At 43.1% G+C, this 71,326-nt stretch overlaps 1 protein-coding gene and 1 long non-coding RNA gene across 4 annotated transcripts; one reads left to right on the top strand and one right to left on the bottom strand.

Moving 5' to 3' along the window:
* Positions 1-11,266: 11,266 nt before the first annotated feature.
* LOC119059099 (uncharacterized) lies at positions 11,267-39,848 on the top strand. The gene is made up of 4 exons (XR_005084367.2): positions 11,267-11,411; positions 11,893-11,947; positions 13,246-13,382; positions 39,626-39,848. It is a non-coding gene; the product is annotated as an uncharacterized LOC119059099 (long non-coding RNA).
* On the bottom strand, positions 20,687-57,965 carry E2F7 (E2F transcription factor 7). Of its 3 annotated transcripts, XM_053658809.1 has the most exons (13): positions 57,753-57,965; positions 56,957-57,049; positions 49,052-49,327; positions 45,197-45,365; positions 41,024-41,314; positions 39,473-39,628; positions 37,918-38,052; positions 32,205-32,390; positions 31,636-31,708; positions 29,402-29,903; positions 27,508-27,763; positions 25,595-26,013; positions 20,687-23,743 (listed from the first exon to the last, which is right to left on the bottom strand). In XM_053658809.1, the coding sequence occupies exons 2-13, from the start codon at positions 57,047-57,049 to the stop codon at positions 23,573-23,575; spliced, it is 2,727 nt and encodes a 908-aa protein (XP_053514784.1). In that variant the 5' UTR covers positions 57,753-57,965; the 3' UTR covers positions 20,687-23,572. The 3 variants fall into 3 exon arrangements, with proteins under 3 accessions (XP_053514784.1, XP_053514785.1, XP_053514786.1); XM_053658810.1 differs by lacking the exon at positions 56,957-57,049; XM_053658811.1 differs by lacking the exon at positions 57,753-57,965 and having other exon boundaries at positions 49,052-49,346; positions 56,957-57,038.
* Positions 57,966-71,326: the final 13,361 nt, after the last annotated feature.

Below are 71,326 nucleotides of genomic sequence, written 5' to 3'. Positions count from 1 at the left end.
CAGATCAGGGGTTGCCAGGGCAGGAGGAGTGGGGAGGGAGCACTTCGGGTGCAGGGCTCCCTTTGGGGTGATGGGGCCTTGGCAACTAGGTAGTGATGATGCTTGCACAGCGTTGTGAAGGTACCTGACGCTCAGGAATGGCACAAGTTACAATAAAAACAATGATTTTTATTTAATACTTAAACTTAATCATGCCCTGGAGGAAAGGAAAACATAACAGTAAAAGAAAATAAAAAGATCACAGAGGGGCAGTGAAACAACTTCTGGTGGGAGTGGGAGAGCTGGTTGAATACTAATCAGCTCTAGAACTGACCCGGCACCTTTGCCGGAGGCAGCCCCTCCTCTCTGGCATGAACTGGGGCAGGATCCAGGGAGGACTCTTCAGGCAGGTGTGGTAGGGCCTCCGTCAGGTCAGGAGATGCTGCATAGGCTGCTCCAGGCTCCAGAGCTGAGGCCGGAGCCGCTGCTGGAGGTGGCACGGCCACTAGAGGCGGACCCTCCTTCAGGCCTGAAGCGGCTCCCCCGTCTGCCCCTGCAACAAAGCCCAGAGAGGTACTATATACAGGTGTTGTAGCAGAAGCCTGCTCAGCCTCCTCGGCCTGCTCAAGTTCTAAGATGAGGAAGGATCACCCAGTGCCTGCATTTCCAAAGGCCCCCCACAGACAACACAGCCAAAGTCTTCCCGAGAAGCCACAGCTCAGGACACACCCCAGGCCCCCCTCCCCCTGTCCCCCTCACCCTGACAGTCTAGCAGGTCTGAGGCCTGCCTTCCTTCTCCCACTCACTCCTCCCCATAAGCTTTCTGCAACTCCTCCTCCATCCCACCTTGATCTTTCCCAGCTCCTTGCTGATGGGCTCTGATTCCTTGGGCTCCAGGTCATCTGGCCCAGTCCCGCTGATGTGGGTATGTGCCCCATGTTGAACTCAGAAACCTTCAGTTTCTATTGGTGCCTCGATGGCCTCAAGGGAGGTGTCCTTTTCTGGCCACCCACAGGACCTGGTCCCCCAGACCTCTGAGTGGTGACACTGACTTCGGGATTGCTTTAGCCATTGGTGGCAGGGCCCACCTTCCCCTCACTGCTGGAGACAAGGTAGGGTTGTCTGTCAACTAGGTGATTTTTCTGGACTGCTGGATTTGCAAGAAAAGAAAGATGACCCACACCCCTTACTTTTCAATGGCCCCCTACACACTGAACACAGATACAGCGTTTTGAAGAAGCCACAGGCCACGACCCACTCCAGGGTGCCTTCCCCACAGACAGTCCAGAGGCCAAGGATCTGAGACCAGTCTTTGCTCTTGGCCACCCTTCGGGGGGTGCTCCCTGTGTGTTTGGCAGCAACTTCTTACACACTCACCCGCACCTCCACTCCCATTCCACCCGCACCTCCCCTACCACCTCACCCTTGTGCTCTGACTTTCTGGGCTCCAGGTCACCTGGCCCGGTTTGTTTAACACGGGCACCATGCTCCAGATTGGAGACAAAAATTGTCAGCTTCCTGTTTAGCCTGGGTTGTTCAGGGTAGGCGGCCTTCTCCATTTATTCATGGGCCCTGGTTCTTCAGATCCCTGGGTGGCCAAAGTCACTCTGGGCCTTCTCTGGCTCTTGGTAGTGTAGCAAATCTTCTTGTCACTGTTGGAGTCACAGCCAGTCTCTATCAAGCAGCTGCTCCTTTTGGCTTGGTGCTGAAGTTGCAAGAGGAGAAGCGGTCACCTATGTATGTGCCTGCATTTCCAGGTGCCTCTCACAGCCAGTGCACAGCCAGAGCCCTCCAGAGAAGCCTCAGCGTGGGACCCCAGCATGTGCTCCCCACGGACCGCCCAACCAGGAGATGCGTGGTCCGAGGCCAGTCTCTGCTCCTGGCCAGCCTCTGCTGGTGCTCCCCATGTGTCTGGCACCGACCCCTCCCCACAAGCTTTCCTGCACCTTCACCACCGCTCCCACCTCCCCTACCTTCTCCCCCTTGGACTCCCCATTTTGGGGCTTCAGGTCATCTGGCCTAGTTTGTTTAACATGAAAACTATCAGCCTTCTGTGGAGCCTGGGTGGCTTCAGGTGAGATGTCTTTTTTTTCCCCCATGAAGAAGCCCTGGTTCCCCAGGCCCCTGGGTGGTGTCAGTGACTTTGGTCTTGCTCTGGCCCTCGATGATGTGGCGTACCTCTCCCTCACTGGTGGAGATGGGGCAGGGGTCTTTCGTTGACCTCCTGTTGCTCCTCCATGACCTGGTTGAGCTCTGCAATGACCGGTAGCCAGCTGGGAGGCCTCAAGCCCTGCCTGGCCCTGGTCGCTGCTGCTTCTGCCCTCTGGACCTTCCACTTCAGGCACAGAAGTGCCTGAATCTCTCCATCTAGATAGATGGAATCTCTCCATCTAGATGGAATCTCTCCATCTAGAAAGAACAAGACTCACCTCCCGGGCTCAGTAATCCTCGGGTCACAGGCGGCGCCCACACTTCACATCCACCAGCCAGCCTTGACCTGGAGCGTCAACGTGACTGGCCCACCAGGCTTCTGACCTGTTCCTGCCTGGGGCAGACCTTCCTTGTACACGCACACACATGCACACCCGGAGATGACAGAAGGTTGCTCTGGTGTGATTTGAGTGGTGGCCTGGCCCAAACCAAGCCACCCTGGGCCTCCGTGTTACCTCTGAGTTCCTCCCTGAGAAGGGCCACAGGTGTCTAGGCTGAGTCTGGACCCAGGGGCGGCCTGGGTGCAACATACTATCACTACTGCCTCTTTTGAGGCCATGGCCTGTGGACATGGGCAGACAACAAGAAATCATCCTGTCTGTTCAAATGTCTCCAGCCAGCCAGTCCGAGGAGGGGCCGGTTTAGGGTGTGGCTGCCTGGTTACCGGGGTTCCAAGTTCTCTGGGCTCTGTCCTCAGGAAGTGAGGTCACTGCTTGGTGTAGCTCAGTGTAGTGAGGTCACTGCCTGGATCCCCTACCCTAAGCCTCTCCTCAGACAAGAGTGGTGACTTCATTTCATGACATCCCTGTTCACGGGAGAACCCAGAGGTAACATTAAGAGGTTCAGTGGACTTGGATCCCACCTGAGCTGAGCAGCCCTGTGTCCCCTCCGTGTGGGTGTGTGTGTGTGTGTGGCGGGCGGGGGGGGGGGCGGGCCTGCCCCGAACAGGAACACGTGACAAGCCTGGTGGGCTAGTCATACTCACACCCCAGGTCAAGGCTGGCCAGGTGGATGTGGACTGTGGGTGGTGCCCTCTGCTTAAGGTTTATTCTGAGCCCTGGAGGTGAATCTCATTTCCCCTGGGTGGAGGTCTGTGCAGACACAGGTCTGGGCCAGATCTAGGAGCAGAAGTTCCAGTGGGCAGAAGCAGTAGTGACAAGGGCTGGGCAGGGCTTCAGGTCTCTGGACCAGCTGCAGAACTCGACCACGGTCGTGGAGAAGCAGCAGTTGGTTGACAACTCTTGCCCTGTGTCCACCAGTGAGGGGCTGGTGGACCACACCACCGAGGACCAGAGTGGGTCACAGTGACTGTGGCTACCTAGGAGTCTGGGGAACCAGGGCCTGTGGACGGCCAGTAAATGACACCTCCCCCAAAGCCCCCCAGGCACCACAGGAAGCTGACCATTTCTGACTCCAACATGGAGCACAGTCTCTGCATTAATGGAACCTGACCAGGTGACCTGGAGCCTAAGGAGGCAGAGCTTAAGGGTGGGAAGATGAGGGAGGTAGGGGGTGGGGGGTGGGGTGGAGGTGCAGTGGTGCATTTGAGGAGTGGTCAGTGCCAGGCACACAGGGGGCGCCCTCAGAGCCTGGCTGGGAGTGAGACCAGCCTCAGACCACCCGTGTGCTGGACTGCTGAGGGCGTCCTGAGGTTGGGTCTGGGCTCCAGTTTCTCTGAAGCCTCTGGCTGTGTTCTGTCTCTGGGGGACACATGGAAATGCATGTGGAAGGGCACATGGGTGATCTTTTTTCCTCTCATGACTCCAGCACCAGGCCAGGGGGCAGAGCTGGCTGGTGCTTCAACGCCTGTCATGCATCCCGAGCAGCCCAGTGCCGGGGCACACCATCAGGCCACTGCAGACTTGGAGGGCTGTCTGCCTCCAGTGGGCAAGCCACCCCCAGTGGCCACACCAGCTGCAGCTCTGGAGCTGGCCTGTGCAGCACCTCCTGACCTGACGGAGGCCCCCCCACCCCTGCCCGAAACGCCCTCCCTCGAACCTGCCCCGGATCCCGCCACAGAGGAGGAGCTGCCTCTGGAAAATGCATCAGGGCCAGCTCTAGAGCTGTGTGTTGAGTCCGCTCTCCCCTTCTCATTGGAACAATTTGTGTTACCTTCATTCTTTGACCCTTTTATTTTCTTCTATGGTTGCGTTTTTAGTTGCTTCCTGGCATGATTCGATCTATATTCTTTACTTGAGTATTTATAAATAAAAGTTGTTGTTTTTATTGTAAATTGTGCCATTCTTGAGTGTGACGTACCTTCACTACGCTGTGCAGGCACAACGACCACCTGGTTGCGGAGGCCCCATCACCCCAAAGGGAGCCCTGCACCCGAAGTGCCCTCCCCACTCCTCCTGCCCTGGCAACCCCTGATCTGCTTTCTGTCTCTGCTCTTTTACCTATTCTAGATTCTTCCTATAAATAGAATCTTGCAATAGGTACCTTTTTGTGTCTGCTCGCATACTTTTGTTTTTATCTGTAATAGCATTTTTGCTATTTGAAAGGGAAATCCTGGTTGGATTAGAGCTCAGATGCAAAAAAAAAAAAGAAGCCCCTTTGGGAAGTGTGTGCATAATCTTGGGGGAGAGACCACTGTGCTGAGTGTGACCTCAGGGACAGAAGCCAGTCAGGCAATGGCTGCTGTGCCCAAAACAAAAGCAAGAAGAATGCAGAAATCCACAAAGACAAACCACACACTGGAAAGCATTCTCCACAACCCAAGGCCACAGGAAGGCTGAGCATCCCGTGGTGTAGCCAGGCCTCAGAAGGGACGAGGGACAAGCAAGTGCACTTCCAACAAGGGGCAGTGCACATGCCACTGAGTGTCAGAGATGCCCGACCTCCCCTAGGGGGACACATGCACTGTCAATACTGGGGGGAGAGCACTGTCACCATCAGGCTGGCAGGCTCTGGTGTGGTGGCAACCAGGCCTGGGGCCAGAGTGAGGAAGGGGAGGCCCCAGCAGACCCCCTGGGGAGAAAAGGGCCCCTCCTCTGGGGGAGCAGTGTGCAGGACCCGTTGAAGGTCCACAGGCACGTACCTACACCGGGCAGTGCTCATCCTAGGGGGTTACCCCACAGACATCCTTGCACAAGTTTTCAAAGATGTGTTTTTGAGACTATTTATCAGAGCACTGATGAAAAATGGGGCAGAAATGGCAGGGAATATGTGAACAATGGAGGTGGTTTTTGTGAGTGTGTGTGTATGTGAAAGGAGATGCTAAAACATGTTCATGTTCTGAGGAGAGTAAGTAGAAGGGGAAAGATTATTGACACCCAAGAACTGGTGGAGACAGGAAAGAATATGACCTTCACCTTCACTAGGGGGGTGGCAAGGAGCCAGGGTAGGGGATACATGTGTCCGTGATAGGAGGAGGATGTGTTTCCCACGTAATGGCTGCTCTTCTCCAATGGATTATGGCACCTCATCCACTGAGTGGGAAGGTAAAACAGGGTTGGTGGAAAGTTTGAGAAAAGAGAAGACATGAGATTCTTGTCTTGCTTGGATTATATATCTAGCTTCCCTTCAGCAGACCCCCTGCATATGAGCGGCCTTTGGCTGTTATTAGGCTTCCTATGGGAACTGGCTTCCTGGCCAGCAGACAAGTGTCAGCCCAGAATTCTCCTAATAAAATATCTCTTGTGAATTTTCCAGTGATCCAACCTGCTCAGGCCAGGAATGCAGAAAAGTTCAGATCAGAATTTCAATCTGAAATATGACAACTTCAACTTTATACCTGGATCCCCTAATGTTGGGAACCACTCTGCCTGGTTTCAGGAGTTGTCACTAACCCCCCGTGGCTAAGGCTGAGTGAGCGACCTCTAGAATGCGAGCCACTAAGGAGACAAAGCTTGTCTCTGCTTCATCCCTTGCCCCTAATGCATGGTAGGTTAGTCTATGGTGCTATGACCCCTCAGAGGAGGGGCAACCTAAACCAGACATGGTCACCTGGGAGGCCATCATGGAAGGACTTGAGGGGCTGCAACAAACAGGGTGTGATGGACCCTCGCCCCCTGGCTATTCTGACACAGCCCGAGTCCCCATTTCTCGCCAGGGAGAAGTACTTCCTGGCTCTAATCCACTTAAGCCTGAAAACCTGTGATGAGAAAGACAGTGCAGCCCTTTGTTGGGTAGAGCAGGATCCGGGGTGATCAGGCCTAAGAAAGAATATGTGAAATCCTGTGAAACCTGCTTTGTTTAGAATGCTCTCATTTAAGTGATGAGGGTCCAAGCAAGAAGTTTGTTCCTCAAAGTTTTATAGCTCTTTAGCTGTCTGACCCTGGCTGAGAATAAGCCCTCATAGTTCTTTGAAGCTATCTATTGTTTGATCCTTACCTGTATTCTTGTGCAAACGAACCCAATAAAAGCCCCTTGAGCGAGGGGCTCTTGTCCCTTCCCCTTTGAGAGATCGGCCACCTTTCCTCCCCGAGAAGGTTGTGTCTTGGTGGTTTCACCTTCATCCGTGGTAGACAGGAGGGACCTCTGGCAAAGTTGCCCCCACACCCTGGCTAAATCCTTGACTTACCCAAAAGCTTTCTTTTAAACTTCAATATCATCTACTGGTGTTAAAGAGGCAAGTAAGAATTACTCATTCAGGCTCACAGTAGACTGGGCTTTCTCTCTCAGACAATGTACCTGTAGACTCTTTGGTGATGGGTATTAACAGTCTCATGGAAGCCTCATTCTATATGTCTGCCCTCACAGGTTCCAGCCTTTATCCTCTAATGGCGCAGTTTCTGCTGCTTGATTCTTTAGAAATAAAATGGCTGAACAAATAGTAGAGAGAAATAAGGAAGATCTGAGACCAGCCTGGGAAGAAAGGGGACTTTGGGTCATTGGCAGAGCTTGCAGCTACTTTCTCCCTGAAGACGTACACAGTGTCCAGCCCAGGGGTTCACAATTGTTGGGAAAATGGCAGAGGGATGAAAAAGTTGGTGGCATATAAGAATGCTTAAGTTTAGGTTATAAAAGTGCTGGGCAGTCTGAGTATTGGGCCATTCTTCTCTCATTATCAAGAAAATCTTGATTTCTAAACATTTAAGGCAGTGCTTCCTTGCAATAGTAACTAATGGCCATTTAGAAAAAGAGACTGCAGGTTTTTTCTTAGATGTTATTCCTTTGATTCTCCCTTCTGTGGCATCTCTTAATTCACCATGATGATGATTATCCTTTTTAAGACTTCCCTGTCAAATATTTCCCTGTTAATATTCCCCTGGCAAAAAGGCAGAAGAGTGATTCTGGGTTCTAGATAAACAAAGCCATAGTACCATCCCTGTTTTATAGCAGCTTAGAATGTGTGTGTGTGTATGTGAGAGACAGAGAGAGGAAATAAAAATTTTTTGTTGTCGTAATATTTTCCTTTGCAAAATGGAGCTCAGCAGAAATAGCAGACCACAAACACAGGACGGAGCATTTACTCCAAACATGTATATTGAGCATCTAATGTGAGTGAAGCGCTATGCTGGGTATCGGACCCCAGCAGCACAACCAACAAGCTTTGAAAACCTGGCCATCAGGAAACCTGTCTCCTGGTGAGTGGCAGCTGACTCCCCACCCAGTGTATCAGTGAATGGGCTTCCACTCTTCACCAAGAGCTTTCAGCTCATTGCTGTGACTCAAGGAAGTTGAGTCTGGGTCAAATGCAACCTTGCCAAGTACTTTGTCTTTCCAAGTGATTTGAATGAGACAAGAAGTGACTTTAGAGTTAAGATTTATAGTGGTAGTAATACTTGTGGCCAATGAACAGAAGTGATAACATTGTCTTCTGTTCTATTGAACCTTCCATTTTATTTTCTGAGGAAATAAGTTTTCTCTCTCTCTCACTGGCAGATAAAATTCAAATGCATATGGGCATTCTCTCTCTCTCTCTCTCTCTCTCTCACACACACACACACACACACACACACACACACACACACATAGTGTTTCAAGCCAGCTGTTTTAGAGAGTCATCTCAAAGCTGCTATCTAGAAACAAAGTCCATTTTTTTTTCTTATCAATCACCTTAAAATTCTCTTTGAAGTAAAATCAGAAAGTTCACCAGAGTCATTTTCCTGGTTGGGCTCTCAGGGCACTTTGTATGTTCTTCTTCAATAGTCACGACCATTGGCGGAGCACTTGATAGGGGATTTGGATAGTTTTCCTCTCATCCTGACTAGATTTCAAGAGCCCCAGCCCTGCCATTGATTAGTGGTGTGATTTGGGGTACATCACTTCACTTTACAGTTTATTTTTCTCACTTCTTTTTTTTTAGATTTTATTTATTTATTTTTAGAGAGGGGAAGTGAAGAAGAAAGAAAGGGAGAGAAATATCAATGTATGGTTGCCTCTCACGTGGCTCCCACTGGGGACCTGGCCTGCAACCCAGGCATGTGCCCTGACTGGGAATTGAATCAGTGACCCTTTGGTTTGTAGCCCACACGCAATCCACTGAGCTATGCCAGCCAAGGCTTATTTTTCTCACTTCTAAACTGAGGAAATTTGACAAATTGAGCTTGAGAGGCCCTTTCATAAGTGACCACATTATAATATTCAATAATATTTGTGAAGTGAGATGTAGAGAATGCACTGTGACTTTGAATATTTTTTATTTTGTGGTTTAGTAAATTAAATATTTTAATTAGTAGCCATTATTAGAAAAGAGGAAATCTTAATTAAAATAGCTAATGTTTATTGAGTAGGCTTAAATTCCTACTTGACAAGAAGTTTTTTTGCTATAAAAACCATCTCATCTCTATTTTATACTTTTAATGTCAGTTGAAGAATTGTTAGAGTGTCATCAATAGTTACATCTGATTCAAGACATCTTCTACACAGAGGATTTGATGATGGAAAGAAAGAAAAATGAGGAAGAAAGGAGGGAGGGAGGGAGGGAAGAAACTAACATTTCCTGAGCTCTTACTATGTGTGTGGTAAGAAATGATTACAGAAACATGATTCTTGGCAGAAATTGTTAGATGTTCTCCAAATTCTAGGTCCTTTTCTTGGGAACTCAGCCACATTACATCTTCCAGCCTCTTACAGATGGCTGTATCTATGTACCTGAGCCCTGGCCAATAGAATGTGAGTGGAAGTGATACCCGGCTCCGCGTGTGACTTTAAAGAGCCTTCACACGTGCTCCATCCACTCTTTCCCACTTCTAGCTTACCTGGACGGCGATAATGCCAGGGTGATCTTTAGAGCCATTTGTTGAGGGCAGTGGAACTGCTATCGGCCTGTTAACCCTGAAGCAGAGAGCTGCTGCCAATGTGCCGTACCTGCCTCAAACGTCACTGAGTTCGAGGAAACTTGTACAACATCTGAGCCATTACATACAGTTAGGAGTCCATTTGTTTCAGCAGTTTAACATATCCAGCCTTATATGCACATTAATTTTCAAATCATCTCGTGAGGTAGATACTATTTATTTATTTTTTTATAAAGAAGAAACTGAAGCCCAAAGTGAGGAGGTGAATTTCTCAGATTATACAAATGGCAAAGCAAGGTTTGAACTTGAGCCAGTCCAACTCTGCTCATAAAGAGACTACAAACATTACATCCATGCATAGAGAAGAGTCTACTAGAGTCGTTCTGTAGGAAATCTTACCATACTTTTACATGTTGGACGAAAGAATGCCTTTTTATAAATCAGTGAGCTATGAAAGCAATTCTTACAATGCTCTGAACCCAATATGAGCAAGAGGCAATGTACCCTGGTGGCATTAGAGTCTGACAGGATCTAAATCTGCTGTTTGCTATCAGGGCATATTATTTAACTTCTACCGGTCTCAGCTTTCTGATCTGGAAAATTAAAGTAAAAATTAAAAATTAAAAAAATTTGACTAGGAGTCACGGATGAATGGTTATCTTTTCAAGTTTTTTTCCACTTCCTTGTGTCAATAACCTATTCTCCAAAATAAATAAATAAGTAAATAAATAAATAAAAGCATACCTTGCCCCCAATGGAATCTCATAAAATTACTCTGTCCTATGGTACGAAAACCTTCGAAAATAGGGTGCGTATTAAGAGAAATAATATTTTAAATATTGGAGGAAATAATAAATGTGAAGCCCCTAGCACATTTGTGAAGTGCCTAGCATGTAATAGGTGCTCAATAATATCATCTTTTTAATAAGGCAAAGTGAAGTCTGTGTTTGGGCATTGTGTTCAGAGTTGCTTGAGAATTTTGAATTTTCTTTTCTTGCATTTATCTATTGGAATGTGATTTGCCTTCTTATTAGCATAAGTCATATGCATCCTGCTCTGTTTTCAGGAAAAGGAGGTAATTTTGGCTGCAGCCATGTTCTCATCGGAGAAATAGAGGGCGGTTAATGGTTAGTGTTCAAGAACAACAAAGCTCTTTTAGTTGCTTAGCAACTGAAGCTGGAGGTGGGGTGGTCAGAGACTGTGTAAGCAGCGGTGAAAAGCAGAGAGGAGTTTAAAAAATGAATGTAACGTCTGGGTCATTCCCAGGTGGGTGAAAGAGATTTATATAGCGCTAATATTTACAGCCATGGCCTATTTGTTACGAGACTGGAAAATTTAATGAAATTGTTTGAAATTCAGCAGTGGTAAGTCACAGTGGACATTTATTGTTCTAATGCAATATGTAGACTATTTATTTAACATGTTGATTGCAAATGAAATGCGGGAAGGATTGAGCAGCCCTCTAGATTTGGAAACTCGTCCTTCCCCGCAGACACTACTGCCACCGTGTGGACGAGGCTGGGAGCCTGCGGGGAGCTGAGGGCCGAGGGATGGGCGTCGGGGGCGCGTCTCTGGGAAGAGGAGTGTGCTCTGCAGATGGTGTTGCTCCTGTCCTTGAGAATTTGAAAGTTTCTGGTACATTTTTAAGTTGGTATATAAAAGTATAAATTATAAGTTTAACTAACTGTAAAAAATATAATCTCCTGAAACGGCCATGTGACTCCTGTAAATGAATCCAAATCTAAAGGATTTAATATATACCCAGTTATTTTTTAAATACATGAGAATGCTCTTTTATTTTTTATTTCATTATTTTTGATATGATTATCTTTTTTTAAAGATTTTATTTATTTATTTATTTATTTTTAGAGAGGAAGGGAAGGAGAGAAGGAGAGACATATCGATGCGTGGTTGCCTCTGTGAGTCCCCTGCTGGGAACTGGCCTGCAACCCGGGCATGTGCCCTGACTGGGAATCAAACCGTGATTGTGTGGTTCGCAGTCCCATGTTCAATCCACTGAGCTACACCAGCCAGGTGAGAATGCTCTTTTAAATAAGTATTTTTTTACATAATTCCTTTTCTTTTTTAAACTTATATTTGAATTCCTCTTCCCCATTAGACAGATCCTAATGTTTTATACATCTTAGTTATATAAGTTTATAATGTTATACTTATTACATTGTATATATGTATATTCCTCTGTAACAACAATAAATATCTGAATTAGAATTTAAAAATTTAAAAACTTTTTGTAATTTAGAAATTACAAAATGTTTCTGTTGCTATAAGGCTGTAGTTATCTATCCTTTTTTAGTACATAATTGATTAAAAACACAAATATTAATCAATAATTTTTAAACATTAAAAAGGTAGAGTTTTATTTGGGCATATTAGTGAGATAGATGGAGCTCTTTAAATATTAGTTCACTTACCTATAATAAATATTTATTATGGTTAGAATGAGAAGAGAGTACGTATTTATACTGTCTATATCATTTTCTTTTCTAATTATAAGCTCCAAGAAACTTCATTCATGGAAACAAGCAATGGGACTGGATGAAATTTTATAGGTAACATAACTTTGAATTGTTTCTGAGCTACTTGCCAAATATGACCTAGTACTCTTGTTATGTATATATATTTGTATGTGTGTATGTGTGTATATATACATACCTATGTACATATATATACATACATATATATTTAGTGATCAGTGAACAACTGCTTAGTTTTGCTTCAATGGTATCGAGAGCAAAATAATTGAAAGCTACCTCACCTAGCAAAGGATTTCTTAACCTGTCATTAGAATCATTTCCTTTCTCTGCAGATACCAGGGCTTAAAATTCTCCCTGTGACGGACATCCCATAGATTTCTATGACCCACGCAGTGCACCTGTGTGACCTTCAGTTATGTAGGAAGGAGGTCCACTCTTCTTTTTTAATGGGTGAAAGAACTTTAAAAAGGAGGAGATGGGAGCAAAGAATTGTCACAACACAACATTGCAGTTACACTGCCATGAATTAGCCAGAGATCACCAGGGCTACCAGGGTCATCTGTTTTAGTCATTACTAATATGATCAGTTTTACAGATGAATATAAATAGAATGTGAAGATACAAAGAAAGTTGATTCCCTCAAAGTTATTCTAATAAACACCTATCCCTTGAATCCTCTTTTACACCTCAGGTTGAAATCACTGGTTTTCCCCCAAAGCCAGTTTATGGCAAAGTTTTCTGTAAGTCTGATGCCAGCTGGGCTGTGGCAGTCATGGTGAAGGGGGCACAGTTAGGTTTCCAACTTGTTGAATTTACTGAGTTGAAACACTATATTTTTCCATGTGTAATGCACACCCATGTTTTTGGCCCAAACTTTCAGGAAAACAGTCTTTCATTTTAATTTTTTAATTTAGTTATTTATTTATATTGAGATATTTTTTTATTGTAAAGGAATTTTAGTGTTTATTTTTGAACATATGATGGTACAAAACATTGTACATAGCAAATAATTACAAAACAGAAGAACAGATACAAGGTATTTCAGGTGCTACCCATATATAATGGACACTCTTATTTTTCCCTTAAAAATTTGGGCAAAAATTATGCATTTTATATGACAAAATATGCTAACTCTTTCTTATTTTGCTGTCATGTCCTCTGCACAGAAGGAAAATACGGTGCTAATAGCGACTTTGAAAGCTCATGCTGTGTTGTCCCTCCTTTGTCATGATTTTAAAGTCGTGTCAGTTAGGAGAGTCTAAATTAGGTGGAGGTAGTAAATGCCCCAGATCTCAGTGATTTGAGAACAAGTTTTATTTATGCTCAGGCCACACGTTCATTGCAGGTCACCATGTTTCTGTTCCTTGCTTAAGACAGTGGCAGAGCAGCCCCTCTCCGAGACACCCAGTTTCGCAGCAGAGAAAAAGCAGACGTGGAGAACATGAGCAGTCTCTTAACACTTCTGCTCCGAAGGAGCAGGCATCGCTGAGTCCACTTCTCATTGGAAAATGTAAGTTCATGACCTTTGCTGAGTTGAGCATGGTGAGGATGCGCAAACTCCCTCCGGGCAGGGGCCGCGGACATTCTGACCGACATCGCAACTTCCCACACCCATGGGAACCCTAAATCCGGGAATCACTGATTTATCATAAACAGAGGATTATCGTTTTCTAAAATTATTAGACTAAAAATGTTTATTTTAATTTTAAAATTACAAAATATTTGCACTATGGAGAATAGTACAGAGACTAATATAACAAAGACATGCGTACTTATAGCCCAGACTCACCAACTGTTGTTAATTTAACATCTGCCGTATTGACCTCAGATCCCTTTGTTAAAAAGGAGCTAAAACATTGTGGATGCAGTGGAAGCGCCTCGCCAACCCCATCTTACTCCCTTTTTAAACCCCTGCCTTTCTAGATGCCACCTTGTTCTGATGCTAGTGTGCTTTCTTTGTGTCTATTCTTTTACACGTCTGTTGCACAAGTGCTTTAAACTGTGCGTAATGTAAAATGTACTTATCTTTTGACAACTTACTTTTCCCATTCAGCATTCCATACTTTAGACATATGCATGTTGTTTAAAGTATTAGATAGGAATATGTGGTATAAATAGATCACAATTTATCCATGTTGTGCCTTTGTTTATAGCTTTTTGTTGTTACAAAAATGGAATGATATACCAGGGGTTTTACATGTTTGTCTGTATGTAAGACAGGAGTTTCTTTGAGATTTATGCCCTTGAAATGATGGAAACACTTTATCATGGGGCCTTGCGGTGTGGAGAAAGCTAATGGCTTTTGCATATCAGATTGAAGTTGTACGAATGGCAGCTCCGAAGTGGCAGGTTTGGCGGGAAATGGGACCATGGCCCAGTTTGTTACCCACCCAGTTTGTTGGTGGGTCTATGGCCTGTTGCATTCAGAGAAGCTGAGTTCTGAGGCAACAGGTTTTTTTGCAAAGAAAAGTAATATTTATGAGACAGCCCAATGAAGAAATGAAGAGAAAGTCCACATTCGCCTCTTGGAATAAAGATTTGAAGCAAATTTAAAGAATAGTGTTAAGGAGGAACTACGCATGTTCATGAATTCTAATTCAGGGGGAAATTCTGATTGGCAGCGTTGGAACGAGGCCATCTAAGGGGAGAAATGTGAAAGAGGTTGTGGGGGCAGGGTGAGTAATTTCAGAGTTTGGCTGTGTCCGTGTTTGGTCTGGTCCCCAATCATCCTTATCGGGTGGACCTCCTGCTGTTTAAAGGGCTTTGAATGGCTACAGCGGCACTTCTGTTGAGTTCCATGGACTTTGGCTCTGCGGTGCTCTGGAGGTCAGTTTAGCATCGTTAGGGCTCCTAACCACACACCTGCTTGAGGCTCTGGGCCCGGTTTGACCTGAGTAGGCCTGCTGGTCTCTGGAGTGCAGTAAGGTGACCTGGTGGTATCTGCTGAAAAACACTAAAAAACAAAAACCCCAAACTAAAACAGCGACGACAATAAAAAACAAAAACAGAGAGAGAGAGAGGAGGAAAGAAACCCATCAGGGTGTGGTTTCAGTGTTAGGGCCTGGTTCAGTCTTACCTGAAACCACGTGGGCAGAGAGTGAGAGACGGCTTCACGAGACGTTCCCAGGCCGCTGCGTTCTGTGCAGGGCATGGGAAAGACAATCATTCTAGAAAACTCACATTTTTCCTGGGAGCTGTGCGTGGTGTGGTGAACCAGCAGACTCAGAGACTCTGGGTGGATGAGGACGGCCCCACAGGGGATGCGGGGGAGCGGACTTGGTGTCCCAGGAACTCACAGTGGTTGTCAAAAAAGATAATAGGGACCCAAGAACAGAAAGAAGAGTGTGCATCTCAGGTGATGTCAATCTGAACAGATATGGACTGAGAGTCAGCTTGTCCTTCCCCTGTCCTGACGCCACTTGCTGTCGGGGACAGGGGCAGAGCTATACTGAAGCTGCTATTGCTGGCTGGTTTCTATTTCCTGATTTTCCCATCCTAGCAGAACCCCAAATGTGTTCAAGTGTCAACCCCTCCCTTACAGAGCCCATGTGCTTCATTTCCAGGGATAGGTCTAACTGGAATAAAGGGATCCTCTGTCTCTCGCCAGTCCTCGATCTAGAAATGGGCATGTGACACAAATTGGGCCAATAGGAACTGAGAAGACTGTTTCTGGGGAACTCTGAGAAGGTTCCTTCTTTCTTACTCCTCTGACTTTCAAAAGGGGTGTTTTTTCTCTGACCATGGCTTGCATGGAGCTGACACGGCTGCAGCCTGTGGATAAAGCTGGCATGCGGAGTGAGGCAGGACACAGTGACCGGAGTGAAAATGGGCTGGAGTCGTTGTCCTGCTTTCTGTGGCTCTAGTGATGGGAGCCAGTGAGGCCTCTGATTGCTTAAGCCTGTTTGAATTATGTTTTCAAATACTTGCTGCTACAAGAGAGGCAGGAAGTTGCGGGGGGCAGGACAGAAGCGGGCTTAGTTAACTGATATTATTCTGAATTGCCTGAAATTAATTTCTGCCACAGTGCTGAATAGAGGCTTAATATAGGAATTCATTTCAAGCACAGAATATATTCAAGCAGTCCTTGCTTTTCACGGTTCTGGGAAGTACGTATGTCAGATACCATGGATTAGTTAAATAACACCAGTCCCCAAATAACAGGGTTCAAATTTCAGTCAGTATGATATCATACAAGGGGGACCCCCCAAAACCAGAATTTATTTATAAAAAATTGTGTGTACTTATTCTTACATGTTTAAACTTCAGTCACCTTCCAAGTACTCTACATTTGATGCAATATACCTATTGAGACATTTTTTTCACTGCTCAAAAATTTGTGAGCTCATCAATTTCGATACTTTTTAGTGCTTCTGCTGGTTTTTGTTTCTCTTCTTTCAATTTATCAAAACATTTCCCTTTGAGGACTTTTTTCATCCAGGAAAACAAACAAAAAGGGTTGCTGGAGGTGAGATCTGGTAAATAGGGAGGGTGGGGCATGCGGTTCATGCTGGTTTTGGTCAAAAACTGAACACTCAGTGCATTGTGGGCAGGTGCATTTGTAAATCATCCAACATGAAATGGGCAAAGGCATTGAGTCTTCAAAAAAAAAATTCACTGCAGGTGAATGCAGCCTCTCACAACAACACCAGCTGGCACACTGATACAGATGGGTTCCTAGAACACCCACCTAGTGGGTGAAGCCTGTACTACAAGGAACCAACCCTCCAGAAGATAATTCTATTTTTGGTATATTGATTGTGAGTAATTGCATAAAAGTAGACGCTCTGTGCTTCAGTCCACAAACCACTACAATAAAAACAGGTGCCAGGCGTGACCAATGGCCAGTCGCATCACTCCTTTTAAAGCTTCTTTCTGCACGAAGTGTTTTCATGCAGACAGCAAAGCATGTATGTGGGTGGTCTCTGTGCTCCCCAGTGATGAAACACACTGCATTTTAATAAAATGAATACTCTATTTTCAGTCTGCAGCTGCAAATCTGCTTGTGCGGAGGGCCAACTTCAGTTAGACTTAAGTTAGACTTGGATTTCCAACTGCAAGTGTGCTTGGCACCCCTAAACTTCACATTCAAGAATTAACTGTACTTAGAGGAGAAGGTTAGACAACCAAGAAGAAGTGAAGTAAAGAAACACAAAGTGATCATACTGGAGGTGGGCAGTACTCGACTGTAAATGGAGGGAGAAAGGAATAGTTGGTAGAGGGGATGTCGACGTGACCACCACTTGAGAGACTCTACGTATGCAGTTACAGGAACTGAATGAAGGTGAATTAATCAGCAAAAGTGAGGAAAGTGATTGGGATGAAAAGCATGACAATGACCCAGAGAAAGTGATGTCTGCAAAACTCTAAATGAGTTCTTGGAGCTATTTCATGGAATCGAAAGGATAAAAATTCAGAAGCTGTCCCAAACTTAGGCAAGAGTATAACAATTCACTCATAACATAGAAATGAAGATCACTGCTTATCTAATTTATATAGTGAGGCATAAGTCCTGTTTAAACTATTCTTGATAAGTTTATTAAAAAGAAATGAAAACATTTTAATTCTGAATGTTTCTAATGTTTTAAATTATGTACTAAATAAATACTTGTTTCACTATTTTTACATTTCCCAAAATATTTTCAGTCAACAGTAAACATGTTTAAGGTTTTGATACATTTTGAAGGTCACCGAGCAGTTGTAATTTCACCTGCGTCCCTTTGCACCAGCCATTCCCTCTGCCCCAGACGCCCTCCTCCCCCGCCCATTTCTGGTCCCCCGCCTGACGTTCCCATACACATATTCCCAAACCAGTTCAAACACTAAGGTTACTACTTTGTGCGGTTTCAGCTGTCTGTGCAAAGAGAGGCATGCCTGTGTAATGAAGTCACAACTTCGTGCACGCCCGAGTTTGTGGTCTAAAAAATCCATACATCCTGAAAATAGGATAGGTGTGTGTGGAGGACTTCATCATTTTGTTAGAAGATTTTGCCTTAGCTTGATACATGACATGGCCTGAGGACAAGTGTGCTAGCCTGTCCTGGTCTCAGCTTTCTGGTTAAGCAGCTGTACGATCCACGATGAGTCCCCCTTGCTTCAATTTCCCCTCAGTGAAATAGGTGAGTGAGTAAGATGACTTTTCAGGTTCCTTTGGGAATTACGCTTCTTTAATTCTCTACCATCATTAAACAGAGGAAAAGAAGTAGAATGGTGTTCACTCTACCCACACGCCACCCACCCAAAGATTACTTCCATTTGCGTAGTAAATGTTTATTGAGTGAGTAAATGACTAAGTATGACTTAGGTGGCTGTACATTTTGTGGTGAGAATTGTGAATACAGATATAAATACCCATGGTCTCTGCCCTTAAGAAGCTAAGGGTTGTCTAGTGGATTAATTCATCGCTTATTATGGTACCTTCTGCAGAACCATGTGAGACAAAAAGCTGTACCACTATCAAACCAGTTACATTTATTTCCTCTTGTGAATTTGTCTCTATTAAATCCTGTATTAAAACAAAATAGCTATTTCATTTTGTTTTACCAGGATTACTTACTTTTGAGTTTTTCAGGCACAGCTGAGGAGTATGGATGCTTGTATATAAGAGCCAATCAATCATATTGAAGGTCTTTTGGAGAGCCAGTGGGCTATGTCCCAAAAAGGATTTAGATATCAGAGAAGAAAATGAAGAAAACTGTTTTAGTTTTAGGTATAATTTCTTAATTTCAGAAGCATTTTCAGGTTAGAAAGAATGTTAAAACACTAAAACAAACTTTAACACTAAAAACAAATTAATAGCTACCAAAATTTACTTTTATAAAGATGAGCTATTAAATGCCATAACAGTCATCTAGGAAAATACAAATTTCGAACAATGTAAGTTTATATCTGTTGTAATAGGATATTAAATAGTGAGCTTGGCTGCAGCATCAAATTAGCATAATTGCCGCACTCCCAAGAATGGAGAGAGGAAGTGTTTTTTTTTTTTTTCCTTAATATTTCATTTATTTATTTTTCAAGAGAGGGGAAGGGAAGGAGAAAAAGTAGGAGAGAAACATCAATGTGTGGTTGCCTCTCATGCATCCCCTGCTGGGAACTGGCCTGCAGTCCAGGAATGTACCTTGACTGGGAATCAAACCTTGATACTCTGGTTTGCAGGCCTGCACTCAACCCACTGAGCTATGTCAGCCAGGGCTGGAGAAGGGAAGTTTTGCAAACCATTCTACTACTGTTGAATCCCTGCACCCTTAAGGCCCTGAAAGCTTTGAACCAGTGGAAAGAGAAATGGCTTTTGTGGAGATTTCTTTGGCGGGTTATGCTGTGTGTCTTGACCTCTGCCTCCTTAGAGCCACGAAAGGGAGGTGTGGGGTGTTGCTTGCCTCTCACCCCTTTCCTGCAAATGGAAGTGTGTTCTGTTGTGACGCTGACCTAGGGGATCTAGGGCATGTGGGTGTCAGCAGCCTTGGCAGTGACAGGAGGAAGAGGCTGCTGAGTTTGGCTGGGCCTTTTCTCCAAGAATCAAGGCACAGGGCATGGCTGTGGGCTGATGGTGGAGCCAGCCCAGGACTGTTCTCAATCCCTCCCACGAATCTGTACCTTGCTGGGGCTAGAAATGTAGGCAAGCAGGCTGAGGAGGAAATACTCAGCGGAGACAAAAGACCACGTCCACCTCTATTGTAAGTGAGCACCAGGTGCAGTTTTAAATGCTCCTTCCATGTAACGAATCAAGACTGTCTTTGTAGCTGGAAATGAGTATAGCATTTCTAGTCATAGAATTTCATAGCATCTAACCTACTATTCATACACAGGTGAGTTAGCCCCACTGACCAGGCTTAGAGACTCTGGGAGATGTATCAAAGCTGCTTTCACGATTGCTCCATGAGTCCTGCTTGTTCAATGCGTGGTTTATCCCATCACAGCCAAGACAGGGCATATGGTATTGGCAAATGCCTGCAATACAGCAAGATTCTGGTACATGCCACTGAATATATGCCAGTAAAATGCTAACCCTGGTGTGCTGCAGGACAAAATGACCCTTGTTTATTTTGTCTTGTGATACTAGGGACTAGGGTAAGAAGTGACACGTTAGAAGAGATTACAGTAAAATAAAGGAGGCACAAGCTGAATCTAAGTGAATCCTGGGCATGGGCCAAGCCCGACTGTGGGCCCTATATAGTTCCTCCATTCACCATTTTGGGGGCTCCTAACTGGACACCACACACTGGGCTTGATAGTGAAATGTCAAAACTGTTTTCCCAAGCACCTCGTAGTTTATCAGGGGAGACTAACAACAGCGTAACAAAAAGTACTCTGGGGATATAATGAGCTAGTGTAAATCAGATTGTCTGCTTCGAGGTTTAGAAGTGAGGGTTAACAATCGGATTTGGCTTTGAACTAAAGGTAGGCATTTGCTAGGCTGAGAAGCATTTAACCTTGCAGATATCACGAGAAGTTGGGGAGGTGGTCTGCATTCACCTGTGATTCTTATATTGCATAAGCATCAGAATCATCTGGAAGCTCCAAATGTCCAGATTCCAACTCAGAATTCAGGTGCTTAATGGCACGGTCCGTCCACCCTCCCAGTCTCCATGTCATTCTGATACAGCACGTGTTTGCGTTTGCGAACCACGGGAGGCTCTCAGCAGGAAAATCGGACGTGGGTTTATGAAGGCCTGTTGGCTGCCCTGTAGCTGCGAACGGTTCTCCCGAAAACGGCACACGTAAAAAGCCCACCAACAAATATAACCGACATCTCTTAATTTTTATTGCTGTTTTTTAGAACGTTTAATATTTTTCTAAAAGAATCAGTTTACATGTAGTAGAGTTACAAGTAAATAGCTATAGATAATATAGCTATTAAAAAAGAGAGAACTAAATATGAAAACAAAAGCAGTTAAGCAGCAATAAAATTAATACCTACGTAAAACTAGCGGTGCAACAGACAAGCAGAAAGCAGCTTTACACTGAAGGTTATTTAAATATAGAAACAGCACCTTACAAAAAAGGAATTGAGAAATGTAAACTTGGTAGGTAGATTCAAGTATAAAAGTTACACCCCCAACTCTTGTCCCAGAATGAAAGGGTTTCACAAACCCTGGACAGTGGAGGGCACACACCCTCCTCAGTGCCAACTCAGAGATGCACTTCCTCAGCGGGATCACTGCCAACAGTGATTTTTTTTTCTGTTACAAGTTACACGATGACAGACTCACCGTGTCTATTGATGAGACTGGCACGGCTGCGCTGCTGCCCCGACACCCAGGTCTAGCTCAGCAGCCTCACTATCACTAGCTGCTCTGTAAGAAACAGGTTCATCGTCCCAACAGAAACAACTATTGCGTTATTTTTACTCATCACACAGCCACATTATGTGGGTACTGACTACAAAAGGAATCTGCTCGTCTATTGCTAAGTGTGGTCACAGGGACATAATATTCTCATTTACAGGGTTGCTTCCTAACACTCAAGAATCGTGAATTCTCTGAGGCTTATGGGGTCATATCATGAACAGAATTAAAAAAAAAAGTTAGTAAAGTGAAGAACAGCTAGGGCCAATGAAGAGAAAATTAGTTTGTGTTTCAGTTTAAATGCAGACCTGTCAAGTGAAAATATTTGGGGGAAGTCTTAAGCCTGCCATGTTTAAATGTGTTACCATGTGCAGATTTATATACCATGTGTCCTGAAAAGCACATATTCTGATTGACTCCGATAGGAAACCCATCATATTAGTTCAAGGTAATCATTACCATGCAATTGTTGATGCCTGAACATCTTTATCTGTTTAACTCTAGAGAATATTGTAAAAAGGGGAAAATATCACCTTATAAACTTCAGAAGTTTAGTGTTAATTAAATTTTTATATAGTAGCAAATTTATTTAATCTGACTATCTCAAGTTTCAAAAGATCTTGTGGGGGTAATAAGACTAACATTATTCTGCAGTTAATATAAAGCTACTTTACACAGACTCCTAGAGTCACTTAAATTAATATTTTCATTCTTTCATATAATGATTTATTGGGTCCAAAAATAAAAATAAAATAAAACCCTATACCAAGATCCCAAATCTAAGATAGAAATTTTAAAAAAGAGAAGGGAATAAAGGGAGGAAGGAGGGAAGGGAAGCAGGAAGGGAGGGAGGGAGGGAGCCATTTATTCTGGAGAGACAAGAGGGAGGTAAGTATCAGTTAATCTATGCATACAAAGATCTAGTCTGGCTACTTACTGATACCCTAGAGTAATATGGTTTAACAAAGGAATACTGCCTAACAGTTTCCAGAACCGTAGTCATACTAGAGAACAATGAACTCCTACATTTCCCATTCTCATTTTCCTGAAGTACTCTGAAAAATAAGTCTGGTCTGAATGTTCTTGGACACTGAATATAATGTGTTCATTTTCCTCTTACCCTTCCAAACTGAAAAAAAAAATAAAAGAATAAATAATCATCTATTGTCCCATTATCAATTTCTATATTAACTCTTCAGAATTCTACCAAAACGTCCTATCCAGATTCCAATTTTCCATGGAATTACTTTCCACCATCCAGATTTATTCAATAAACAGCAATTGTTAGAAGGCATCCACACCTGATAATCTAGCTGGAGTGTCCAACCCACGACCCGTGGGCTGCATGTGGCCCAGGATGGCTGTGAATGTGGCCCCACATGAAGTAGTAAGTCTACTTTAAACACTGAGATGTTTTTGTGATCACCCATCACAAGGCATGAAATCTGTGGCCCAAGACAACTCTTCTTCCAGTGTGGCCCAGAGTTGCCAAAAGGTTGGACACCCCTTCTGAGTCTATAGTTAACATTTAAATGTAAAAAAAAAACAACCCCCAAAACAAAAAACAAAACCCAAAAACACAGGGGCTTGTAGTGAAGGGTAGTGAACGTGGTTGGATTATTTGTCCACTCAGTTATCTGAGAAGCCGCTATCAGGCTGCTGAAGTTGATCCGAGTCCTCATGCCCAGAGAGGGTCATTAGCATAGCTCATTACTGCAGTGTGTGCCATTCACAGTGATTTTGGTCTTGACATTCGGTCATGTGTACATATTCACCCACATTATCACTAGGTTGTAAAGTAAGTGCAGGGCAAATTATAGGGATAAAAGTACAAACATTCAAGTCGTCATACCCTGAAAAACATGTTTTGTTGTAGTTGTAAACTTTTTGCACTAAATCCCATTTCAGGGACAAAATAAATAATACCATAGGATTCACAACTGAAGCTGTCTTCCTGAGGAAGCCTAAGGAAGCAGTAGCTTTTTTAAACTGCAGAAAGGAAGCATCTCTCACCACAGGTCTACTCAGGGCAAGTGGAGATACCATCAGGAATGCTCACCTTAGTTAAGTGCCAGGTAGGCGTGACCTTTAGGAAAACCACAAAGCTCCAGTAGCCTGTTCAGATCTACTTCCAGCGATACCATAATTCTTGAAGCAAAACCACAAGTCAGTCAGTGCTTTCACTGTGACACTAGGAACAGAGTCTGGATTCTAACTGGTATTAAATGCATAATCAATAACAATTATGTTGAGGAAAATGATGATGATGGGAAGTTAACATGAAAACTGGTGGAAGAAAGAGAGGAAGTTGGCACGCTGGCGTGTGTTCTGCTTTCTGCTCCAGCGTTAGGACATGGCTGGTGACGTAGGGAAACTCAGATGGTTGGACGCGAGCCCCATCTGGCAAAGCGTCAGGCTAGTCAGCCCCACTGCTGGGTATTTCGAGTCTCCTCTGCGCGGAGCTAGTGTTTTGCAACTGTTTGCTTTCTCTTCTCCTAAGGACGTGGTTTCCGAGGCTGCCAGGTGTCTTGAAGAATGTCTCACGATGCGTGTGTCGGATGCTCTCGGGGGTCACTGGAGCTGGTGACTATAAGAGGGAAAAAAAAAAGAGTAAAGAAAAGCAGAAGCAAGGTCAAATTGTTCTCAGTCTCTGAAGTGAAGCCCAGAACTGTGTCGTTCTGATTCCTAGGCAGGTATTCCCTTCTCTTTGCTTTTCAATCACATTCGTCCAATTCGTTCCCTTTTCAACACTCATCACAATAAAAAATTAACTTATCTATCTTGTGTGCAGAAAGGCAGCCTAGCAAAGAGTTCACAAGTGTGGCACCGGGAGCCAGGTCTGGGCTCTGCCATAACGAGCGCTGTGCCCTGGGGCACAGGACTTAACTGCTGTGCTTCTCAGTTTCTTCATCTGCACAATAAGGATGATAAAAGTACCGACTTCAGAGGGTTGTGAAAACTGAACAATATTTATAAAGCATTTCAGAGCATGCTATGCAAATAGTAAGTATGTGTATTGGTTCTTTTTGCTTATTAATATTTAGTCCTATCAAATTTTAAATATTTATCCCCTTCATATGCCTAAAAGGGCAGGGACTATTATTATTCTGTTTACTGTAATATCCTCACTGCCTAGATCAGCGCCTGGCAGATAACTGGTGATCACGGAACATGTTATATTATAATCACCTTGTTTAAAATCTAACATGTTTATTTCAATATCTAAAATATTTCTGGCCACACATAACTCTTTGGGAGACAAAGTAATCACTCTGAACAGTGCCTAGTGCATGACAGGGACTCAAGAAATACTTACTGACTGAAGTACAAAGGGAATTTGGGGGGGAGGAATACAATAGTGATTAATTTATATTGATCACATATATTTACATATGATGTTTGCATATACTTCATGAGCGTGTGTATATACAAGGGGGGAACCCCAAAAAACCAGAATTTATTTATAAAAATTGTGAATTTATTCTTACAAGTTTAAACTTCAGTCACCTTCAAAGTAGTCTCCATTTGATGCAATACACCTATCGAGAAACTTTTTTTCCACTGCTCAGAACAGTTTTTGAACTCATCAGTTTTGATGCCTATTAGTGCTTCTGCTGTTTTTTTGTTTCACCTCTTCCACGTCAGCAAAACATTTCCCTTTGAGGACTTTTTTCATCCAGAGAAACAAAAATAAGTCACTTGGGGAGAGATCAGGTGAGTAGGGAAGGTGGGACATGGGGGCTGTTAACTCCTTAATACTCAGGCAGGTGCACTAGTAAATCACCCATCATGAAATAGGCAAAGGTGTTAAAAGAGTCTTCAAAAAAATTCACTGAAGCCAAACAAGCCTCTTACAACAATGCCAGCTGGTGCACTAATACAGATGGTTTCCCAGAATACTCTCCAAGTGCGGGAAGCCTGTACTACAAGGGGCCTGCCCTCCCGAAGATAATTTGTTTTTGTTAGGTCCCCCCTCGTATATGTGCATGTGTGTGTGTGTGTGTGTATATATATATATATACATATCTATCTCCACTGCCTTCTAAACATTGCATTTTAAGAAATGACATGCTAAAAATCTTTGTGTCTGAATTAAGACTTTCAATTTCCCTTGTTGAACCTAATGAAATGAAAACTCGGAGAATCTGAATATTCAACATTCATCAAAAGTTTACCTGAACTAAGTCTAAAATAAATCACTCTAAGTTTAAGATAACTAAAAAATATTTTGTCTTTAAAGCACGGATCTCCTGCCTCCAGCCTCTCTGCTCTGCAGGACAAGCAGATACCTCAGGGCCTAAGGGGAAGCTGGCAGAACCTGGCCTAGGGCCGCTGCCCCACAGTCACGTGACTAAAACCAGTGCTAACTAAATGCAGGCACACCTGTCAGTGTGGTGAGCCTTCTGATGCCAAAGTGAAGTGAAACCTCAGGACTCACCTGCTGCAACTTTACCACAGAGCCCGGGTGTCCCTCATGAACTGGGGATTCGGGCTGGATGTTGTGTGATCTGGACATCACTGGACTCTGGTCAAGTGAATGAGGAGCCTGGAGCTGAGGGTCTGCACAAAGGACTGTTGAGGACTTCGGATTAACCATGGCTGCGGGGCCGATGAGAAGATGAGGCGTTGCTCCGAGGCCTGGCAGGCCGAAATTCACAGGTCCGGGGTGCGGGAGAGTGCCAGGAGCTGAGGACACCGGCCTGGCCACCGGGGGAGAGTAGAGAACAGGGAACGGGCCCAGTGTCGAAGGCGGTAGGACCATGCAAGGGACACCGAGGGGTGGGGGCGGACCTGACGGTGGTCCCGCAGCACAAGGCGTCTGACTGCCTGGTAACAGCACACCAAGACCATTTAATCCTGAAACAGAAGAACAGGCGAAAGTTGGCACTGCATGGAGACGGCATGCAAGCCTGCATTCCCGTGGCCCCGGCAGAGGGCAGCCCACAGCCGATCGGCCCCACCCGAGCAGGTGGGCCCCTCCTCCTGGCTCTCCCAGCAGCACACGGCTTCTTCCCAGCAGGGGCTCCCACTGGAACCTCACATGCTCCCCTGTGGGAATCTGGTGGATGCCTGTGTCTCCTGAGAAGGTTTTAAAGGTGAGCTTCACCACATCCAAACTGAGGAAGAAAGCCAACTTGGATGCGAAAAAATGTATCTTTACTTTTACAAACTTCTAGCTGAAATCTGTATTTCCCTCAGTTGAGATCATAGGCATTAAATCACAACAGTTTTAAGAGGACCTTGACCTTGTCACTAGGAAAAAGCACAGATGTAGTCACAGAACATTACGGCTACAGTGGACATCTGAATAGGCTGTTGTGTTCATCACAACTTTGAAATTATGAGAGTACTAGATTCTCTGTCACATCTTTCGTTGCTATAATCGAACAGATATTTTTCTAACTGTATTTCAATACAACTGGCTTCTTTTGCAATCCCTATGTTTGTGCACTTGGAAGCATGCTGAGAGGGAACCGTGGGCTGCACCGTGGCGGCTGAGAGAAGGCTACAGTCCCTGTCGTTCATTCGGCCCGGCTCCGTCTGCTCTTTGTTCCATGTATCTGTAACACTGAATATCGTGCTTAGATAAAACTTTTAAAAAAGCTGCTAAAGGAATACAGAATATTTTCTAGATGAGTGAATGATAACCAATAACCTACCTCTTTGCATTAAGAGCAGCTGAAGTACACTGTGCGTATCTTAAAAATTAGGTTTCCATTACATCTCAGCTTTACTTCAAAATAGTAACAGCATTTATTGAGTCTTATTAAGCGCCAGGCATTAGTATTCTAAATGCTTCAGATGTAGTCTTATTAAATTTAATTTAGTTTTTACACCCCCAAGTCCCACGAAGCAGGTTATTATTATTGCCATTTTACCAATGAGAATGGCTGAACAAACGTCTTAAGTTCACACAGAGAAGACGTGGTTTTAAAGCCCCATCCCTCCCCTCCAGCCCTGGGATAGATACTGAGATGGGTGCAGCAGGCACACACGGTGGCCAACTGGTTCATACTGTCAGTCTGAACCAATGCCAGGCTCAGCTGAATTATAAAGATAGAGAGCATCTTTTGAATTTGTTGTATCTTTACAGCAAATAAAGTTTAATGCAATTTTAAAAAATATTACCCGCCTTAATTATTTTCCCATTATCCTTGAGGTAGGGAACGTGAAAGCAGCCTCTCCCTTCATCCCACCGAAGAGGAGACAAGAGGGCTGAGTGCAGCGCCTCGGGCCCCAGACAGCGGCTCGGTGAAGAACGGCTTCCGTCAGGTGACACAGACAAAGATTTAAACATCCAGTGTATGGTCCAGACCCCAAAGGACTTTAAGACATGGTGACATCCCTTACCAGCTGGTGACTGCAGATAAAGACACTGCAGCAAAGAGGGCTCTTTGGTGCCTTCGTTTTCGTTTGAGGGCTTTTCAATTTCTGTATCTCTTGACAGACTTCCCCACTCAGAAGAAAAGAAGCTGTTTGCTGTAGCCTTTCCCCAAACTTCCTTTGCCGCAGGGAGCTGGCCGTTCAAGTGCATGTCTTCGAGGGGCACAGGCTCCCTGTTGTCCAGCGTCTTGGGAGAGGCCAAGTCTGTAGAGTCTGGGGGTTTCTAACCACAACCAAACCAGGAACAGAAAAGCAAATCAAAATCCCAGTGGTGGATGTTAATAAGAGCTTTATCACTACAGCTAACATATAAACAGGAAGGTCAAACATAGCTGTGGCCCACAGTGATTTGAGCGTGTCAGTGTCGCGGGCACATTTATAGGAATGCTCTGAAAATCAATGCCATGTCTCAAGCATAGAAACGACAGAGCTTTAATGATGCAGACCTGGCCATGGTGTTCAGACTATGAAATAAATTTCTGAGCTTCTAGCCCAGAACGGGTGTTGCTACCAGTCTTTTAGGGGCCTGATAAGAATTTTGAAGAAGCCTGAAGCTGTCTTGATTATCTAAGGCAGGGGGCCCCCAACTTGTGGGGCCACGATCTGGTGCCGGTCCATGGCCTGTTCGGAATCCAGAGGCATAGCAGGAGGAGAGCGGCAGGTGAGCCAGCCAAGCTTCATCTGTATTTACAGGCACTCCCACCACTCATATGACCTCTTAGGCTCCACCTCCTGCCTGACCAGGGGCATTAGATTCTCCTAGCAGCACAAACCCTACTGTGAACTGTGCATGTGAGGGATCTAGGTTGCTCACTCCTTAGGAGAATCTACTGCCTGATGGTCTGAAGTGGAGCTGAAGACAGTGATGCTAGTGTTGGGGAGGGGCTGCAAATACAGACTATCATTAGCAGAGAGGTTTGACTGCACAGAGATCATGATAAATCAGTTGTTTGCAGACTCATATCAAAACCTTACCATTTAGTGGCAATTAAGTGACAATCAAGCCACATCTAGTGGTAGGCTATAAAGTCATGCTCCCCCAACCCCCGGTCTGAGGAAAAATTGTTTTCCACAAAACTAGTCACTGTGCTCAGTCCCTGGTACCAGAGAAGTTTTGGGGCTGCTGATCTAAGGCATCTACCAGTCAGCCTTTTACTTCTGTTCTGCGACCCAAGCTATATACAAACTCAGGAAAACTCACTTGGGCAAGAGAAAGGAATAAAGGAAAAAGGATTTCAGTGAATGAACTGGTTTCCATGATGGGTGCCTAGCTAACCCACTATAAACCACCGCAGTGACAGTGCTTCTGCTTTCAGAGTTTCACTGGTCACGTCTCATTAACCTCTGAGTGGCTACTGTGTGGGAGATGCAGATGGCTCATATGTTTGTTCTGTTCATTTTGTGGCTAAGGAAGCGGGATCTCTGAGCAGAGATGATAACAGACTAAGCACAGACTCTGAAAGTCAAATGGCATCCACACTCCTGACTGTGGGACTCAGATGCACTCTGGATTATTCCAGTGATCTCAATGTAGTTACAACAAAAGCACATCAAAAAGACGGAGGAAATATACAAATGTGTCAACAGCGATTGCTTCTATGTGGTGGCATTATGGTAGGTTTTTCTTCTTTCAAGTTTTTTATTATTTTATACAAAATATGACTTTTATAAAAATCACTTTTCTTACAGTACTATGTTACTACAAGATTTTTTTGGAAAAACTAGTTCAGGGCTCAGTTTTACAACTGATACATGAAATACCTCATATTCCAGACTCAACAGCTTAGTATGTGTTTCCTTATTAGGAGGAAGCTCTTGGTTGACAGGAGGACACTAAACATGTCCACCTGAACTCCCTTACCTTGGGCATGACAAGAGAGAGAGGGCCGGCTTCGTCGTCCGTACTCTGTCTTTTAGTGGTCAGCTCTCCGTCCTCCTGAGGCTGCCTGTCCTCACCGAGGGGCTTCTGTGCTGTGGGTGTAGATGCCAGCTCGGCTGCTGCTGAGACGTCTGAGCTGCTGCTGCCCCTCTCCAACCCTGACGCTGGAGATGGCGCCCCCTGCAGGCTCCCGTACAGCATGAACAGAGAGGTCGAGGGCACGTACAGCAAGGGCTGGCCCGCCAGCAGGGCTGGCTTCAGACCCTCCATGTCTGAGGCCGCAGAAGCAGGTGAGACACCCACTGGTCCAGTCAGACCATTGTGTGTGGAGAAGGCCTGCAAATCTGTTTGAGGCACAGAAAATATCTGGTGGGCTAAAGGATTAACACAGTATTCTGGGTCCACAGAGTGGACAGGGAATGGAACAGGGGGGTCCAGGCTGCTTGATGGAGGCATCACTTTCTTACTGTCAAAGGCTTTCCTCCTGTTAGAAAAGCAACACAAATGCAACCACCGAGTTACCATAGAGTGTATTCCCTGAGCACACGTTAGCTAACCTAACTGCAGAGGCAGGTGAGCAGGTATAACCAGGATGGACAGTTAGAGATGGGGGAGCTGATGTAGGAGTCACTCTGGGAGGGTCTCAGGTTTGAGCCGATACTGCTCCTCACCCACCTCTTCCACAACTAACAGTTATCAGTTACCCAGCACGTACCCCTTTCCAGGCACATAGATTCTATAATAATTAGAATAGTGTTATCATAATTTACATAATTATTATAATGTCGATAGCCACTCTCATTGCCTTCAGTTTACTAGGGAGCAAAACTGAAGTTCAAAGGCTAAGCAACCTGCTGAGGGTCACCCTCCCAGTGGGCCTCACTCAGTAGCGGTGAGAGATCCTGGTGCATGAGAGATGGGACCAGACTGATGATCTAAAGGACATATTTTGTTTGTCTCATACCCACTGTAAGATAAACGAAGCGGCAGTGAGTGAGAAGACAGACTTATCTACACAATTTCTATTTCCTGTCATTCTTGTCCCATTCTGCTCAGTATTACTATAGAATTTTTAGTCGATGCATTCAGAATTGAGGTCCATAAGTATGAGAGATTCTAAACAATGTCTGGCCTTTTATACAAAAAAGATTCTGAATAATTAAAAAAGTGTCTATGTGTTCAGTAGTTTTGGAAACAGAAGCAGAAAAGCCTTTTACGATCCTGTTGGAACTAGTCAACAGAGGACAGGGGTTTCTCACACCCTTTTGGATGGAACTGCTAAGGCCTGTATCGCCCACAGTCTCACTGTCCACTGCACTGCTAGGAATAAGATGCAGCACACTGGACCGCAGTGATGAGTAACCCTCTCCCACCGCAGTCCCCTCTGAATGAGTAATCGCTGTTATCCAGCTCTGTGAAACTCGGTGTGTCCACACTGAGTGTATCACCCGCCATCCTACCTCCAGCCTCTCTGCCTCCAGCACCATCATCACCACCTGAGACCCAGGTGTTCTTTGTGATGCCTCTTCCTACTGTGGCAGGTCTTGCTGACTCACTGTCTTACACTGATTTCCATCTGCAGCGACCTGGCTCCGGCCTGCGCCCCAGACCAGAACAACCGCAAGTGCTCTACTATCCTCTTTGGATGAATCATTTTCGCTAATTGGCTTACTGCCCCCCTACTTCCTGGCCGTGGCTCAGGATCTGTTCCTTCCCACATCTGTCATTAAAAACATCTTTTTCCTTCTTTAGCATTTCCTCTGCTTCCTCTGATGTGATTTCTGTAAAATGGGAATCGTAATACCAAACTCAGAAGACTGTTTTTATGATTAGATGAGTTAATACACGTAAAACTTCTGGAACAGTACCTGGTAGTGCCAGTCACAGTGATGACCGAGAGGCTCACGGGACTGTGATGCATTATTTTCCAGGGTCGCACCAGGAGTGATTTGTCTTTTCTCAGCATATTTGTTTTTTTTAAAGTTTTTCCCTATAAGATTTTATAGCTTAGGGGACACTTTTTTGGTGCTTTTGTGGCCCTGATGCTACATTGTGCCACAGTGTTTTGCACAAAGGAAAGACTTATAAAATTTTAAACGAATGGCTGACTTATGAGCAAGATTGCCAAAATTTACCTTTTAATGGGTGGCATTTCAATTTAGTCAAAGTTAACACTCAGAAAAGAATACACCCAGAGTTTTTAAAAGACTACTTACTGTGAACTGTCTTCTATTTTCTGCCGGTAAACAGCTGTCAGACTTCCAATTTCTAAGGAGAAGCTGCCTGATCCTATGAAGGAAAATGAAGGTCTAACACCTATAGCAAGACACTTACACGTAACAGTTACATACAGCAGGGCTCATTATTCACAGCTCAGGGATTATAAGGCTATCTCAAATCCATTCTGGTTTTGATTCAAAGAGACATTTTTAGAAGTTAGCTGTTAATGGTAAATTCAGGTCTCATCATGAATTAGTAACAGAAAAACATAACAAGGGTTGTTTTGTAAGCTGGATAAATTTTTGAGATGCATCAAGTGGACCAACTGTGGCAAGCTAATTGATCATCGAGGCTGACTAGGATCAGTTTCAGGGAATGGAACCATGTTCATACCCCGTGAAGTCACCGATTCTTCTACCCCCAACAACTGTTTCTCTTCAGGGAAGTAAAAAAACAGGCAGGGCCTAGAGACTAGCGAGTCAGCTCAACTGAAGGTGCCAGAGCACGGGAGAGGCTGCAATGCCTCATGGGACTGACAGTTCCATGAGCTAGTAAAGGCAGATACCTTGTTCTTCTCTGGAAGGGCTGCTGGGTTCTGAGCTCACTCTCCTGTGAATCCTCTCAGAAGCCTGCACAGTGTGAAAAGAACTATGTCGGGCCAGCTTCCGTTTTGCACAGACTTGAATCTGGCTATATCTTTCTCTTTTCATTTCTGGTAAGACAGATGCGGAAACATCCACTAGTTCTTCATCTAAATAAATGAGAGATTTGGTAGTGTTGTTATACAGGATACTTATTCAGGAGACTTTTACCCTTTTTAAGATATGGTTTTGAAAGCCTATAATTGTAATGGAACTACCCTATAAATTAAAAACTAATATACTCAAAGGAATTTTATGAGCCTTGCCTCAGGCCCCAGTTTCTTTCGAACTGTTAGTGGATGATTATAAAGTGAGACTGAATTTATATATATTCTAAAATTATCTAAACTGCAACAAAAGTAGAGCAAGAAGTTCTTCACCCCAAATTAAAATGGACTTGACATTTCTGATACTTTCTCTGGGCAAAGAGTATCAAAGAAAAACCCAGCTATACTGAGCCCAACATGTGAATTTTGAGATTTTAACATTAGTTGAAATCAGCTTCTCAAGCCGTATCACTAGGGCAATGAATATAACAACCTCTATTTTCTATTGCTTTATTGTTTCTTTCTTATGCAGTAGGAGGCTCTGTTAATATATGACTGAAGGACTAAGGTCAGCAGAAACCTCATACTTGAAATGCTGCAGAACAGTAAGGATAATAAAAGGCTGGGCCCATGTGAGAGGCAACCACACACTGATGTTTCTCTCCTTCTCTTTCTCCTTTCCTTCCCCTCTCTCTAAAAATTAAAAAAAAGGATAAAAGGCTGGGCCTTAGAGGTCCATTTTATGCTTAAAGGAGACTCTATGAAGCCAGTACAGAGTTTTTACATAGAACCAGGCCAATATTTCTATACAGAAATAGTCCCTATCGCTCAGTTATGCCTACCTTGTTCATCTGTTATTTTTTAAGCTCAAAGCATGCATATTTTAATGACTGATTAAGTGAACTGAAAGGTCCAGCTACACTTACAATCTCCAAAACACACAAAAATTTAAAAAAAAAATAAAATCACTTGTATGGTTTTCTATTTCTTCTAACAAAAACCCAATTAATGTTCTTTTTAGAAAATCAGAAATTGCAGAATCAAAAAGGAGAAAATGGGTCAAGACAATAGTAGGGTTCATAATCCCCCTCCTTCCTGAAACAAAACATTGGACAAAATATGTAAAACAATGGCTCTCAAGACATTGAACAGCAGGACGTGAAAGACAGTGATCCCTCAGAGACAGGAATCAAGTGAGGTGAGCTCTGTGACCGCCTCAGTGCCCTGCCTCAGACTGTTTCCCGGCTCAGGTACAGCGAGGGCGACCTAGAGAGCCCATAGGTCTCCTCACGTTGGGGATGCAGCTGGGAGGCCAGGAAAGCCGAGGCAGCTAGAGTCCGTTTGGAAAGTATTGGAGAGGAGAGCCACGGAGAGAGGGGGTGCTGAAGACGGCAGCAGGTGCCCCTCGAGGGTTCACTGGAGGGTCAAAAAACTACCCCAGGCCCAGGGGGAAAGAACCAGTCCCAAGGAGCCTCGGAACTAGTGTCTGCAGCTCGTACATTGTTGCCAACAGGCGAAGTGGAAAACCTCGTAATTCACAGATCACTGGCTAGAATATTAAAAAGTGTGCTGTTTCGATGGTGGGGACAATGTCCTTATCACCAACGCTGTTGGGACCCTGCCCACCAAAGCTTAACAGCAAGCAAACCTGAAAGGCTCCCCGTTGAAGCAGTTTCACTGTACCCCAGAACAAAGCTGAAGGACATTTAAAAAAACCCAGAACTATCTGGCACTTAACAATGTATATAATTCTCAGTGTCTGGCATGTAATTAAAAATGATCAGGTACACAAAGAAGCCAGGAAATGTAACCCACAGTGATGATTAAAAAAATCAATTAAAATGAACTGAAAAGTGACACAGATGATAAAGTTAGTAAACAAGCCCATTAAACCAGTTATTATAATTGTATGCCATACATTCGAGAAGTTGGAGGAAGGGCTGAACAGGTCATGTAAAGGAGAGACTGTCCATTGAAAATACAAAGGCCTGAGCCAAACTTCAAGTGATGGAAGTGAGTGTTGGAGATGGAGTAACAGTGAGTGGGATGAAGGGCAGATTACATGTTGCAGGAAAAAAAAGTGAACTTGAAGACACAGCAAAAGAAACCATCCAAAATGAAACACAGAGAGAAAAGAGAAAGAAGTAAGTGAACAAAATGTCGGAAGTAAGTGAACAAAATGTCTGTGAACAGTGGGACAACTTCAAGCAGCCCAATATAAGCATAACTGGGGACTTGGAAGGACAGGAGAGGAAGGGACAAAAAATATTCAAAGGAATTGTGGGACACAGATAATGAGGGAAATTTATAGCACTAAATAGCTTTTAGAAAAGAAATAAGGCCTCTAATTAACGACCTCCACTTCTACCTTAAGAAACCAGAAAAACAGCAAATGGAACTCTAGGTAGAAGAAAGGAACTACAATAATAAAGAGGGAACCTGAATATCCCTACAGCTATTAAAGAAACTGAATCTGTTGCTAAAAACCTCTCACATAGGGTACGGCTGGCCCATATCTACCATATAAAGACCTGTTCATGAATATTCATTGCAGCTTTATTTGTAATAGCCAAAAACTGGACATGATCCTAGTGTTCACCACCAAGTAAGTGAGTAAAGAATGATATAATCTACATAGTGGAATACTCCTCAGCAATAAAAGGAATACACGCTTGGTACTTGCCTACAACATGATTAACCTCAAAACAATTACGCTGAGTGAAAGAAGCATGATAAAGCACACACAGAGCATAGTCTATTCCTGTTACTTGTGGTTGCCTTGTTCTGTGAACAATGAATTAGCAAACACTGAACCACCGGTCCTAGAGGATGTACAGGATTAGCTTCCTGTGAGCGACAACATTTCTGTCAACTGATCAATAACTCTGTTTTATGTGTTTCTGTTTCAAGACACCTTATTTAATATATAATGTTGACTGATCAGCCCTGAACTCATAGCCAACAGCACTAGAACTCACGGCCAAATGAAGCTCCTCTAACATCCCTGTGTATTCTTTCTGTAAGGTACATCACTTGGAAACACTAGATGATGCTTCATTCAGTACAACACTTGGGAACCATTTTAAACAGTGAAATCACCAACCCAAGCATACAAGTGTGAAAACATGGCCTTAAAAAGACCACTAAAAGGACACTTGTTTATAGCATGAGAGCTGGAACAAGGCAGGGCACTGCCTTGTTTGACCGCAGCTGGAAACGTGTCTGGTGACTCGAATTTCTCACCACTATTTCCATGTCTGTGAACAAGTGAGAAAATGCAAGTATTGACTTTGAGGTGCAAACAGATTTTAGCTAGTGGGTAAATTTGCATATATGGAATCTGTGAATAATGAACATCAACTATATGTGACTCACTGATAAAAATGTTTAGAAAATATCAATAAACCTAGAGTGAGAGAGCAGACCAGTGCCCTGCTGCGGGACGGGGCTGGGGGCAGGAGGGAAGGAATTATGAAAGGACAGGAGAAGACATTGGAGGGTGATGGGTTTGTCGTCTCGACTGTGGTGGTGATTGCACAGGTGCATATGATGCAAAAACTTATCAAATTGTAACTTTGACCATACGTCATCTGTCGTATGTCATGATGCTTCAATAAAGCTATTGAAGGGAGAAGAGGAAAGAGACGTCTATGAAGTTTAACTGTGAGAGATTGCTAACTAATCAAGGAGCGAAGGAGAGTAAATTAAGGAGAGTCAAAGGCAACTTGGCGTCCCCAGTTTGACTGCTGGGTTGATGCTGATGGTGGTGTCAGTGGAAACTAGGGAATGCAGAAAGAGGATCACACTGCTGAGGAGCGGGCAAGCTCATTTTGAGGTTCCCGCCTTGGTTCCAAACCCTCTTTCCCTCCTCACATTGGAGAGCTCCCAGCTGCTGTCTCACCGGCTATGCAGACTCATGCACTCAGTTTCTCAGCTGCAGCCTGTTCCCCCAACTAGCTCATCTCCTGCAATGACACCACCATCTTCCAGTCCCTCTTCTTTTCAATCTCTCTGTCTAAAGACCGCTTGTCACGTCAGTTTATTACATCTGCTGCACATTTCTTGGCTTAACTTTTGAGGCCCTCCAAAAATGTTGTTCCAACGGATTACATTTCGTTTCTCATCATTCTCTACCCTACGCCCTCCACTTAAATCAGGATAGCTGATCTCTGGAGCACAAACCAGACTTGTTCTTAGGTTCCTTCAACTAAGAGCTCTCCATCCCTCTAAAACCTAACAGTCCAGCAGAACTTAACTGATACCCTCCCTGATTTCTTAGGGAGTCACGACTGCCAGGTGTAGTCCTTAATTGTTTTCTAATTTTCAAATGTGTCTAATTGTACACCTTCGATAGGAGCTCATTAACCAACTAAAGTGAGCAGGGCACTGACCTGGCATGATAGGCATGAAAGGTGAACAAAGGCCGCTTCTACCCTCAAATGCACAGAGCAGGGACAACAGCACGATGTCAACATCCCCAAGTACGACAGCATGATACTAGATCGCAATAGTACAGATGAGACACTTTTCGTTCTGGGTGATCAGGGAAAGCTTTATGGAAGAGCTGATGTTTGCGACAGATCTTGAAAGTTGAATAGAAGAATATTTCATATCAAAAAACAGGGCTTCGGAGGGGGAAGAAATTAAGAGAAACCAAAGGCAGAAGCATAGAAAACGGCAAAATTACGTGTTTCACGTAGGCAGGGACTGTGTCGCACACATCTCTTAACTCTCTCATGGCACTTGGTAGAGTAATCGTGCACGGTCCACATTCAGTGCGCACTTGCTGGGCCACGTTAGCCACACCAGATGCTAAGTGGTTTCATCTAGATCCTAAGTGAATAATGTGTTACAACGAGGCAGACAGCGGTACCTTTTATAAGCCTGGGTTAAGTGGCAGGAATTTATACCCCTAACATCAAAATTGGAAGGGTAATTTAAAAATAACTTTAATGGCTTTTTTTCCAGGCAGCCTAGTTAGATGTAAAGTAGCTGGTACAGTAGGATCCAGTCCCCAATTGCTCAGATATTACCTGTGAAATAGGTAGAAGACAATACTTTTTTTGTTCTAGTTTAGTAAAATGATGATATTTGCAACCTTTTCAATACATAAAAAAGGTGTTCATTACATCCATACTATATTTAGAAGCCATTTAGCCACATGTTAGTTTTGTGACATTGATTTAATTTTTACATTATCTGAAATTTCAATATTTTATTCCATTAATGTAGACATAACCCGAGTTTGTAAGTCATTTTTAAGTTTGTCATTTTTAATCCTTAGTTCCAAACTTCCAGGAAAAAAACCCTTCTGAATGAAATAGAAAATGCTTAAGAGCTATAATTAAACAGCTATAGAGATGCCCACAGTTCAAGCCCTCAGCGCCCCCCTGTGGTACGAGCCAGCCAGCACGTGCTTTTGTAGAGGGACACTCAGTGTTCCAAGAGTGACATGCCCGGTCTGACTCAGAAAATGTGACCTGGGTAATAGAAAATGAAGAAGCTCAACCTCACTCTGCGGTCGACATAGGGTTTAACAGAAGAACTGGGACTCCAGATGAAACAGGCCCCTGACCATGCTGAGCCTTACCGCTGGAGCTGAAGTCCACGGGCCCGATCCACTTGAAGGCTGGTTTCCGGCCCCGTTCTTCTGTCACGTGCACTTTCTTGATCAGAGCCAAGCTGGTCAGGACGTTGGCTATGTCATAGAGGCGTCGTACCTTTGCTTGAAGATATAAAACACAGTTACAGTTCTGCTGCCTGTGCCACCATGACATTTCAGTTTATGTGACAGGTCACTTTTCTTGGACGCCATGGAAACTTCAGGGGGAAAGCGGTGGGGTGGGATGAACTGACCAATGGCTGTCACGAAATCACCCAGGATTTATGTATCTGATGTGCCTGAAGATATATACTAAGGTCAATGTGTCCTTCCATTTCCACAGCTTCACACCTGCACAAAACAAGCAGGGAGTGCCGTGATTGCAAAAACCCCTGAGGGAGGGAAATGGGCTGTAATTAGAGGCTGAGTGAATGTAATTCTGATGCTTGGCATGTCAAAAGCTTGCCCCAGTTCCTCCCAGCAGGAGCTTCACCAGGCAGCTGGGCTGTGAAAATGACAGGGATTCCCCAGAGCTTCCGGCAAGGTGGCAGTCCCAAGTGGCTCAAGGTTATGAGGTACAACTGTGCTAAAGACATGCAGTTCCTCACCTCAAATCCCGGCCTTCTGGCCACCCAGTGGGGGAGGGGTGGAATTCACAATCCCTGAGTCTTAAGAGGTTTTAGAAGACATATTTGGAAATGCATGCACTATAGGAGAAATTCAGAAGGGGTGGTAGCATATTAAATAGGCAGAATGATGCCCACAAAGTAATTTCTATTTAAGAAATCAGTTTGCAGGTAGGAAACCCACTTGACTTCAGGGCTGAGATCAAGCAAAGGAGCTTTGATTATTGTCTAGAAACATCAAGCATTCATCCCAGATGCAATTTTCTTCCCAATCATGGTACAGCTAGAATTTACTTAGTCATTTTTCCTGCAGGGGGACTATAATTTCAGTCAAACAAACAAAAAGCTCAAGTATGCTGAGCTCATGGCTTCCCAGCGTTGAAAGGGCAGCCAGCAGCCAAGGGCATGGGGCTCGGCACCACTGCGTGATGGAGAGGTGGACGCACTGCAGAGGGCACTCGGGAGGGCGCTCCTGGTCTGGCAGCCATGTCCCACCACCCTTCCCCTTCCCTGTTCATTCCTCTGGTTCTTACCTGCAGATAACTCTCATCTCCACCCATCAGAAGGGTAAGCAGAGGGTGAGGAAAAAAGGGGAAACAAAACTCAGATATTCTGTCTTGGATGCAGCGATACTAAAGAGAAATGCAAAGCACCGTACACCCTCCCTGGCCTGCCTGTGTGGGATGGCATTCTGCTTCCACCGTCCACAGGAACCGCAGAGGAAAAAGCAGCAGACAGGCCTGTCGTGGGGATTCGGGTACACTACTGACTTACCTCTCACAGCACCAAGAACCTTTGAATGCTGGAAGGAGTGCACTTCTCCAAAAAAATAATTCTTGTACTTTCAAAGGCAGAAAACATCAGCCTTCGAAACCCCAGCCTTTTTGTGCTAGGTGGATCTAGGCGAAGAGGCTTACTTTTAAATTTACTGTGGTCTGGAGTGTCTTGGCTTTCTTCTATCAGTATTTTGGCAGCCACATCAAGAGTAACGATCTTGGTTTTAGAGACGAGGAACAGCATGACAAACTTCTGGCTCATGATTCTCAGAGACTTGTCTTTTCTGTTTGCAGAGGCTACAAGGGGAACAAAACAAAGGCATCAAAAGAGACAATTTACCACAAGCAAGACTGCACTTCCAGTTTGCCAGAACTCTCTGACTCTGCGCGTAGATGGAAAGATCACTTCTGTTGCAGAGAGAAGCCTTCTGGACACACGTCACAAAAGATGTCTCACAAAGAAAAAAAGACAGCTTTTCTTGTTGCTCATAAAAGTTCAGCAGGCATAAACTCTGAAATGAGTATGTTAAACCACTCTTAATGCTTTACACTCATACTTCATGGAACAGAATCCCTGAGGTAGTTTTCCTAAAGCAGTTTTTGCCAGGAAGGAGAAAAGGGTAGGGTGGGGACGAGGAACTGGTTTCAGAACTTGAACTCTCCCCTCAGAGGCAAGGACTCCACTTTAATTTCTCTGTGCCCACAGTACTGCACACCTTGTTTTATTGAGCTTTATTGCACTTCACAAAAATTGTGTGGGTTTTTTTTTTTTCGTTTTTGCAAACTGAAGGCAAGGACCCTGTACCAGCAAAGATTACACCTCGCTTCATTGTGGTAGTCTGGAACCAAACCCACACTAGCTCTGAGCTATGTCTGTACCTAGAATATACTCTAAACACGCAGGTGCCCCCCTCTGTCACCTTTTTTCAGAAATAGGTGAGGAAATAACCTATACCTAAATAGGAGACCCCAATGTGAGGTGCATTGCTGTGGACAGTGGGCAAGCTATCCCTAACAGATGGCTGTCTCCTCTGGTTAAGAACCGGCTCATGGGGTGGAACTAAAAGGCACGAGGCAGTGAATTGAATAAAAACCAGGGCCACCTTTCCATTCATATTTCTTAAAGTTGCAAGTGAAATGTGAATGATACTTGTACTCTCCCATCTTAGCAAGAACAGTGAAGATCAGTGGTTAAAGCAGCAAGAGAATAAGCGAGTCTGGAGGGGAAGAACAATGTAGATGTAGTGGAAACAGTTCTGCATCACATGAAAGCGGGGGTCCTCTATCTTTCTAATCAACATTTTCCACTAATGGGGTCGTTTCTAAGTAGCCTACCCCGATACGTAATTTGAAAAATTGAATTCATTGTAATGGCAACTTCTTTCAAAGGAAATGTTCCTTAAAGGCTCACAAATAGAAAGAAGCCTGGGGCTGTCAACCTGAAATGGGAGCTCTGTTAGCAACCTATGGTCCACACACCAAATACCAAGTGACCGGCCACTAGACAGGTTTTCGGTGAGGGTGAGCGGGCACCCCAGCTGGGGCGCCATCTGTCCCCCTTCCTTCAGTAGAGGGAATGAGAGGACACCTCCTTCCAGGATGTCAGTCTGGCACTTCCCACCTCAGCAGTGAATGTCTTCAGAAGAGACCCTCACTGACCCTGCTGTTACTCGCTGGTTACAGTGAACTCACAAGAGGGATAGTCGGGCTCAGAGAAATCCAGTAACTGTTGATCCTGGGGATCTGGGTAGCCATCTTTTTTACGTTCTCCAAATTTAAAATCCATCAGGTCGAGCTCTTTCTGCTGGAGGTATGCCATCTGCTCCTCATATTTCTGCTCCTCTCCCAGTCTCTGGAGGTTCCTCAGGGTTTTCGGCAGGCTGTGCCGTCCGTGCCAACCGTACTGATTCTTAGCCACCCGGCTGACTAGATGCAGCGACTCCAGCACGTTTACAATGTCATAGATGCGTCTCCTTTCAACGCCTGTTTGAAAAACAGAAGCCAACCATCATCATGCAGACTTTTTTGAGTATAAATTTCTTGAAAGCCCGGACCACGACTGTGAACTGCTTTGCACGATGCCCAGTGGAAAGCCCAGCAAGGGCGGATATGTGCTACAAATTCATCCCATAAGGATGCAAGTAACAGAAATAGTTTTCTTTCCTTTTGTTGGGGTCCAGCCCCCAGTAAGATCTAGGATAAACACCCACCTAGAGATGGATGATGCTGCTGTGGTAGTACACACAGTGGTATGTCTTTTCTTTAGACCTTTAGGCAAACCACACAAGTGCTAGTATGCCCAAGGGACACTTGATGAATGCTGGATGATTGATTTTGACTTATATTCTTAATTATGCAGACTCTAAAGTGTGTCTAATAACGGACTCTTTGTTTGGACAGTACTCTCCTTTCCTGGAGTTTGAGTGATGTGGAAGAATCATCTCGTTAACTCTCTTAATGGTGCAATAAGGAAACATGATCAATATTTTGTGTCCTACTTTACACGGGAAACTCAGGAGTCAGGAGCTCAGGCACCTTTCTCGAGTTGATGGAGGAAGCTACAGCCCGGGCTGGAACACCTTGTGAGTATCCTTTGGTTTGTCAGGCTGTTAACAATGCTCCCAGGGCTCTCATTCACCATATCCTGCCCAACAGCCCAATGGTGAAACAGACTTCACATACACTACAGAGGGACCGTCAAGTTCACCAATTCCCTATCCACTTTCCCAACACTCCCCAAGTAGCTAGGATTATGAGTTCTCTACAGAATTTAGCAAAAATATTTATGGTGGTTAGCGTGGGGACTTTGGGGGGCAGATTGCCCAGATCTGAATCCCCGGGCTGTCCCTTACCAACCAGGTGGTCCTAGGAAGTTAGTTAATCTGTCTGTGCCTTAGTATTTATCTCCTAAAATGATGAGGACTAAATGTAACCACAAAAATAAAGGGTCTCCAACGGATGTTTACTTTATATGTTATTTTGCAAATACTTCCTCTGGGCACTGGGGATCCCTAAGATCCCTGCTAGCATTAGAGGATTAGCAGAAACAGATTTTAGAAGTCCCTTGTCTGTGACTCATTCTGTTGTGCAACAGGCCTTAGGCTTTTGGAACGCCCCGGGCCCCCTTGCTCTCATCACGTATCCCTAACAGAGCCTCTAGGCATCTCCTAGAAAACCAGCCCTCTTTCTGTTCACTTGCCAGGAGCTGTTGTATAGTCAGGGCAGAACTTCGCAAGGGTAGCTTTTGTCCCTTTGAAAATTTATGAAGAGAAATAGACCAAATTACAGTGCGAACTCGGAGCGGAGAGGAAGCTCTACCACAAGCATGGAGAGGCATTTCACAGCCAATGAGAACACAGCAGCTCATGACCCTGAAAGGCTCTAGCTTCAGTGCCAGGTGTCTGCTGGGAGGTGGTGGCAGGGGCAGTCGCAGCATCTTGTCCAGACCCATCTGGTTCCTCATTCCAGTCTGTTCTCATATATTAACACATCTTGTTTAGAGAGTAACATTCGATAAACCTTCCCACTAGAAAAGTCATGTGAATGCAACCGAGACACCCCAGGGCCTGCCATATGCCGGGCTGTTTTGTTCTTTTGTGTTAGATACATGCTGTTAAAGTCTCCATCTAGTGGCTAGACATCCCAAGAAGGGAAAACAAGGGAAGGGTTTGACCACCTGGAGAGTAAGATGATATTTAATGTGCACAACAGGTGTCTAGTAGGTGATGCTGGTAAAAGCATGAGCAGCTGCTTGCATGCACAATCACTCACCTTTTCTATCTGGACTGGGTTTAACGGTCCTCTGGCTGGTGCACTGAAAAGTCCTGTTTCACAGGGCTGCCAGGAAGGTTTTCCCCAGCACTCAGCCTTCTTTGCCTTTGTATCGAGGTAACCCTATCAATCCTATTTATTCATGACATTAGCTATGCCCACAAGGATTTACCAGTTCTTACCAGGCTTCCCTTGGTCCCTGATGGAGCTAATCAAGAATGTCTCTCATCCCCACACAGTAGTTTTAGGCTGTGCTATCTTCCATTTACTACAGCCACTCTGAGTTCTTCAACTTCACACTTAAAATATCCACGTCAAATCTATTACAGGGGACCAGAATCTGAGAAACTGTGCAATGTGAATGCTCTGCACATTTCTGGTTAAAACATGGTCTTACAGCTTGTGACCTGGGACCAGCAGGCAGTTCAGACTCAACCTAAAGAGACGGGCACCGGTGAAATAACTTCCAGGAAGGGACCTCATTTTTCGACCTCACATGAAGGGAGATGGTGAGTTCATTTGGCAGGTCTAGGTGAGGTGAGGCATTAGGAACCTCTTGCAGAAATCTCTGGAGTTCTGCTGCAGGTGGTCAGAATATGGGGATCTGCAGAATGACCGGCAGCCCATGAGCAGGAGCCCACTTTCTGCACTGGAACACGGCCTTCCAACATCTAACAGTTCGTCCTCTGCACTGACATCCATGCAAGGTCCTGGCTGTATGAGCCTGATGAGAAGCACACTATGATTTGCTGTTTTACCCTCATCCTCTCTGAGGCTGGTTCCCAGGATGCTGTGCTTCCAGTGGGCCTACACCAGGCCTCTCTCTAGCTGAGTCACTTTCCCCTTCTTGTCTTGCTGCCATCAGTGTCAAAGACTGTGTTCTGCTTCCGGGTTGCAGAATGGCCCCCAATCACAGCACTCTACTTCCTCCTCCTAGTTGCAGAGGTTGAAAGGAGAGCTTAGGGTAAAGGGGCTACATCTAGTAAGAGCTGAGTGAAACTTCCATGTTACAGTGAGTCACCCTCGCCAGGCCCCGAGTTAGGCACGTTGCTGACATTATCCCGACTTTGATAAGTTTATGCCAGGTGGTGCTATGGTCCCCATGAGAAAAGGTTAATTAACTTTTCAAAGCTTTTGTAGCCTGTAAATTGGATACCTGGGCTTCAAATCCACCCTTCTCTGACCCAAAGCCCAGCCCCTCGTTTTCCCATTACAACACAGTGCCTCCTCATTATTTCCATTTCCAGCAAATACAATCTTTTCAGCCATCAGTTTGAATAATTCAGACTGACAATCCCCTATTGGCGCATATTCCTCTGGGCTGTGGGAAGAAACAGAACTAGTAAACAAACTAAAAATATAATCTTTCAAAATTATGTGTGTAAAACCTGTTTATAAAGCCAAATTTTCAAAAGAGACACCCCACACCTCCAAATCTTTGTGATTTCTGCGTATTTAATGATTGCAACATGTTCATCCACAAACCAATGGCAATTCATGTCCACTAGGGGTCCCTACTCGGAAGCGGCTGTACACATTTACAGCACATACACCATTGCACATTATACACACCCATCCATGTGACGCATGTATTCCTCTTTGTTGTAAGGTTTAGCTGTTCGAGTTATGTCCAGATGTGCTTTTTCTGGTTTGGCAGGCTTGCTGCGAGTATCACAGCATAGGACTCGAAACATAATGCTCTTGCTTTCAAATCTTGCTTTAGATTAGAAATAACACCAGTTCTGAATCCTTAGAAACATTATTAAAAATAAACAGCAGGGTATTTTTGAGTCTGTATGAAATAAGATGAAATTAAAACATAGGATATTACTTTGTAATGTGAGTCTTGTGAAATTATTTTTTAAGGTTAAGAAAACCAAGTTACTGTCTGACCCTCTGGCCTAGAAGGCTCCCTGGAATCCTACACATCATGATAATGGCAGAAGGAGGCTCTACCTGCTCCTCTGTCCCGACTCCTCTGGAAGGCCCACTGCTTACTAAATAGATGAGGCAACCTGGAGCCCAAAGCCTGCCCCAGGAAAGCAGTTTCCATTATGACCGGAGACAGACCTCCAGTAACCGGATGCCACGTACCAAGACTGACGGCAACTTCATCTAGGGAGATGGTAGTTTTCTCCGTTGACAAGGGGTAACTTGGATAGCGAGCTAGAAACTTCTGGCACAGGAGTCCTAAACTTTTCTGTTTTCTGCTTGGCCTTCGCTTTTCAAATTTGTCCACGGCGCTGTTCCCAACAACGTGAAGCTACAGAGGGCAGACAGAAGGGAGGGGGAGAGGTCACAGTTAACAGTCTAAAGGACAGATTGCAATGGGCAGTACTGGCAAGCTGGGAGACCTCCCAATCCAAACCATCTTAGATTCCACTTAAAATATATTTCCTAAACTCAAATTTCTTAACGTTTTAGCTATTGCCTTCTCTGGACTAAATTTTTCCTCCTTTGCAATTTGTGGCCAATTCTATTGGTTAAAAGCTTAAACGATGAACGAAGCAGTCATCGATAGGTTGCTACAGTCATGCAGATAGTGTGTTCGCTGGACTGTAGATCAGCATCACTAGGAGCTTGTTAGAGATGCAGAGTCTCAGGCCTCATCCCAGACCTGATCTGTCAGAATCTCTCTTTTCATAAGATCCTGGGTGATTTCTACTGACATGAAAGTTGAGATGCACTGGCCTCCACTGTGTCATTAAACTGGTTTTATATGTTTACAAGTGACCAAGGGTTGATGGAACTGAACCAAAGCAGCTAAATCTTATTCTTTCTTTTTCTTTTCTTTTTTTTAAAAATATTTTATTTATTTATCTTTAGAGGGGAAGGGAAGGAGAGAGGGAGAGAAACATCAATGTATGGTTGCCTTTCGTGCATTCCCTGCAGGAAACTGGTCTGCAACCCAGGCATGTGCCCTGACTGGGAATCGAACCTCGATTGTCTGGTTTGCAGGCCCGTGCTCAATCCACTGAGCTACACCAGCCAGGGCTAAATCTTATTCTTTCTTATTGTGAGTACACAAAACTAGGGTCCTTGTCTCATCGACCCACACATGAAAAGGGCTGAATTCAATCCCAAGAAAGTAAAAGATTTTTCAGTAAACAAATTCAGGGAGAAAAGCAATATGATTATCTGAATAGTTGTAGCAGAAAAATAATTTAACACATTTAACATCCATTCATGATTTTCAAAAATGCCTTTAAAAATCTAAGAATGGACAACTTTAATAAAGTATGTCTATAAAAACCCAGCTACAGACATCTGCCCCAGAGAGAAAGCCTTGGACATACTCCCTTAAAATCAGGAAAATGGTAAGGGCGCTCCCGCGCCACCTCACGTTGGAGATCTGAGCCAGTGCATGAGGACAAGAAAAAAAAAAAAAAACAAGACACAGGAATTGAAAAGGAATAAATAAGCAAATCTTTCATTCTGCAGAACACATGACTGTTTACATAAAAAGCCCTAGATTCTGACAAATTATTTAAAAAGTAAGAGAGTTTAGCAAGGCAGGTGAGAAGACAAGACTCTAAAGTCAGCTGCATTACTACACAATAGAAACAGGAAATGAGTTTAAAAGATACAATTTATATTAGCAAAACAAATGATCATGTTTTTAGCTGGCAAATATTTGCATAAAATATTAAAATTTACAACTTAAATAGACTTAAAACTTAGAGAAACATACTCATGGATAGATGGATTCAATATTATAAACAGGTTAGTTCTTAAATCTACGTGCAATGCAATTACAATTGAAATCTAATATAAAGTCCATATGGATGAAAAAAGGGCCAAGCATACATAGCTCACATACTCAGAAGGAAAATACATTGAGGTTCTTGCTCTACCTGATACGAAGGCTCATTGCAATGTGGTACGGACCAGACTGGCCAATGGGACAGAAGAGAGCCCGGAAACAACAGGGGCACACACCAGGAGACCTTGGACACGGGACAGAGTGGCACTAATTCCAGGGAAGAGGGAGACTGAGTAAATGATACAAGGACAGTTGATTATAAGAAACAACAAAAAGAGAAAAGACCGACATGAAGCAGAAATGTAATGTGTAACTGATAAAGGTTTAGTTTCACAAATACACAACAAACGCTAAAAATCAGCAAAGAACACGAACAGGTATTTCAAGAAGAGGAATATCTTTACTGTGTGGCCAGTGAAGATAAAGCTTAACCTCATGAGTAACCAAGAAAAAGAACAAATGAATGCCACAAAAATATACAACTGTACACACGGTGCCTTGGCAGAAATTAATAAATTTGAGAATTTCAAGTGCCCGAGAAGATGTGGATCAATGTATGTTTACATATTACGGATGGAAGCAAACAGCACTATCTTGTATTTGAACATCCAATAACCTAACAATTCCACTATTAGGTATATAACCTAGAAACTTTTTTGCTCACAGAATCCCTTTATATTCTTAAAAATTACTGAGGAAATATGTTTGTAAAAAATTGGTTCTTTATTACATTGTGATGGAATATGTGGTCATATAAAATATACTTATCATGTATGTAATGTCCTTAATACCCATGAATCTTTCTCCCAACCAACTCCCTAACCACAGCAATCCTATTACCTTACATTTGCCTACCTCACAGAGTAACCTCGCTCTTGAAATTGTATTCATCACTTCCTTGACATTTCTAAATCACTCTACCACATACATGTATATCCCTACATAATATATTGGTTAGGCTTGTTTTGCTTCGGTTTTAGTCTTCTGGGACTTGCTGTTTTCAATCCATACAACAATTCCTCACCTCAACATCATTAGTTCAACATTGTTTTGCTATTATGTTGATGAGATGCTGTAGGAACTTAATTCTGGTTTGTATAAATTAGCCTATGGTAAAACAGTTTTTTTTTTAACATCATTTTGCTTCAAGTTGCAGAACCTATTGACAGTGTTAAGTGAGACTCACTGTGTAGCCTAAGATTCATTTATTTAGGTTCTCGCCTGTACTGGCAGTTCTCTCATTTCCTCGCTGTGTGATAATCCACTGCATGAATAAACTGCAATTACTTATCCATTCCCTGTTTATAACGATTCGGGTGGTTTCCCCAACTGTGCTAATAGGAACTACACTGCTCTGCTGTTCTTGTTCATGTCTCTTGGTGAAGATATACAGGAGTTTCTCTAGGGCAGTGGTTCTCAATGCGTGACGATTTGTATTCAGTCACATGAAAGAATTTGTTAGTTCTACCCCTGCAGTAAAGCATGTAAGCAGATTCAACTCATTTTGGTCTATAAATTTCAAGTTGTAATTCGGTGCATCTTTTTCTCTTCTCTAGTCCCAGTGTATTTATTTTGGCAATTTTTACAGATTAAAAATATCCACCAAAATGAGGAAAAATGGAAGAGAAGTAACATTCAAATCTGTGGGTAACTTTTCTTAGCAAGTCTGGGAAATTGTCTGATGGGGAAGTGAAAATTATGGACAACTGATTTTTTTAAAGTATAGATATGCAGCTTATTCAGTAGGTCTGGTTTGCCATTGGACATGTAATTTAAAGATAACTTTAAAGCCCCAAACCAACAAACTGAACATAAATGAGGATAATAAAATTTCCCAAGTGAAAAGTATTTAGACTAATGTTATTTTTATAACTGGAGTAAGATCAAATCCACAGTAGCATTAAAAAAAACACAAATGCTCTCATTAAATCAGAATTATTAAATAGCATCGCTTAAAATTTATTTTTAAATGTGTACTGGTCAAGGGACTGTCATGAAGAGAAGAGAGCATTCATTGTGAAAAATGAGATAGCATGAGAATTCCATTTCCGCTATCTAAAAAAAGATATGAAGTTTAATACTGCTTTTGGCTCAACAGTAGCTAAGAATTTAGAACTCTTGACTTTTTAATAATCAAGTAAAAAATGTAAATTCTATGAAAGCCCTGGGGAGCACAGCCCGTTTACCTGCAGAGAGTCTGCAAAGGGTTCATCCTTGTTCTCAATGGGTCTGAACAGCCCCTTTCTCTTCTCCCAATCTCTTATGTCCGGGCTGGCAGCGCTGATGAGCATCTTCAGGTTAGCTGTGGGCGTCCAGGGTTCTGTCTGCTGTCTGTCGACAAGCTTAACTGGAGTGATGGGATTTCTTTCTGGAGTGAAGATTTTTTGCTTCGATAAGTCAATTGGTTCATTTTTTATTGGAGTCTTCGGAGCCATCCTCGATCGATCAACAAATACATTTTCCTATTTTAAAAAAAGAGACCTTTTAACAAGAATGAGAAAGAGCGGCTGTCAGCTAGGAGAACAATTAGTTTTCACTATGAAGATACAAACAGACCATATGTTTAGGGCTGGAAAATGTTAGGGTAGGACTAATGAAAACAGACAGAAGGATTCATGGGAATCAAGGAGAGGCTCCAATGAGAAAGTGATTACAGTCTGCTCCTGCTTTTACACATAATTTTCATGGCATCTTGTGGAAGAAGTCATGGGTGTATCTGATGCTTGTTACAATAGTTGGGGATGAGAAGGGCAAATGTGAGTTGAGTCCATATGCTCCTAAGTGCCACATTTTTAAAACACTACTTATAAGTTTGCACTAACCAGTGAAGAGCAATGATGCTTTTGTAGTTCAGTGTTCACCAGGGCTAATACAGCAACTAGTAGGACCAATTAATGAAAGTGCACCCAACAAACGTACATTTCAGGCGAACCTGGAGAGCTAATGCTATTCCCTCAAAGCAGTTCTTCTCAAACCACTCATGGTGAAGGACCAGTTTTGAAACTTCTACACCCCACATGCATGATATGTGGCCTTACATCACAGGACTTGTGTGCACCCCTCACCCCATGTGATTCTCCACTTGTTTGCCAATCAAACTGACCTGCAGCTTGTTCAATAAGAAAAGACCATTGATCACAGGCTTAGCTGTCATGGGGACAATGTCAGATTGCTGTAATGGATTCTAAGTGCTTAATTCTTAAGTTCTATTCTTAATTTTTTTGCGGCTTGGTAATTGTGGAGTAGAACCTACCCTCAGACCACACTTTGAGTAGAATGCCTTAGATAATTATAAGATTCATGATGGGCCCATTATGCCCATTGTAAAACAGGACTGCATAGAGAGAACCCACAAAATCCTGCTCTTGTAGCAGAATTCATCTCCAGGCAAGAGTCTCTTACATCATTCTGCAGATGGGGGAGGTAAATATCCATCACCCCTTCCCTATACATGCATCACTCTATAGCTACTGCATGCTTGAATTGTGGCTGAACAGTGGTTTAAGAAGAACTGCTTTCTTATAAATGAGCAACATGTGAAGAGGGAAAAGACTGGGAGAAACTAGAGCTCGTGTTAGCAACCCAACTCTTGTTCCTTGGATTGGCAGGAGCAGCCAGCTAGCCACAGTGAGCTTCTGTCCTCCCGTAACAGGGAGGAAGCGGGCGGTTGGAGGGATGGTTTCTCATGCCACAGCAGCAGGAAGCATCCAGCTGGGGGCCCTGCATCCACCCACATCTCTTTACGATTTCCTGCTGGTATGCAATTCTGATGACGTCTTCTACAAGGGAGCCCTCCAGGGAAATTATTGAGTGTTCCCTACGTGCCACACCATGTTCCATGTACTTTATGTATACTCACTCCTCAGCTAATCCTATATCCTAGGTACTATTATTTTTCCAGTCTGCAGATAAAGAAACAGAAACAGAGAAGGTTAAATAACTTGCTCAAGGTTACATACAACCTCATTCGGTATACATGGTAAGTCATTGGTATGCAAGAAAGAATTGAAAGCAGGAGTTTCTGAAATCCTGCATCTAGAAATAGGCTTGGCCTGGGTGCTAGTTAGGAGGCTGTTATCTTTGTCACAGCTCCAACATACAGTACCCAGCAGGCCCTACTAGCTTCTGTGGAGAGCATTCTGCCATAGAAAGGCAGAGTGGGGGAGCAGTTCTGCATACAGACTCCGGGGTCAGCTACTGAGCAGTGTGAGGATGGGCAAGTTCCGTCTCCTCACCAGACTTTAATTCTCTCAACTGAAAATGAAGTTCATAAAAATACCAACTGCAAGGGTTATGAGAATAGTTCCTGGCATAGTGTGAGCACATAGTAAAACAGCCATTATCTTTCCCCACGTTCCCATTCTTTATTCCCATTCATTCTGACACTCAGAGTTAACATATTTTACTTCCTGGGTGTATGTCTTGTCTCATTCATGAGACTGTGTCCTTCTGGAGGTCAGGGAGTGAGTTCCACGTCTCATTCCTCACAATTTTTGGCACAATGCCTTGCCCCATACAGGTGCTCAGGGAACACTGTGCCTTGATTATCTAGTTACTCAAAAAGGCACCCCTACAGCACAGGATGTGGCTCAGGCCTGCAGAGGCAGACAGAGATTCACCCTCCTTCTCTACGTCCCACGGAACCTGCAGCCACATGAAAGATGTGTTCCTACTTTGCCCGCATGGGGGAATAACTCCGCAATTTGGTTAGATCATCTGCTCCAACACTTTGACATATTTTCACTACAGTTTGAGTATTATAGGTGCACCTTGACTTATGAAGTCGTGTCCTGATGAACCAATCATAAGCTGAAAAATATTGTCAGTTGAAAATGCATTTACTATCCTAGACTACTGACCATCACAGCTTGGCTTACCCTACCTTAAATATGCTCTGACACTCACATTACAGGGATGTAACCCTATGCAAAGTTGAGAAGCATCTGTATTTACCTTCTTCTCCTTCTCACCTGAGGCAGGAGACCCAAATGGGCATTTTGTAGACGTGATGGAATGTGAAAACACAAAATACAGTATCCCAAAAACACTGGCAATAGAGTATGGCTTGTTTAGCCTATGACTGCAGGGCTGACTGGAAGCTGCGGCTCGCTACCACTGCCCAGCATCCTGAGAGAATATTGTGCCGAATATCGTTAGCCCAGAAAAGAGCAAAATTCAATATCTGAAGTACATTTTCTACCACATGTGTGTCGCTTTCACATCATTGTAAAGTTGAGTAATTGTAGTTGAACCATCTTAAGTCAGGACTATCCGTACTTAAAGTAGGAGGGAATTAGGTTACTTGGTAGGTTGTGATTATATCACACCGTTACATCAAAAGAAGAAAAAAGAAAAGCCAAGCAAATTGTTTCACTAGGTCTCGGGTGGACAGAAAGTCAACGGCTACCTAGCCATACTCTGGCTCCACCTATCTGTTTATCCTGAAATCCTGACACTGTGTAAGGCAGTGTGGAAAGGGGATGGAAACAAGCATTTGGAAACCTGGTTTTTGTTTCAGCTCTGTATCTTTTCGATACTGAACAAATTGTTCGTCCTGTCCGAGACCAAGTTTCCTGACCCATAAAACAAGGAGTTCAGACTAAAGTCTCTAGCTCCAAGCCTGTCCAGCAAGGCTGCTCAGCCGAGTGGTGGGCATTGAGATGCAACCAGACCTCCTCAGAAATGAATGGTTCATTCCCCCAGCGGCTGGAAGCAATGCCAACAAGAACCCGTTAACTGGAATGCCTTGGCTGAAGCAGGCTGACTCATCTGGGAACATGCCCCTCCCCAGGAGGTCTGTACCTGCCTGGTGGGTAGAGGCAGCACTGATAGGTAAAAGCCTGGCTCCTTGCCCGGCTCAGGACTGTGTGCTGAGGGTCCTCCCAGAACTTCCCACAGGGGAACTCAGACGTCCACTGAAACGGTGTTGCAGATCTGCCTCTTCCTCTGTCTATTTCTGCTGCCTTCCCTTCCCTTCCCCTCCCTTCTCCCCGGCACCGATCCCTAGGACACTCCCTATAAACCTCCTGCACACTAAGCTCTGTGTCACATCTGCCTGTCAGAAAATCTAATCTGCAACACCCTGGAAATCATTTCCTTCCTTAGAGCCTAGAGAAAGTACCCAGGACACAGGTTCTCTGGTTTTCATCTGTACATGGAGGTAATATACACTAGCTTACCTGCCATAGAGATACTGTGAGAATCAGATCAGATCAGATAATGAAGGTGAAATCAGTTTGTAATCTGGGAAGTGCTATAAGATGTTCACCATCATTATTAATTATACCAGAATTCCGACTATGCTGTCTGCTGCCACAGAAAGGGCTTGGTGGTTAAAACATCTTGGTTTCAGTCTTGCTTCTGTTTCAGATACAGTTTTGATCCTGTTACCGTTAATAAATATATAGTCATCAGCCTTGTCAAGGCCTTTGGCAATACTGTGCTAACCTCTTTTCCAGTTCCACCTTATGCAAATTTCACATTTTACCCCAATAGTCCACTTGCTTTTCTTAAACCTGCCCTGCACTTTATCACATCCGAGCTGCTGTTCATACCATCACTTTGTCTTTCATGCCATTGGCTAAACCTGGCTGGCTGAACCCCTACCTATCGTTTAAGTCTCATTGCAAAGATGACCCATTAGGAAGCTGACCTAGACACTGACTAAAAACTCTCCTTCTCTTCAGAGCACACTTTCTAGAACGAGTAATCCACACTGAGGACTTTCCCCTACTCACATCCACTGCTTCTCACTTATGTTGCCTTTCTGGGGCCAGATCAATGGCAGAACACCTACCTCACTTGACCTCACTGTAAGGGTTATGACTGCTGACTGTTCTCTGCTCTAGGAAACTGTCGGTCCTCCCGAGACAGCAGTCTTTCTTGTTGGTTATCTTCTATTTCTCTGTTCCCTCGCAGTCTCCTTCACCGGTTCCTCTTTTTCCCACTCTTACAAACCTCAGCCCTCCACTCTGCTCCACCTGCTGTTTCTTGGGTAGTTCACCACTTTCATGTATGTGGTTTTGAAACCAACCTGTATGCTAATAGTTCCCACATTTGTGTCTGGCTAGCACCTTCCATGAAGTCCACAGTCAGGCAACCAGCTGCCTTCTGCACGTACTTATTTGCCTGTAATACACAGGCACAGGAATACATATTTCAAATTGAACTCCCCTTCTTTCTTACCACTCCTAAGAGTGGTAAGATGAATGACCATCAAAAACACCCTGTGCCCACTAACTCTAGGCATTGTCCCCTAATGTACCACTCATTTTGACTTCTTTACTAGTTCCTTTCCTCTCTACTTGCCTCAGCTTTAGCCTTCATTCCTTTAAGCCTTACTCAAGTGTTATCTCCTTCACAAAGCCCTCCCAACAGCTCAATCCTTACTGCTTACCTCTTCATCTGAAATCATCCCTTTTCTACTTCTGTCATGCCTAAACGCACTGTCAACAACTTAGGAGAGTTGTTTATAATCTCACAGATGGGCACAGTAAATTTCTGTGATCAAGTTGAAAACTCCTTTGTTTTAAAGTAAGTTTCTCCAAGAGTAGTAAAAATATGCATGTATAATACAGCACTTAGAAAAGTTCTTGACCAGTCAGGAAAGATAAATGCTCTATGTGCCAATTGGTCCATAGGACACTGTAGCAGGCATGGGGCACATACAAGAGGCAACTGCTCGATGTTTCTCTCCCTTTCTCCTTCCCTTCCTCTCTCTCTCTCTCAAAATAAATAAATAAAATTAAAAAAAAATAATCCAGTCTTCATAGCAGAGTCTACTTTTCTGGGAACTGAGGCTTAATATTCCTGCACAGCATTAGCTAATTCCAACTGTGAGGCATCCCTCAGAGGATTTCAAGAAGGAACAACTCAGCACCAATAGTTTGTGGCCATGTTGAATCTCTTGGACATTTTTTAAATGTGCACACTTCATGGGTTTCTCCTGCCTAAAACATCCCTCTCACTCACTCCTGTTTTCTTGTAGGTTGGAAAGCCTCAACCAATGTTAGTTCCTTTGAAGCCTTCCAATTCTCCCTTGACTCCCCGTGAATTTATTTCTTGCTCCTCTGTTCTGTGGGGAACACTCTGTTGCCACTCCTATTACAGCACTTTCCAAATCATAGTACAATTGGTTAGTTTTACACGAGTCCCTGAAAGTCTCTCAGGTAACTGAGGGCAGCCCATCTTTGGGCTGTTGGTTTGAGCACAGTGTGAACAGTATGAGTGCTTCAAGGAAACCCAGAGGGGGTGGTGCTATTATTAGCTGCAATTTATGGAAGAAAAAAACAAGCTTAACAATGTTAGGAGACTTATTAATTCACTGCACCCCTAGCACCTTTGACAAATATTCCTCAAAAGACTGAATAAATGTATGTGTTTGAGGTAACATAGCTAATAAATGGCAGAACAGAAACTCAAACCCAGGTCTGACTCCACATCCCATGTTTTTACTATCCCTGGAAGAAAAGGCACCTGCACACGTGGAGCAGCCCCTCCACGTGTCCAGGCGGAAGCACTCTGTTCTCATCCCGTGCCTTCTCTTCGAGTGGCAAAACAACTCCTGCTCAGACATTCCCTTTCAAACATTTTAACCACTTCCCTACTCTCTTTTGAGTCACTTTCAGGATTTCACACCCCACCACAATCTATTAGAATGTGAAAACTCAACTGGACATAGCACTTACTGATGCTAACTAGAGTAGAAGTGCCCTTGTTGAAGGCACTTGATAAAAAGTCATTGACCCAGAAAAAAAAAAGTGGACACTGACTTCAGCTTATATAAATGTATACATATTTTTTCAAGGCCATCCCATCAAAATAATAAAAAACAAAGTTTTGCTCTGAAACTCCCAAAGCCAAAACTCTGCAACCCTGGGCATTTCCACCCTCATACAACTTAGATAATTTTTTGAAAAGTCCTCTTTAAAATAATAATGCTTTGGTGTACTTGTTTTCCTAACAAAAATAAATCAAATGCTAGGGGAAAAAACTCCTACATGAAAAAGCATACAATTTCATGCCTATCTAAAATGAACAATTAAATATTCTTCAAAAGGCCATATAACAGGTTCTTTGCAATCAGGCAGTTTTTGTTGATGCTAAATCTAAAATTTAGACCAGGTTCAGTGCCCCAGGAAGCTGCTATACTCAGATTTATATTCAAAGTTTCTACATCTAGGTTTATTATATCTATTTGCCTTTGCCCACAAATACTTAGATGTTTGCTACTAAGAAGCTATCACAGCTTTTTGGTAGGACACTGGTTGGTGAGTGTGACTGTGCTGATGCAGGTACTGCGATATTGCAATGATATTGCAATGGCCAATTTACTTAGTAATGTTTCTTGAAGACACCACCATGGTCTTAAAAATCACAGGGGTGCAAAAAAAGGAGCAATGACTCAGTGCAAAATTACACCAGCAGTTGTACTGTAAATATTCAAAGAGTATGTTGGTGGGCTCAGTCACTTATCTTCCTATATGCATGAATGGCACAGCCTTTAGGAACTCATTAATGGGTATAAAGAACATTTCACAGTACTTGAATAATCCAGCATTAGCCCTGACTGGTGTGGCATCCTCCCAGAAACTGAGGGGGTCAATGGTTCAATTCCTAGTCAGGGTACATGCCTGGGTTGTGGGTTTCACCCCCAGTGGGGGCATATACAAGAGGCAACTGATCAATGTTTTTCTCCCTTCCTCCCTCTCTCTCAAAATAAATAAAATCTTTTAAAAAATAATCTAGTCGCTATAGCAAAGGGTCTATTTTCCTGGGAACTGAGGCTTAATATTCCTGCACAGCATTAGCTAATTCCAATTCTGACTAGAAATACTATGTACTTGTGATTCCAGTGTCCAGCATATCATGGATTCATATAAACTGGTTCCAACACTATATCTAACCTAGCCTCTTTCCACTGCACAATGCCTGAGAAACTCAATAATATTTTGATGCCTCCATTTAAAAGAGTATATTTCTATAATGTTCATTACAATCATTAGGTTTATAAGACAAATACAAGTGGCATATTGAAACACAACTGAATTACCCATCACCATTCCAAATGCATTAGACCGAAGTGCACCTACCTTGTGTGCATTTTCCCCATCTTCAATTGCAAAATCTACTCTGGGTTGCCTGGGGTTGATCAGGTCTTTTAGTGTTAAACAATTTACTTCCATCTGTAATGCACAATTACATTATAAAATGATTTTACAATTAGATGCTTTCTTCTCCAACAAAAATGTCTATTTATTACTTGCTCATGAACATGAACTTCCCCTCCTTAAACTCATCCTGGGAATTTCCAGGAACATAGCCACCCCCTCCCCCTGCCCCCCACTCTCCAGAATGCACAAGAACAAATACAAACACCCACTAGTCACTGAAAACTTGGGGAGAAAATATCGAGAAAATAGTAATTTTTTATGAAAAGCAACAGAACAAAATAAAGTTACCAAGTCAGGAAAGTGAAGGGCAAGTCTGTCAGAAAGTACAGGGTCTCCTAGGTCAGTTAATTTTGGCGCAAAGAACTGGGAGGAATTCGGCTTTGAGAAGGTTTGAATGGGGGGAAGGAAACCTGATCCCTAGACCAAATCCATTCAGTTTTAGCGCAGCCCCTTTCCAGACTTCCAAGTAGACCCCAAGGAGAAACTCTTCCAGGGAAGCTCCCAAACAGTGAGCAAAGATTAGTCCCCTCTACTGCACGGCCGGCGTTAGAGCTGGAACCAGGACATCCCACGCGCGTCCTGTCTGGCAGCATAAATTCCTCGATTCCCCGCCAGCTCACGAGGGGAGGGGTGGCAGACTGGCAGCAGGGTGAGAGGGTTCCATTCCCCCCCAAGTCCCGCCTGCCCGCCAGCGCTGGGGCGGCAAGCTACTTACTCCCGCTTAGCGAAGGAACTTTTCTGCTTCTACCTGGATCCCCACGGCCTCACACCCGAGAGTGATCAGCGAGGCGAGGCGATCAGCAGCCCGGCGGCGACATCGGGCGGGGAAAGCCAGGCACGCAGACCCCTGCTCCTAATGCCCTGTGCTGGCGGGGATCCCGCGGCGTGCGGACAGCACCAGCGTTCGGACACGCCAACAGTGACTGCAGTCTAGGATTGCGGTCCCCGCTAAAACACCACCTCTGGCGCCTTGAGGCTGAATTTGAGAATCCACCAATCAGCGGCGACCTGTGGGGCGGCCCTGGCCTATCACGCGGCCGTAGGGCCCGAGCTCCCCGCCCTTGGAGTCTTGGCGCTCCGGACCGCGCGTTTTGACCTCACCCGCCCAATTGTTGCCGCCTGGGCCCCCTCCCCCTTCCGGGTACCTGGAAACTTCGGGTCCTGGAGCCAATTCCAGCTGAGGCCGCGGGCCCCGGCGGCCGCGCTAAACCAAGGTGGGGGCGGGCGGGGCTGCTCGGGGGAGGAGGGCTCTTTGTTATGCATAAAAGACCCGCTCAGTCCTCTTAGCTTGCCGCGCGGGGAGACCGCGGTGCACAGCCCGGGAGGGGGGAAACCAGATGGAGTTTGGAAAAACGATATGCACACTTTGGATGTTGCTGCCGCCACCCCCTAACCCCAGCAACCTGCGCGGAAGCGAAGTTGCCCAGGCTTGTTGGGGCGCTTCCTAACACCAAACGCCGCTGCGGCACGTGAACCATGGTTACCGCTGTGCTGCGAGCAGATGGCACGCCGGTTAGCCCTGCAGACTGGACTGCCAGCCGAGCCAGCTGTGGGGTTTTTTTCCCCCTTACAAGTCTGGAAAAGTTTCTTGGTGGTGTTCCCATTTCAGAACATCGCTAGTAATTAGAAGAAAAAAAAGCTTTATTAAGTAATTCTTTGTAATAACTAGCATTCTGGGAAACAGTCGAGAAACTTTCCTCAGCATTACGGATTTATATTGTTTCACTTCTTTCAACTTTAGATTCTTTTTAAAAATATAACCATTGATATGGACAGTCTTGCTTGTGTGTGCGTGTGTTATAATAGATGTTATTGTTTAGAACAGTTTTAAATTTACAGAAAAATTGATGAGAGTTTCTGTATATCCGACAACCAGTTCCACCTATTTATGAACATTTTACGTTTGTGTAGTACTTTTGTTAAAATTAACAAACCAGTACCGATATATTATTCTTAACTAAAGTCATCAGCATATTCAGATTTGTTACCTAAAGCCCTTTGTCTCTTCCAGGATACCACATTATATTTAGTTTTCCTGTCTCCTTAGGCTCGTCTTGGCTGTACAGTTTGTCATATGGTAATTTCCTCATTTTTGATGACCTTGAGAGATTTGGAGAGTACGGGTAAGTCATTTTGTAGGATGCTTCACTATTGGAAATTGAGACAGCCTTCTTTAAAACATGTCCGCAGACATTTCCCTACAAACCATATACTTTGTAGCAAGGATGTCTTTCTTCTTCTTAACTTTTCTGTACCAAGTGCTCCACCTTCCATCCCTCACCTCTCCAAAACACACATTTTTAAACGAGCTGTCTGCAGAATTCAGAATGCTCATTCTAGCCCTTCACTTTGTACTGTTTAGATTGCTGATAAAAACATCCTAAAAATCACTGCTAGGTCATATGTTAAAAAGACAAAAAAAGTTATGGAAAATTTAAATATAAAGAAAACAATGGTAATAATAAAAATTTGACGTTTTATATCAGCAGTGATATTTTTAACTGAAATCTATCTTGTAGGTAGAAGCATAAGGAGACAAGTGTAAAGAATAAAATTGCAATTTATTAAATTTTGCACATACATAGAAACAAAATTTTGATGAGGAAATGTTTTGTTTTTTCCCAATTGTATTAATTTCTTGTGACTACTGTAACGAATCACCACAAACTGGTTGGTTTAAAACAACAGAGATTTATTCTCTCAGAGTTCTGGAGGCCAGAAGTCTGAAATCAAGCCCCACACTCCTGGGGTGTTAGAGAATCTGTTCTTTGCCTCTTCAGCCTCTGGTGGCCATAAGCAAGTCTTTACTTGGGGCTGCCTCACTCGTATCTCTGAGATCTCGGCATTAGCCGTCAGGCTGCCTTCTTCCCTTCTGTCTGTTAAATCTCTCCTGGGTCTCTTATAAGCACACTTGTAAATGAATTTGGGTTCTACCTGTATAATCCAGGATGATTTTATCTTAGAATCCTTAATTACATCTGCAAAGACCCTTTTTCAAAATAAGGTGACATTTACAGGTTGCAGGGGTTAGGACGGGGATATTCCTTTTTATAGGGGGACCACTATTGAGCCTTCTAGACCTATATTAAAATTAGTAAAACTTAATTCATTTTCCTAATATTTCAAGAGAATAGTGGTTTCTTTGAAGTTAGGCAGTTTTGTGTTACAGACCTTTTCCTATCATTTTCAGAGTATTTTTTCTATTTCAATTCAAATACAGCCATTATTCAAAACAAGAAAAACTCAATATGTATATAGCTTCAGACACTTGTAATTCCATCGATTGTTTAAAAAGTAAGATTGATCTTAGATTTGGAGGAAAACTAGAAAATGAACATTTGATGGGCAAATTCAGAGACATTACCCCAACACTGTTGTTCATATTGATACTTCCAAGTCCTGGAATTTTAAAATGATCTGTCCGTCTCTCAGTCATTCCGTTGACACTGATGGTGGAACTCAGGTTGGGCATCAGTTTCTGCGTGTGGCTTCTCCATGTTCTTCCTTACTGCGTGGTGGCTCAGGGCTCTGAGCGTCCCAGCCCATGAGATGGAAATTATGTTGCCTTTTGCTGTGTAGCCTCAGAACTAATGTAGCATCAATGCTTTTTTCCCTCGATGAAGCAGTCAAGATCCACACATATGTACAAGGAACAAGGAGAGGACATACCTCCTACCTCTCAATGAGAGAAGTATTGAAGAATTTGAGGCCATTTTTTAAAACTGTCATACCTGGTTTCATGCTAATGGAAGTATTTTTCAGTTCTACTTCAACAGTCTCTGCTTGGAAGGTCATTGACTCAGACACACTATGTTATTACCTCTGTGACATCGGTACCCATGGCTCTATATTGTGCGAGGCCCACGGTTCTCAGCCCTGTCTAGGCTTTAAAATCACCTGGGGAGGTTTTTAAAAATACCAATATCTGAATGCCACACCCATAGATTTCTAGTTTACTTGATCTGGAATCGGGCTTCAGTATTAAGTATTTTCTCAATGCTTAGCGTCTTGCTCATTACCATCATGCTAGTTGTATGTCTGCTCATTGATTCCTTTGGATGCTTCTGACTCAGTGGTTTTAGAAAGAGATCCTCAAGCCCCATCACTAAGAACAGGAGGAGTTGGGCAGGTATGTTACCCTTTAAAATAGATGCAGAGGTTTCAGAGCGGTGGGTCCTGCTTGTAGGTGGCTATGCCACTGGTTTTTGGAAGGAGGCGAGGTTGTAAATGAGAAAGTCAGTGAGTGGGGCGTGTGATGGAGGTATAACAAAAGAATGAGCAAGGAAGGCTGTGCTCAGGAGACTATGCGGCGGTGATGTCTGACATCCCTCCGTACAAAAGACTTAACTCCACAGCCTCTCAGACTTGCAAACAGCCTTTTACCCTTTCAGGGTTCCAAGTCCCGAGATTTATGTCACTTAACAGAAAAAGTATACGGTAGTGGAATATAATTCGTGTCACACAGTCTGAGTTGTCCAGTTAATGAATAAGCTTCCTCAGAGAGTTTCCTTTCCTTCCACTACTGCAAGCCTAGTCATCTTGATGTATCATCTGTCCACAAAAGTGCAGCCACAGAAGGGAGTTAGAAACTGAGTTTTCACCGCGTGGGGAACAGAGGGACCTTGGCTTCACACCCGGGCAGTTCTCAAGTCTCCCTGAGTGGATCAGTTTAGCAGTTCTTCTCAAACTGCGGGCTGCCATTTATAATAGCCTTTGTTTTCAGTCACTCGTGAGTCTGGGGTATGACACATTAGCTTCTCCAACTGCTAGCAAGTTCAGAGAAGGCAGAACATTTTTTTAAGTAAATTTTTTTCTTTGCAAGAACTTAAAAAAATTTGTTCTTATATTGTTTTTTTCTATTGAATTTATCAGGGTTGCATTGGTTAATAACATTATGTAGGTTTCAAGTATACAATTCTGTAACACGTCACCTGTAAATTGTATTGTGTCTAGTCTCCTTCACCATTTTTCCCCTGTTTACCCTCATCTACCTCCCCCGCCCTATTTCCCTCTGGTAATCACCATATTGTTGTCTGGGTCTATGAGGCTTTTTTAATTTGTTTGTTTGTTTTGCTTTGTTTTTGAGAGGGCAGAAAATGTATTCATGACTGATCCCAGCCAGTGTCGCATGGAGAATAAGTCCATGGTTGTTTCCTGCCAATGGCCTTGGCAACAACAGCAGCAGATTAATACCAAAGGGCTGTCATGGCTCCCATTTCTAATGACATCCAGATGTCCCGCTGTTCAAAGGGAGGTGCTTAAGCCGTGATTCCATGTCCCATGGGGAAGAGAGGGAATTCATTCTTTATCTTCACAGGCTTGTTTTCATCCTTAGCACTCAGTTTCCTTAATGATCATGCCATTTGCATTCTCACTAAAAGAAAAGAGACCATACTTGGTGTGCATGTGTGTTCTTGTATGTATGGGCAGAGTGAAGGCAAAGGTGTGGGGAGGAGATAAATATTCCGGACCACAACAGATAGATTGGATTTTGAGCTGGGTTGGGTGTTTCTTGGAACAATGGGGCAATGGACTGAGTGTCATGGCTCCCCTTTACTGCTGACACTTTTACACTGCAGGTTAGGGCCTGCTTCTGGGGGGAACCACAGTGGTTGGGACAGTAAAAAATGTGGATGGATCGCTGCCCTGGAACTGAGATTCTGGAAAAAATGGGGACAGGCTTCTGCTTAAATTTCCAGAGCCTCGCCCAGAAGAGAGGGAATTAACTTGAGGAGTAGAGAGACATAGTTCTAGACTAAGCTTGGCTATGAACTTGCTGGGGGTTACCCAGAACCCCCAGGTTCTGGGGGTTCTGGCTTACCGAGGCTTAAGCTTTCTCTTTAAAGTGGTAGTAGGGCTGGTTTGGAAGATTTCTGAGGAACCTGTCAGTTCTGTCACTCCAAATACTCATCGGATACTGAGGATATCCTCTTAAAAGTATTTGCTACTGACTCCCAATCACTTTGTGTGGCTATGTAAGACTATTGCTGACTAATTTGAACATGAAATCACTTTTTAAGTCTCATGATTGTTGAAACTGAACACATATGTACTCATCACATTACACATATACATACATACATAATGAGAAATGATTAAAAAAATCAGATCAAAGACTGACCTCTGTCACCTCAATTTTTTCTAAGCTTAGAATTCAATTGCTGAATGTAACTTTTTATATGTACATCACAGCGTTATTTTAATAGCATTTATTCATGATCATACTTTGCAGGACCAAATGAGAATATTTTCATTAAGCAGCGGAAAGAGGAGCTGGGATTAGGGATTCAGGGACTAGAAACTTAAGTTTAAATACTGCAAATACTACCTTTTCCTAACCCAGAGTCATTTCAACTATGCGGGGCCTCGCACCTTGAGAAAACTAGAGAAGTGGAGTACTGAGCCCAGATGGAGATAGGCTAGCCCAGGCATTGACTAAATAAATGTGAAAATGTCCATGTACAAAGGTTAAGGTATTGTCTGCAAGAAGTCCCTGTTAAAATCCACATGGTTCTTGGAAAGAGCAGTCATGTAGCCAACATCACCCATGTAACATTAAGACATTTTTCCTCAGTCCATCCCTGCGGGTGAAAATGGATTAACTCTGAAGTGTGAAACATTGCTTCTCTGTAATACTTCCTGTAACATACTGGACTTTCTAGCCTTGTTCAAATATACCCCCGCCTCCCCCGTGAATTCTGGCATCCCCAGCCACACATACTCTCAAACAAGTCCTTTCAGTTCTCCCTGACACCCGAGGCCTTCATTGCCACGTGTTGGTTTCTTTTTGCTCCTCCTGTTGATGCATGACATCGGGTATCTCCATGTAGCGTGGCTGCCTCCTGTCAGTAAAGCTGTTGGCACACAGAAGGTCGAGGAGCTCCGAGGTGCCATTGTGCCCTCTCTCAAGAGTGCCAGCTACTGCTGCTGCCACTGAGTAAAGCCAGACCTGATCTTTACTGCCCTTAGGACTGGTGTTCCTGCTGCTATTGGTTCTGCAGGTTGCCCCTGCCACAGAGTATGGGAGATAGCCTTGGCCCCCCTCTTGTGCTCTGCCAATGCCCAAGTGAGCTCATAGTGGGCCAGTGCCTCTCTGTGCTGAAATAGGGAGTCAGAGAACATTCTTGTTCTGTTGGTGGTTACTCATTTCTTATCCCTTTTCCTAAGCACTCAGTCACAGGCCTGGGCTGGGGGCCAAGTCTAGGTAGCAGACACTGTGTTATACTTCCTCCTGTACCCCAATTGCTGAGACACTGTAATTGGTCAAATTTTAGCCTCTTTGGATGAATTATTTCCCAAGATGCTACTTTCTACTCCTTTAGTTGCCTCTCTGCTCCTTAAGATGGCCACTTCTTAGGCATTCAGTTGTGACCTCACTACACTCTGGTGAGTTTATCAGTGTGGCTGTAGAGAAGAGGACACCAAAGCCACAAGGAGTGGGAAGAGAGAGCTCAGGGGCCGATGTGAGCACAATTGGGTAAACTTGGAGACTGCAGCTGTTGAGGAGGAAGGCTTGAATGGGGGATTACGCTACACTTCTAACGGGGTAGGAAGGGGAAGAGTCTCCTGGCAAAAGGAGATTCAGAAAGGAGTGTGGGAAATGGAGGCCTGTGTGATCAACTTGGTGGTACTGTGGGGGATTCCCGGGTTTTTATTCTTCTCAAAGATTGGGTTACTGCACCCTCAAGGACTATACGCTAAACAAGTTAATGAAGGAGTCTTACTGGCCTCGTAAGCCTCACATAAAGCATTGAGGAAGGAATTTAGTATACTTGAGATGATGACATAGTTCAGAAACTCATTATAGTCAAGGTAAATAATATATTCTATTTGTATGTGAGTATGAACAAACCAGAGTTAGACATAATATCAATGTCGACTTAACAACACAGATTTTAAAAATTGACCCCAAATTGTCCATCCTGGTGGGTTTTTTATTGCTCTGCACAGTTTTGAAAGAATTTTGTGGGAGAATTTTTATTTTTTAAAATATTTATTTATTCATTGTTGTTAAGTACAGTTGTCCCTATTTTTACCCCATTACACCCCCCCATCTTAGCCATCCCCTCCTCCCATCCTGACCTACCCTCTTTGGCTTTGTCCTTTATATATGCTACTTGATGGACCTTCCCCTATTACCTCTCTCCCCCCTCCTTTCTGGTAACTGTCAGTTTGTTCTTTCTTTCAATGTCTCTCATTGTATTTTGCTTGTTTGTGGTTTCCTTGATTAGATTCCACTTATAGGTGAGATCATATGGCATTTGTCTTTCACTGCTTGGGCTTATTTCACTTAGCATAATGCTGTCCACTTCCATCCATGCAGTCGTGAAGGGTAGGAGCTTCTTTCTTTCTGCTGCATAGTGTTCCATTGTGTAAATGTTGCATAGCTTTTTGATCCACTCATTTGCTGATTATATCATACACAAAAATAAATTCAATGTGGATAAAAGTCTTAAATATAAGTCGTGACACCATTAAAGTCCTAGAGGAGAACATAGGCAGGAAAATCTCAGATATTCCACACAGCATTATTTTCACCGATATGTCCTCTAGATCAAGGGACATAAAGGAAAGAATAAATAAATGGGACATCATCAAAGGAAAAGGCATCTGCATGGCTAAAGAACACAGGATTAAAGTGAAAAGAGAACCAACTGTGTGGGAAAACATATTTGCCAATGATACTTTAGATAAGGGTGTGATCTCCAAAATATAGAAAGAACTCACAGGACTCCACTCCAGGAAGACAAACAACCCAATTAAGAAGTGGGCAAAGGACTTGAACAGAGATTTCTCCAAGGAGGACACAGAGAAGATCCAGAGACACATAAAAAGATGCTCAATATCACTGGCCATCAGAGAGATGCAAATTAAAACCACAGTGAGCTACCACTTCACGCTGGTCAGAATGGCCATCGTAAACAAAGCAACAAACAACAAATGTTGGAGAGGTTGTGGGGAAAAAGGGACCCTAGTGCACTGTCGGGGGGAATGCAGAATTTTTATTTTTTATTTGTGTATTTTTATTAGTGCTGAACTTAAAAAAATCATAATTTCACTCTTTTATTCTCTTGTTTTTCAACTTATATATTCTTTAGTCTCTTAGTGGTTGTATTTAATTTGTATCATATTAGCACCCTGTCATAATAATAATAATGAATACTTTTTGGGGGTTAAAAAAAGACAGAACCTAATTCGTAACAACAAATGTAAGTGAGCCAGTAGGGAGGATATCAGAGTTAAATTTCTAAACTTTTGTGTTGTTTGGATTGGGTTAAAATATTAACTGTAGCCCTGGCTGGTGTGACTCTGTGGATTTAACTCTGGCCTGCAAACCAAAGGGTCGCTGGTTCGATTCCCAGTCCAGGCACATGCCTGGGTTGCAGGCCAGGTCCCCAGCAGGGGGTGTGTAAGAGGTAATGCCCCCCTCTCTCCCTCTCTTTCTCCCACTCTTCCTCTTTCACTAAAAAGAAATAAATATAGTATTTAAAAAATATCAACCATAGACTTAGTATGAATGCAAGGTATTATTTGAAATATGATAAAGAGTAGGTAAAGAATTTGTAATCTTCAACCAATAGAAGGAAAAAATTGCATAGAACAAACCACATACTACTCCTAGTTATATAACCAAAATAATTGAAAGCTGGGGCTGGAACAGGTATTGTATATCCTGGCTCATTACAGCATTATTTTCATAACCAGATAGTGGAAACAAACCGAATATCCATTAACAGATGAATGGATAAACAAAATATGGTGTATACTTACAATGGAATGTTATTCACCCATAAAAAAGGAAGTTCTGACACACGCTGCAACATGGGTGAACCTCGAGGACATTATGCTGGTTGAAATGAGTGAGACACAAAATAACAAAGATCGTATGATTTCACTTAATGTGAAACATCAAAAATAGGCACCTTCATAGAGACAGAAAGTAAATGAAGGTTACCAGGGGCTGGAGCAAGGGAGGAGTGAGGGAGGTACTGCTTAATGGTTACAGAGTGTCTGTCTGAGGGACCAGAAGTTTTGGAAGTAAGTGGTGGTGACGGTTGCACAACATCGTGCCACTCATTCACACACTTGAAAATGGTCAGGCAGCGTATTTACCTCAGAAATATTAAAGGCAAACCTGCAGTTTGCCTGAAGAAAGAATAAAGAGAAAACAGAGAAAACACGAGCAAGAAGTTAGAAACAAGTTGAGATAACAATATCTGTAAAGCAGCTGAAGTCAATAGCTAAAAGAGATTGTTAGGCATAAAAATGCAAAATTCATTTGCATGTCTATGAGAGGTGCACCTGGAACATAAGGAATAAGAAAGCATGAAAGTAAAAGAATAAACAAAGTATACCAGGAAAATGCTAGCCAAAAGAAAGTTGGGGTTTCAGTATTAACATTAATGTAAACTTTCAGACAAAATTAAAGATAAGGGAGGCACACCCTTAAAGATAAAGGGAGGCACAACGTGATGATAACAGGTTTACTTCAGAAAGTTTTAATAATATTTGTTAATAATCTTTAACAAAATTAAAGATAAGGGAGGCACACCATTAAAGATAAAGGGAGGCACAACGTGATGATAACAGGTTTACTTCAGAAAGTTTTAATAATTCGAAATGTTCCGAACTCAATAAAAATATAAAATATACTATGAAATTTATTAGACCTCAAAGTATATAGAGCAAAATTAATATGACTACTTGAGAAGTGGGCAAGTGCAATAATCTACTGGAAGACTTTGACATGTCTCAATTATTGATAGTGGTATAGATCTAAAGTTTAGTGAAGGTATGGAAGGCTCAAACCACACATTTAGCAACCAGAGTTAATTACATATATATATAGAGAGAGAGAGAGAGAAAGAGAGAGAGAGAGGGAGAGAGAATCATGTTTATAGAACCAATGATTAAAAAATACATATTCTCACAAACATAAGGAACATTAAAGGGGAAATGGGGGTAATGGTGGAAAGAAGGGGAAGGGACTAGGCAAAGAACATGTATGAGTGACCCATGGACATGGACAACAGGGTGGGGACTGACTGTGGGAGCAGTGGGTGGGATGGGTGGAGGAGGGCAAAGGGGGGAAATTAGGACAACTGCAATAGAATAACAATAAAAATGATTTAATAAAAAAATAAAAATAAAAACAAGCAAACAAACAAACCTGACTATGTGCTAGACCATAAAACCAGTGTCAACAAATTTCAAAGAGGAGGAGGTATCATACAGCTCACATTTTCTGTCAACATTGCAAGTTAATATAAAATCAATAACAAAACTATTTTAAAAGTGCAAAACCACATACATTTGAACATTTGGAAATATCTATTTCTAAATAACTTTAAGTCAAAAAGGAATAATTATGAAGATAAAAATAGACTTAGAACTCAATGGTGATGAATATACTAAATACCAAAATTTCAGGGATGGGGAAAAAGGTATTTAGAGAGAAATTTGTAGTAATAAATGCTTTTAAAGGAAAAAGAATGTAGGTTGGAATCAAGAAGTTAGGCATACATTTAGAAAAAGAACAAAGTAGAAGAAAGTAAAATTTAAAAAATTGATGCAAAGAAAAACATACAATGGAGAAGATAAACAAAGCCTTAACTTTCACATGTAAGTATATATCCTAGAGAAATTCTTACACATGTGCACGAGATAGAATAAACATAAATGATGGTAATATGTTACCAAATTTGATATAAACAAAATGGACATAAGTGAGTCACAAATAGAACTTAAACAAAAAGAAATAAAATGTGAATAGTATTATACCTTTTAAATAATTTGAATTTATAATAAGAAGCCTTTCCACAAAGAAAACTCTAGTCTCAGATGGAATTATTAGTGAATTCAAGCAAAAATTTAATAAAGAGTAATACTGGTCATATGTAAGACCTTCTAGAGAACAGAAGAGAAAGGAATACTTTCCAAGTTATCTTGTGAGGCCAGAATTTCCCTGGAAACAAATATATTAAAAGATAATAACTTTAAAGACCAGTGCCCTTCAGGAACACAGGCAGATAAATTCTTAACAAAATATCAACAAATCAAATCCAACAGTATATTAAAAGAATAAGACCTTATGACCAAATGAGGCTAAGCCTAGGCATGCAAGAATGGCTTAGCATTCAAGAATTAGTGTGATTTGCCATATTAAAAGAATAATAAAGGGGAAAAACATTATTATCTCCATAGGTACAGTAAAAGTACTTTAAAAAATTTAACACTCATTAATGATTAAGAAAAAAAAACTTGAGGAAGGATCCTGAAGGGAGTCTTAAGAAGCAGCAACTAACAGCCTGTTTAACAGTGAAAGACTGGCTGGCCTCCCTCTGAGACTGGGAGCAGGTAAGGATATGCGCTTCACTGCTTTCACTGCTCCTTTGCAGCATTTCCTGGGAATCCTAGCTGTTGCAACAGACAAGATAAACAAATAACAGGCATATAGATTGGAAAGAAAGAAGTAAAACTTTCTACTATTTTTTAAAAGATATGATAGTATATGTAAAAATTCTTCAAGAAACTACAAAAAAGCTTCTAGAACTAATAAGTGAATTTAGCCAGATGACATGATACAAGTTTAAGTATGCAAAACTCCATTGAATTTTTTCTATTTAATTTTTTATACTAGTAACAGACAATGAAAATCAAATTAAAAGAGCAGATATTATTTAATAGCATTAAAATGAAATACCTAACATTAACAAAAATAAGATCCACACATAGAACATTGCCACATATTAGGAAAGTTGAAAAGGATCTAAACAAGTGGGAACATATATCATGTTCATGAAATGGAGGAATAAGAACTATTGAAATTTCAAAATTCTCCATAGTTTTCTACCGATTTAACATCTCAATCAAAAATCAGGTGGCCTTTTTTGGGGTAGATATTGGCACACTTATTGTAAAATTTGTATGGAAGTATAAAAGATCTAATATCCAATATAATTTTGAAAAGTAAGAATCAAGGTAGAAAATTACACTATCTAATTTCAAGATGCTACAGCTACAGAAACTAAGGTAGTGAATATTATCATAAAGTAGATCTATAGATCAGTGGCCTAGAATAGAGAGTTCAGAAACACACACACACACACACACACACACACACACACACACACACAATTGATTTTTGGTAAAGATTTCAAGGTAACTCAGTGAGTGAAATGGTAATATTTTCAACAAAAGGCATTGGAATAACTGAATTATCTACATGGAATACAATGAATCTCAGCATGTACTTTATACTATATATGAAATTACTTAAAAATTGATCATAGACCTAAGTGTGAAAGCCAGAACTATAAAACTTCTAGAAGAGTGTATAGGAGAAAGTCTATATGCCCTGAAGTAAGTAATAATTTCTTAGTACAAATCATAATTTTAAAAATATATTTTATTGATTATGCTATTACAGTCACCCCATTTCCCCCCTTCATTCCCCTCCACCCTGCACACCCCCTCCCACCCACATTCCCCTTCTTTAGTTCATGTCCATGTGTCATACTTATAAGTTCCTTTGGTTCTACATTTCCCATGCTATTCTTGCCCTCCCCCTGTCCATTTTCTACCTACCATCTATGCTACTTTTTCTCTGTACCTTTTCCCCCTCTCTCCTCCTCCCACTCCCCTGTTACTAACCCTCTATGTGATCTCTATTTCTGTGGTTCTGTTCCTGTTCTAGTTGTTTGCTTAGTTTGTTTTTAGTTTAGTTGTGGTTGTTAATAACTGCGAGTTTGCTGTAATTTTACTATACATGTTTTTTATCTTCTTTTTCTTAGTTAAGTCCCTTTAATATTTCATATAATAAGGGCTTGGTGATGATGAACCTTTTTAACTTGACCTTATCTGAGAAGCACTTTATCTGCCCTTCCATTCTAAATGAAAGCTTTGCTGGGTAGAGCAATCTTGGATGTAGGTCCTTGCCTTTCATGAGTTGGAATACTTCTTTCCAGCCCTTTCTGGCCTGCAAGGTCTCTTTTGAGAAATCAGCTGACAGTCTGATGGGAACTCCTTTGTAGGTGACTGCCCCTTATCTCTTGCTGCTTCTAGAATTCTCTCCTTCATTTTAATCTTGGCTAATGTAATGATGATGTGCCTTGATGTGTTCCTCTTTGATTCCACCTTCTTTGTGACTCTCTGAGCTTCCTGGATTTCCTGGAAGTCTATTTCCTTTGCCAGATTGGGGAAGTTCTCCTTTATTATTTGTTCAAATAAGTTTTCCACTCATGGCTGTCCCTCTTCCACTTCTGGTACCCCTATAATTTGGATGTTGGA

Source organism: Artibeus jamaicensis, unplaced genomic scaffold (assembly GCF_021234435.1).
Source record: "Artibeus jamaicensis isolate MK-2021 breed Jamaican fruit bat unplaced genomic scaffold, CSHL_Jam_final scaffold_584, whole genome shotgun sequence".
Lineage (NCBI taxonomy): Eukaryota > Metazoa > Chordata > Mammalia > Chiroptera > Phyllostomidae > Artibeus > Artibeus jamaicensis.
The sequence above is the reverse complement of the archived record's forward strand: the minus strand, read 5'-3'. Positions and strand labels throughout refer to the sequence as shown.

Excerpts from the sequence above, each read along its gene's own strand:
- E2F7 (XM_053658809.1), bottom strand. The coding sequence starts at position 57,049 with ATGGAAGTAAATTGTTTAACACTAAAAGACCTGATCAACCCCAGGCAA. Across the intron at positions 32,391-37,917 it reads CGTGGACTTCAGCTCCAGCG|ATGAAGAACTAGTGGATGTT; the intron begins GTAAGGCTCAGC and ends TCATTTATTTAG. Across the intron at positions 26,014-27,507 it reads TTATCTGCAGTCACCAGCTG|GATTAAATGGTCTTGGTGTG; the intron begins GTAAGGGATGTC and ends CTTCTGTTTCAG.